The sequence below is a fragment of the Gopherus evgoodei genome, chromosome 24 (genome assembly GCF_007399415.2).
Source record: "Gopherus evgoodei ecotype Sinaloan lineage chromosome 24, rGopEvg1_v1.p, whole genome shotgun sequence".
In the NCBI taxonomy this organism is placed as follows: Eukaryota; Metazoa; Chordata; order Testudines; family Testudinidae; genus Gopherus; species Gopherus evgoodei.
In genome coordinates, this window is record NC_044345.1 from 12456578 (window position 1) to 12528070 (window position 71493).

Consider the following 71493-nt stretch of genomic DNA (forward strand, 5'->3'; position numbering starts at 1 on the left):
TTTCTTCCTATAACTTTAGAATAAACAGATTAATACAACACATGTACTTTTACATATAGTTCTAAGTATGTAAACTATGAGACTTTCTACATTTTAAGACCAAATTTTAACCAGTGGATTCTGGGAAACTTTCACGAGAGAGTGCATCAACTACTTTGTTAGAAGCTCCTGAAATGTGTTGAATTTCAAAATCAAAATCTTGGAGAGCTAAACTCCATCGAAGAAGTTTTTTGTTGTTCCCCTTGGCAGTATGAAGCCACTTTAGAGCAGCATGGTCGGTCTGTAGCTGGAACTGCCATCCCCAAACGTATGGGCGTAGCTTTTCCAGGGCGTACACAATGGCGTAGCATTCCTTTTCACTGACTGACCAGTGGCTTTCTCTGTCAGACAGTTTCTTGCTTAGAAACATGACAGGATGGAAGTTGTGATCTCTTGCTTCCTGCATGAGCACTGCTCCTATACCACGCACAGATGCATCTGTGGTTACTAGGAATGGTTTGTCAAAGTTCGGGGCCATTAGCACAGGGTCAGACATGAGCGTTGCCTTAAGTTGGATAAAGGCCTTTTGACACTCATCAGTCCACTTCACTGCATTCGGCTGGGTCTTTTTGGTCAGGTCGGTCAGTGGGGCAGCGATTTGGCTGTAGTGTGGTACAAATCGCCTGTAATACCCGGCCAAGCCTAAGAATGATTGGACCTGTTTTTTGGACTTTGGGACAGGCCACTTTTGGATAGCATCCACCTTGGCGTGTAGGGGGTTTATGGTTCCTCGACCCACCTGGTGTCCCAGGTAAGTCACTCTGTTTTGGCTTATTTGACACTTTTTGGCCTTAACAGTTAGTCCTACCTGCCTGATGCGCTCAAGTACCTTTTCCAGGTGTTCTAGGTGTTCGGGCAAGGAGTCAGAAAAAATGGCACATCATCGAGGTAGGCAGCTGCATATTCACCCAGTCCTGCTAGTAGACTATCTACCAGCCTCTGGAAGGTGGCGGGTGCATTTCGCAGCTCGAAAGGAAGTACATTAAATTCATACACCCCCGCATGGGTGATGAATGCTGACCTTTCCTTGGCAGGTTCATCTAGCGGTACTTGCCAGTACCCCTTGGTTAAGTCTATTGTAGATATGAATTGGGCACATCCCAACTTCTCCAATAGCTCATCGGTGCCTGGCATTGGATAGTTGTCTGGACGAGTTACTGCATTTAGCTTGCGGTAGTCCACGCAAAAACGTATTTCCCCATCTGGTTTGGGTACCAGAACCACTGGAGATGCCCATGCACTGGTAGATGGGCGGATTATACCCATCTGTAGCATGTTCTGGATCTCCTGTTCTATAGCAGCTTGAGCATGAGGAGACACCTGGTAGGGTAGGGTTCTGATTGGGTGAGCATTACCTGTGTCAATAGAGTGGTATTCCCATTCAGTCCGTCCTGGGGTGGCTGAGAACAATGGGGCGAAGCTAGTGCACAGCTTCTTGATTTGTTGCCGCTGCAGATGTTCCAGGGTGGTTGAGAGGTTCACCTCTTCCACGCCGCCATCTTTTTTTCCTTTGTAGTAGACATCATCAGGCCACTCAGCGTCATCTCCTCCCTGGACTGTAAACTGACAAACCTGTAAGTCTCTGGAATAAAAGGGCTTGAGAGAATTAACATGATGCACTCTGGGCTTTAGGGAGGAATTGGAAATGCTATGAGGTAGTTAACAGCTCCCAGGCGCTCTTGGACCGTGAATGGCCCTTAACATGATGCTTCCATCTTATGGGCCTGTTGCACCTTCAAGACCATAACCTGGTCTCCTACCTTGAAGGAACACTCTTTGGTATGTTTATCATACCAGGCCTTTTGCTCTTCCTGAGCATCCTTTAGGTTTTCTTTAGCAAGGGCTAAAGAGTGCCGGAGGGTGTTTTGTAGGTTGCTTACAAAGTCCAGAATATTAGTCCCTGGAGAAGGCATAAACCCCTCCCATTGCTGCTTCACCAACTGTAATGGCCCCTTAACATCGTGACCATACACAAGTTCAAATGATGAAAACCCTAAACTGGGATGTGGTACAGCCCTGTAGGCAAAAAGTAGCTGCTGCAACACTAGGTCCCAGTCATTGGAGTGTTCATTTACAAATTTACGTATAATGGCCCCCAAATTCCCATTAAACCTTTCCACCAGGCCATTGGTTTGATGGTGGTACGGGGTGGCAACCAAGTGGTTCACCCCATGAGTTTCCCACAGTTCTTTCATGGTCCCTGCCAGGAAAGTAGATCCTGAATCTGTAAGGATGTTGGAGGGCCAACCTACTCTGGCAAAAATGTCTGTTAGTGCCTGGCACATAGCGTTAGCCCTGGTGTTGTGTAGAGCTACTGCTTCCGGCCATCGGGTAGCAAAGTCCACGAAAGTCAGTATGTACTGCTTTCCTCTGAGTGTCTTTTTTGGGAAAGCACCCAGAATTCCACAGCTACTGGCTGAAATGGGACCTCAATTATGGGGAGTGGCTGGAGAGGGGCCTTGACCTGGTCTTGGGGTTTTCCCACTCTTTGGCACACCTCACAAGACCGGACATACTTGGCAACGTCCTTGCCCATCCCCTCCCAGTGGAAGGACTTCCCCAACCGGTCCTTGGTTCTGTTCACCTCAGCATGGCCACTGGGATGATCATGGGCTAAGCTTAAGAGCTTTTCCCGGTACTTAGTTGGAACCACCAACTGTTTTTGCGGATGCCAGTCTTCCTGGTATCCACCAGAAAGAGTTTCCTTGTATAAAAGTCCTTGTTCTACAACAAACCTGGATCAATTAGAAGAGCTGAGAGGCTGTTGGGTGCTCCGTGCCGCCGCCCAAGCTTTCTGAAGGCTGTCATCTGCTTCTTGCTCAGTCTGGAACTGTTCCCTTGAAGCTGGAGACATCAGTTCTTCCTTAGATTGTGGACTTGGGCTTGGTCCCTCTGGAAGCGATGTAGGTGATGGGGTTGTTTCCGTTGCTGGTGAACCGCTCTCCGCTGGTGCACCAGGGGGTATTTCAGGCTCTGGCTGAGCCTCTTGGGTGTGGTTGTCTGCTGCTTCTGCCAGTTCAGGCTCGCTGGCGCCCTCTGGTATGGGGTTGAAGATGGATTTGCAAGCACTGTCATCAGTGCTGGCAATGGTTCTGGTGCTGGCTGCTTTTCCAGTTCCTGGTCTGGGACTGGAAGCACTGTGGCTGTTTCCATTGTTGGCATGGGATCCGGGTCCACTACCTCTGTCTGGGTCTCTTGTAACACAGATGGGGCCTCTGGAACAGGAATGGGTCTGGAAGCTTGCCTGGTTTGGCTACGTGTAACCATTCCCACTCTCTTGGCAAGCTTCACCTGATTGGCCAAATCTTCCCCCAGTAGCATGGGGATGGAATAATTGTCATAGACTGCAAAAGTCCACATTCCTGACCAGACTTTGTACTGGACAGGTAGTTCAGCTGTAGGCAAGTCTACAGCTTGTGACATGAAGGGGTAAATTGTCACTTGGGCGTTTGGGTTGATGAATTTGGGATCCAACAAGGATTGGTGGATAGCTGACACTTGTGCCCCCCTGTCTCTCCACGCAGTAACCTTCTTTCCGCCCACTCTCAAAGTTTCCCTTTGCTCGAAGGGTATTTGAGAGGCATTTGGGCCTGGGGATCCTTGGTGTGATGGTGGTGTAATGAACTGCACTCGGTTGGGGTTCTTTGGGCAGTTGGTCTTTATATTTCCCAGTTCATTACACTTAAAGCATCTTCCAGCTGACTGGTCACTGGGTCGAGGTGGGTTACTGGAGACTGGTGAGGTGGAAGAATAGGGCATTTGTGGCTTTCCTTGGGTTGTCGGTGGGGTCTTGTGCTGCCCTCGGTTATAGGGTTTATTGTCGGTGTGTCCCCCGGGGTATTCACTCCCCTTGACAGTAGGTTTTTTCTTTTCTGCCACTTCCATTTATTTGGCTCCAATCTCCCCCACCTCGATTACCGTTTTGGGCTTCCCATCTAGGATGTACCTTTCTATTTCCTCAGGAACACCATCTAAGAACTGCTCCATTTGTATCAGGAGGTGCAGCTCGTCCAGATTGTTAACCTTTGTTCCTGATATCCAGGCTTCATAATTCTTTGCAATGTGGTAGGCGTGTCGGGGAAATGACATATCTGGTTTCCATTTTAGAGCTCTGAACTACCGACGGGCATGTTCAGGTGTTATCCCCATTCGGTATCTGGCCTTGGTTTGAAAAAGTTTATAGTCGTTCATTTTCTCCTTATGCATTTCAGCTGCCACCTCTGCTAAAGGTCCACTGAGCTGTGGTCTCAGCTCTATCATGTACTGGTCTTCAGGGATGCTGTACCCAAGGCAGGCTCTTTCAAAATTTTCTAAGAAGACCTCAGTGTCTTGTAGGTGGGAAGTTTTTGGGGATGTGGAATAACAACTTGAGACGGGTTGTTAGGATTGGCTGGGTTCTGTTACTTAGCCTTTTCTAATTCCAAGGCCTGCTGGTAGGTCTCCCTCTGGAGTTCCAGCTGTCTTTGGTGGTCTGCATCTTTGGCTGATTGCTCTCTTTTGTAGACTGCCTCTCTGTCTTCTTGTTCTCTTCTGTGGGCCACCTCTCTTTCTCTTTCTCTTAGCTTCATCTCTTTTTGTTTTATTTCTAGTTCTTGTATTTTTTTTCCATATCTCGCTTGTGCTCTGCGTCTTTGATTCGTTTCTCTGCCTCCACTTTTGCCCTGGAAGTCATTTTTCCTGCTTTTATTTTTTTTTGTCTTGGGGCGCCCTCTACTGGTTTACTGTCTGAATTACTGTTCCTCTGCTGCCTGCTCTGTTGCTAAGCAACAGAGTCTTTCTAACAAGCCTTCCTGAATAAAACTAGAACAAAAGGAAACCTTTCATTTGCGTGTGTGTTCTGCTGGTGTAGTTGACTCACAGCTGGAGTTCTATTGTCTAACAAAAGACCCCTGTTAAACTTAATGGCCCTTGCCTGAGGCCATATCTATGCACAGCCAGACCGGAGCAAGGAAAAAAAAATCTCTGGCTGTAGTTAAGAAAAAACAAAAAACAAACCCCTTCTCTCTGCTTACAAGCAGCTAGCAGAGGAAAGAAACTTAATAATTTTACTGGCTTTTGGATTCTTATCTTTCCCACATGCTGCACATCATGTCATAGTATAATTCCCAAATCTGGACGTTAGCGTCCAAAATATGGGTACTAGCATGAATTCCCCTATCTGTTCTTAACTATCTGTTTATGACTGCCCCACCCCTGGGACCCAAACCCTAGCTCCAGGGACCACATCCCTCAGGCCTTTTATGCTAGTTCCAGTGGCCCTACCTGTGGGGCCCCTAACCCTAACTCCAGGGGATCTAACTGTGGGACCCCTAACCATTGTTCCAGGGGCCCTACCCATGGGGCCCCTAACCCTAGATCAAGGGCCCCTACCTGTGGGACCCATAATCCGAGCTCCAGAGGCCGCATCCTTGGTACCCCTAGTCCTAGAACCAGAGTCCCTTCCCTGTGTTGCCCATAGCCCAAGCTCCAGGTGCCCTATCCGTGGGGCCCCTAATCCTAGTTCCTGGGGCCCCACCTCGGGTCTCCTAAACCTAGCTCCAGGGGACCCATCCCTGGGGCCCCTAACCCTAGCTCCAGGGGCCCTACATGTGCGGTCTTTAACCCAAGCTCGAGGGGTCTTTCCCCTGGGACCCCTAACCCTACACCAGGGTCCCTACCCATGGAAACCCTAACCCTAGCTCCAGAGGCCTAACCCGTTGGACCATTAAGCCTGAATGAAGGGCCCCTACCCGTGGGGCCCGTAAACCTAGCTCCAAGGGCCCTACCAGTGGGACTCTTAACCCTAGCAACAGGTGCCCTACCCGTGGGGCCCCTAACCTTGGTTCCAGGGTCCTGACTCGGGGGACTCCTAACCCTAACTCCAGGGCCCCATCCCTGGGGACCCAATCCATAGCTCCAGGGGCCCTACCCATGAGCCATTAACCCTAGATCCAGAGCCCCTACCCGTGGGGCCTCTAACCCTAGCTCCAGAGACCCTACCCATGGGGCCACTAACCCTAACTCCAGGTGCTTTACCCGTGGGACCATTAACTCTAGTTCAAGGGGCTCTACCTATTGGGCCCCTATCCCAAGTTCAGTGGCCCCTAATCATGGGACCCATAACCCTAGCTATAGGTGACCTTCCCTGGGGCCCCTTTACCTAGCTCCAAGGGACCAACCCTTTGGCCTCCTAACCCTAGCTCCAGGGGCTCCACCTCTGGGACCCTTACCCTAGCTCCAGAGGCCCAACCCTTGGGGAAACTACACTGGCTCCAACTGCCCTACACGTGGGGCCTCTGACCCTAGATCCAGGGGCCCTACCCCTGGTACTTCTAACCCTATCTCCATGGGCCCTACTCATGGGGCCCGTAACCATATCTCCAGGTACCCTACCCCTGGGAACCATAACCCTAGCTCCAGAGACCACATCCCTGGGGTTCCTAACCCTAGCTCCAGGGGCCCTACCCCTCTGGCCCCTGACATTGGCTTCAGGGGCCCTGCACATGTGGACCCAAACCCTAGCTCAAGAAGCCCTATCCCGGGGCCCCTAACCCTAGCACCAGGGTCACTACCTGTTGGGCCCCTAACCCTAGCTCCAGGGGCCCTACCCGTGGGGATCCTAAATCTAGTTCCAGGGGCCCTACCCATGGGACACCTAACCCTAGTCCAGGGGACCTACCCTTTGGCCTCCTAACACTAGCTACAGTGGCACCACCCCTGGGACGGCTAAGCCTAGCTCCATGGGCCCCATCTCTGGGGCCTTTATCCCTAGCTTCTGGGTCCCTGCCTGTTGGGACCCTAACCCTAGCTCAAGGTGCCCTACCCCTGGACTCCTAACCATAGCTCCATTAGCCCCACTCCTGGGACCCATAACCCTAGCTCCAGGGACCCTACCAGTGGGGCCCCAATCCCTAGCTCCAGGGGACCTACCCCTGGGACCTCAAACCCTAGCTCCACGGGATGTACCCCTTGGGATCTTGACTGTAGCTCCAGAGGCCTTACCCGTGGGACGCCTAACCCTAACTCCAGGGACCCTACCCGTGGGTCATGTATCCTTAGCTCCAGCGGCCCTACCCGTGGGGCCCCTAATTCAAGCTGCAGGGGCCCTTCCTGTGGATCCCTAACCCTAGCTCCAGGGGCCTTACACCTAGGGCCCCTAACCCCAACTCCAGGGTCCCTACCTATCGGGCCCTTATCCCTAACTCCAGGTGCACCACCCCGGGAACTCTAAACGTAGCTCCACGGGACCAACCCATTTGGAACCTAACCCTGCCTCCAGGGCCCTACAAGTGAGGTTCCTAACATGAGCTCCAATGGCCCTACCCGTGGGGAACATAACCCTGGCTCCAGGGGCCTACAAGTAGGGCCCCTTACACGAGCTCCAGGGGTGTTAACCCTTGGACTCCTTATCATAGAACCAGGGTTCATATCCGTGGGGCAACTGACACTAGCTCCAGCGGCCCTACTCATGGACTTCTAACCCTAGCTCCAGTGGGCCTTCCCCTGGGGCCCCTAATCCTAGCTTCAGGGGCCCTACCCGTGAGACCCCTAACCATAGCTCCACGGGCCCTACCAGTGGGACCGTTATCTCTAGCTCCAGGAGCTCTACTCCTGAGACCCTTAACCCTAGCTCCAGGGGCTCTACCCCTGGCACCTCTAAGTCTAGCTCCAGGGGCCTTACTCCTGGGGCTCATTTCTCTGGCTCCAGAGGCCCTACCCCTGGGGCGCCTAACCCTAGCTCCAGGTTTCCAACGCTTGGGGCACCTAACCCTAGCTACAGGGGCCCTTTGCATGGGGCCCCTAACCTTATCTCCAGGGACTTTCCCCGTGGGACCCCTAACCCTAGCGCAAGAGTCCCTTCCCGTGGACCCTTAACACTAGTTCCATGGGCCCATCCCCTGGGGGCCCTAATCCTAGCTCCAGGGGCCTGACCCCTGGGGCCCGTAACCCTAGCTCTAAGGGCCCTGGCCGTGGGGCCCGTAACCTTTGCTTCAGGGAACCTACCCGTGGGGCCCCTAAACCTAGCTCCAGAGACCCTAGCTGTAGGACCCCTAACCCTAAGTCCAGGTGCCCTACCCGTGGGGCCCCTAACCCTTGCACCAGGGGGCCTACCCCTGGGACACCTAACCCTAACTCAAGGTGCCCCATCCTGGTCCCCCCCCAATGCTAGCTACAGGGGCCCTGCCTGTGGGGCCCCTAACCCTCGTTCCAGGGGCCTACCCATAGGGCTGCTAACCCTAACTCCAGGGGTTCTACCCGTGGGACCCCTAACCCTAGTTCAAGCGACCCTACCCGTGGGGCCCCTAACCTTAGCTCCAGGGGCCCCACCTATGGGACCTCTAACCCTAGCTCCAGGTCCCCATCCCTTGGGCCCCATCCCTAGCTCCAGGGGCCCTACCCGTGTGTCCCATAACCCTAGCTCCATGAATCCCACCCCTGGAACCCCTACCATAGCTCCAGGGGCCCCACCGCTGGGACCTCTTACCTTAGTTCCAGAGGCCCCATCCCTGGGGCCCCTAACCCTAGCTCCAGGGGCCCTATCGGTTGGGGCCCTTTACCGCAGCTCCATGCTCCCTACCCGTTGGACCCCTAACCCTAGCTCCAGGGGCCCCACCCCGGGACCCCTTACCCTAGCTTCAAGTGCCCCATACCTGGGGTCCATAACCATAGCTCCATGGGCCCTACCCGTGGGGCACCTATCACTGGCTCCAGAGGCCCTACTCATTGGGCCCCTAACCCTAGCTCCAGGGGCCCTGCATGTGGGGTCCCTAACCCTAGCTCTAGATTCCTCACTCCTGAGATCCCTTACCCTAGTTCCAATGGCAACATCCCTGGGGCCCCTAACCCTAGTTCCAAGGTCCTTACCAGTGGGACCCCTTACCATGGCTACAGGGGCCCTAGTTGTGGGGTCCCTAACCCTAGCTCCAGGGGAACCACCCCTGGGACCCCTAACTCTAGCTCCAGGAGACCCATACCTGTGGCCCCTAACTCTAACTCCACAGTCCCTAAAATGAGGCCCCTAACCCTAGCTCTAGGTACCCTACACAAGGCGCCCCTAACCCTTACTCCAGGGGCCGTAAGCCTGGGACCCAAACCCTAGCTCCAGGGAACCTATCCATAGGGCCACTAACCCTATCTACAGGGGCCCTACGCCTGGGGCCCCTAAACATATCTCCAGGGGCTCTACCCATGGGAAACCTAACCCTAATTCCAGGGTCCCTAACCGTGGGGCCCCTAATCCTAGCTCCAGGGCCTTTACTCATGGGGCCCCTATCCCTAGGTGCAGGGACCCTACCCCTGGGGTCCCTAACCCTAGTTCCAGGGTCCCTACCCGTGTTGCTCGTAACACTAGCTCGAGGGGTCCTACCCGTGGGTACCATATCCCTAGCTCCAGGTACCCTACCCATAGGGCCCCTAACCCTAGCTCCAGAGGCCCTACCAGTGGGACCTCTAACCCTAGCTCCACGGGCCCTACCCCTGGGGACCCTAACCCTTGCTCCTGGGGCAATTCCCGTGGGGCTCCTAACCCTATCTCGAGGGTCCTCACCCCTGGAACCCCTTAGCCTAGCTCCAGAGGCCCCATCCCTTTGGCCCCTAACCCTAGCTCCAGGGGCCCAAACCCTGGAGCCTGTAACTCGAGCTCCAGAGGCCCTACCCTTTGGACCCCTAACTTTAGCTCCAGGGGTCCTAATCCTAGGGCCCTTAACGCTAGCTCCAGAGGCCATACACAGGTGGGGCCCCTCTCCCTAGCTCCAGTGGCCCTACTACTGTGGCCTCTAACCCTAGCTCCAAGGACTCTACCTGTCGGGACCCTAACCCTAGCTCAATGGAACCTACCTGTGGGACGCCTTACCCTGTCACCAGGATCCGAATACGTGGGGCCCTTAATTCTAGCTCCAGGTGCCATACCCATGGGGTCTCTAATGCCAGTTTCATGGGCCCCACACCTGGGACCCCTAACCCTAGCTCCAGGAGCCCCATCCCTGGGGCCTCTAACCCAGCTCCAGGGGCCCTACCCATGGGTCACCTAACCCTAGCTCCAGGGTGTGACGAACTGGGAATGTTCTTAATTTTGCTCTGAATACTGTGTTGGTTCCTCAGTGTCCCCTTTGCAGTTCTTAATATCTAGGTGGTGGGATAAGGGTGTGTGATTGCTGCAGAGCAAATGGCCAGTGCACCTAAATGCCTGGCACTCTGTCTCCTAGCAACTGATGGCCTGGGCCCCTCCTCTGCAAAGGTGCCAATTGAAGGTGTTGGAGACAAAGGAATCAGGTGACCTCCTGGCCCCGGGAAAGGAGCTGAGCAGAGAGGAGGGGCTGGAGTGGATGGTTAGTCTGGAGCTGGCTGAGGGCAGGCATGGGAGTCTGGCTCACTGTCCCCCAGAATGGACCCGGCCAAGGTCCAGTTCGCTGTATCCACAAGCTCTGTTTTAGACCCTGTTGTAAGGTTATTGATATAAACTGGGACCATATAGAACATGGTTTGCAACCAAGGTCCTGTAGTGGCACCAAATCCTAAGTAAAGGGGGTCATATAAGGTGTCTAAGACCAGGTTATGGGTTACTGGTTATGATTATGCTATCTGTATGTCTGTATCATTATTTAGTTGAAGTTATAAGTATTGGCTGCATACTGTCTGTATTTCAAATTGGTGCTACAGTTCTGGGAAACAACCCAGAAAGTTGGTGTTAGCTCTGCTTAGCCTGCTTGATGGCCCATTAAGGACCATCAGCTACACAATTGACCCATTTAGAGGAGGCAGTTATGCCTTGTAACTCAGCAGAGTGTGCAGGAACTGGCCCATGTGACTGCAAAATCCATTTTGCTGTAATTTTCCGCAGTAAGAGCAAAGAAGTGTTCTTACACCTGGAAGTGCCTATATAAGCCTAATGCCTCATCTCCATCTTGTCTTCAATCCTGCTTCCTACTTCTGGAGGGACTTTGCTACAAACTAAAGCTCTACAGAAGGGACTGATGACCCATCCCGGCGGGGGATGTTCTCCAGAGACTTGATTTGAATCTGCAGTTTACTCCATCACTGCTACAAGCCTGAACTAAGAACTTTGCCATTACTGTATGTAATTGATTCGATTTAACCAATTCTAGCTCTCATCTCTACCTTTTTCCCTTCATGAATAAACCTTTAGATTTTAGATTCTAAAAGATTGGCAACAGCGTGATTTGTGGGGAAGATCTGATATGTATAATGACCTGGGTCTGGGGCTTGGTCCTTTGGGATCAAGAGAACCTTTTTCTTTTACTGGGGTGTTGGTTTTCATAACCATTCATCCCCAGGACTGGTGGCACTGGTGGTGATACTGGGAGACTGGAGTGTCTAAGGAAATTGCTTGTGTGACGTGGTTAGCCAGTGGGGTGAAACCAAAGTCCTTTTTGTCTGGCTGGTTTGGTTTGCCTTAGAGGTGGAAAAACCCCAACCAAGGGCTGTAACTGCCCTGCTTAAGCAATTAGTCCTGAATTGGCACTCTCAGTTGGGTCCCGCCAGAACCGCATCATCACACCTGTTCCTGTCACCGAATAAACTTCTCTTTTACTGGCTGGCTGAGAGTCACGTCTGACTGCAAAGCGGGGATGCAGGACCCTGTGGCTTCCCCAGGACCCCACTGTGGTGGGCTCGCTGTGGGAAGCGCCTGGAGGGGCAGAGGATGCTGAATGCTCCAAGGAGAGACCGAGGAGGTGAAGATGTGTGAGCCTCTTGCCCTTAACAAGTCTGCTCCAAGGGAGAGGAGACTCCCCAAAGTCCTGACTGGCTTTGTGGAGAGTTGTTCCAGAGCATTGCCCGGGGACTTTGTGACACAAGTGCCCAACCTGTGGGGCCCTAACTCTAGCTCCATGGATCCTAACCGTGGTTCCCCAAACCCTAGCTCCAGAGGCCCTACCCTTGGGACCTCTAACCCTAGCTTCCGGGGTCCTACCCCTGGGACCCCTAACCCTAGCTCCAGGGGCCCAACCCCTTGGGCCAATCACCAAAGATCCTGGGGCCCTACCCCTTAGGCTACTATCCCTAGCTCCAGGAGCTCTACCTGTGGGGCCCCTAATCCTAGCTCCAGGGGCCCCACACCTGGGTCCCCTAACCCAAGTGAGAGGGGCCATCCACATGGGGCCCCTAACCCGAGGAAGAGGGGCCCTCCATGTGGGGCACCTGACTTGAGCTCCAGGGGCCCTATCCATGGGGCTCTTAACCCTAGCTTCAGGGCCCCCCACCCCCGGAAACCCTAAACCTAGCTAGAGGGGTCCCATACCTGGGTCCCCTAACCGAAGCTCCAGGGGCCCCATCACTGGGACCCCTAAACCTAGCTCCAGGGGCCTCACCCCTGGGCCACTAACTCCAGCTCCAGGGGCTCTGCTTGTGGTACCCCTAACCCTAGCTTCAGAGGCCCTACCTGTGGGATCACTGACCCTAGATCCAGGGCCCTACCCCTAGCTCTCCTAAACATAGCTTCAGGGACATTACCTGTGAGGCCCTTTACCCTCGCTCAATTGACCCTACCCATGGGGCCCTGAAGCCTAACCCCAGGGGCCCTACCCGTGGGGTCCTTAACTCTAGCTTCAGCGTCCCCACCCCTGGAAACCCTAGCTCTAGCTCCAGGGGCCCCAGCCCTGGGACCTCCATCTTTGATTCAGTGGCCCTACCCCTTGGGCCCCTAACCCTAGCTCCAGGGGCCCTACCTGTGAGGTCAATAACTCTATCTCCTTGGACCGTACCTGTGGGGTCCCTAACCCCAGCTCCAGGGGACTCACCCCTGGGACCCCTTGGCCCTTTTCCCTAGCTCCAGGGGAGCAATCTCTTGGGCCTCTAAACCTAGTTCCAGGGGCCCTAATCGTGGGACCCCTAGCTGTAGCTGCAGGGGCTCAACCCCTGGGGCCCGAAACCCTAGTTCCTGGGGCCCCATCTCTGGGTCCCCTAACCCAGCTGCAGTGGCCTTACCCACGGAGACCTTAATCCTAGCTCCAGGGTCCCTACCCATGTGACCCCTAACACTCAATCCATAGGCCCTAACCTTGGGACCTCTAACCATAGCTCCAGAGGCCCTACCCATGGGTCCCCTAACCCTAGCTTCAGGGGCCCTACCCCTGAGGCCCCTAATCCTAGCTCCAGGGGCCCCATCCTTGGGGCTCCTAACCCTAGCTCCAGGAGGCCTACCCGTAGGACCCCTAAGCCTAGCTCCAGAGGCCCTGCCCATGAGGCCTTTAGTCCTAGCTCCAGGGGCCCCAACCCTGGATATCTTAACACTAGCTCCAGGGTCCACGCCCCTGGGACCCTTACTCCTAGCTCTAGGGGCCCTACCCCTTGGACTCCTAACCCTAGCTTCAGAGACCCTACCTGTGGGGCTCCTTACTCTAGCTCCAGGAGCCCGTCCCATGGGACCCTGAACCCTAGCTCCCGGGCCCCACACCTGGAAACCCTAACACTAGTTCCAAGGGCCGCACCCCTGGGACCTCTAACCCTAGCTCCAGGAGCCTCACCCCTGGGGTCTCTAACCCTACCTCCAGGGGCCCAACCCGTGGGGCCCCTAACCCTAGCTCCAGAGACCTTTCCAATGGGACCCCTAACCCTAGCTCCAGGGGTTCTATCAGTGGGGCCCCTAACCCAAGCTCCAGATGCCCTACCAGTGGGAGCCCTGACCCTTGCTCAAGGGTCCCTCCCTTTGGGGCCTCTAACCCAAGATCCAGGGGCCCGACCTGTGGGGCCCTTTACCCTTGCTCCACAGGATCCACTCCTGGAAACCCTAACCCTTACTCCAGGAGCCCTACCCTTGGGGCCCCTAACTCTAGCTCGAGGAGCCCTACCCCTGGGATGCCTAACCATAGCTACAGAGGCTCTAACCCTGGGACTCCTAAACCTAGCTCCAGCGGTCCTACCCCTAAGATCCCTATCCCTAGGACCAGGGGCCCTACCCGTGGAACCCCTAACTGTAACTCAAGAGGCCCTACCCATAGGACCCCTAACCGTAGCTCCAGGGGCCCCAACCTTGGGAATGCTAACCCTAGATCCAGGGGCCCCATCCCTTGAGCCCCTAACAATATCTCCAGGGGCACTACCTGTGGGGCCCCTCACCCTAGCTCCAGTGGCGCCACGCCTGGGAACCCTAAACTTAGCTCCAGGGGCCACAACCGTGGGACCCCTAACCTTTCCAAAAGGGCCCCAACCCGTGAATCCCCTAACCCTAGGTCCAGGGGCCCTACCCCTTGGGCCCCTAAACCTAGCTTCAGTGGCCCTACTTGTGGGGCCCTTAACCCTAGTTCCAGGGGCCTCACCCCTGGGACCCCTATCCCTAGCTCCAGGGGCTCTACCCGTGGGGCCCTTAACCCTAGCTCCACTGGCCCCATCCTTGGGCTCCAAACCTTTGCTCCAGGGGCCCTACCCGTGGGGCCCCTCACCCTAGCTACAGGAGCTTGACTCCTGGAAACCCTAACACTAGCTCCAGGGGCTCTACCCCTGGGGAACCTAACTCTAGCTTCAGGGGCCCCACTCCTGGGACCCCTACCTCTAGCTCAAGGGGCCTTACCCATGGGACCCTTAACCCTAGCTCCAAAGGCCCACTCCCGTTACCCCTACCCCTAGCTCAAGGGGCCCTACCAGTGGTGCTCCTAACTCTAGGTCCAGGGGCCCTACTCCTTGTTCCCCTAAATCTAGCTGCAGGGACCCTACCCATGGGGACCTTACCCTAGGTGCAGGGACACTATCATGGGGCCCCTAACCCTAGCTCCAAGGATCCATTGTGTGGGGGCCCTAACCCTAGCTCCAATGGCCTTTCCCATGGGACTCCTAACCCTATCTCTACGGGCACTAACCTTGGGGCCCCGAGCCCCAGTTCGAGAGGCCCTGCAGGTGGAGCCCCAAATCCTAGTTTCAGGGACTCTACCAACGGAAAACCTAAACCTAGTTCCAGTTGCCCTACCCGTTGGGTCCCTACCCTTAGCTCCAGGGGAGCTAACCCTGGGGGCCATAACCCTAGCTCCAGTGGCCCTTCTCATTGGACCACTAACCGTAGCTCCAGGGGCTCTACCCCTGGGGCCCCTAACCCTGGCTCCAGTGTCCCTATCCCTGGGGCCCCTACCCTAGCTCCAGAGGCCCTAGCCGTGGGATCTCTAACCATAGCTCATGGAGCCCTACCCGTCGGGGCCCTAATCCTAGCTCCAGAGGCCCTACCTGTGAAACCCCAAACCCTAGCTTCAGGGGCCCTACGCATGAGGCCTCTTACCCTGGCTCCAGGGGCCCTACACACGGGACCTCTAACCCTAGCTACAGGGGATCTGCCATTTGGGCCTCTTACTCTGGCTCCGGGGCGCAACATGTGGGGCCCCTAACCCTAGTTACAGGGCCCCTACCCTTGGGGACTCTAACCCTAGCTCCAAGGTCCCTTCTCGTGGGACCCCTAACCCTATCTGCAGGCCCCCTACCCCTGGGGCCCCTAACCCTAGCTTCAGAGGCCCTACCCGTGGGGCCCCTTACCCTAGCTCAAGGGGCCCTATCCATGGGGCCCCTAACCCTAGCTCCAGGGTCCCTGCCCATTGGACCCCTTAGCCTAGCTCCAGAGTCCCTTGAAACACCCGGGAAAATGTGTTTGACTGTTCAGGCATTGGGAGCTCAGCTAAGAATGCAAATGCTTTTCGAAGACTGCGGGGACTGTGGAATAGCTGGAGTCCTCAGTCCCCCCTCCCTCTCTCTCCATGAGCGTCCATTTGATTCTTTGGCTTTCCGTTACGCTTGTCACGTAGCACTGTGCTGAGTCCCGGCTGTGGACTCTGTCTATCATAGCCTGGAGATTTTTTCAAATGCTTTGGCATTTCGTCTTCTGTAACGGAGCTCTGATAGAACAGATTTGTCTCTCCATACAGCGATCAGATCCAGTATCTCCCATACGTCCATGCTGGAAATTTCCAGGGGCAGGTATATATATGCTAGCAAGCAAGCTAGAGATAACGAGGTCAGTTCAATCAGGGAGGATGAGGCCCTGTTCTAGCAGTTGAGGTGTGAAAACCAAGAGAGGAGAAACTGGTTCTGTAGCTGGCAAGCCATTCACAGTCTTTGTTCAATCCTGAGCTGATGGTATCAAATTTGCAGATGAACTGAAGCTCAGCAGTTTCTCTTTGAAGTCTGGTCCTGAAGTTTTTTTTGCTGCAGGATGGCCACCTTAAGGTCTGCTATAGTGTGGCCAGGGAGGTTGAAGTGTTCTCCTACAGGTTTTTGTATATTGCCATTCCTAATGTCTGATTTGTGTCCATTTATCCTTTTCCGTAGAGACTGTCCAGTTTGGCCGATGTACATAGCAGAGGGGCATTGCTGTCATATGATGGCGTATATTACATTGGTGGATGTGCAGGTGAATGAACCAGTGATGGTGTGGCTGATCTGGTTAGGTCCTGTGATGGTATCACTGGTGTAGATATGTGGGCAGAGTTGGCATCGAGGTTTGTTGCATGGATTGGTTCCTGAGCTAGAGTTATTATGGTGCTGTGTGCAGTTACTGGTGAGAATATGTTTCAGGTTGGCAGATTGTCTGTGGGCAAGGACTGGCCTGCCACCCAAGGCCTGTGAAAGTGTGGGATCATTGTCCAGGATGGGTTGTAGATCCTTGATGATGCGATGGAGGGGTTTTAGCTGGGGGGTGTATGTGATGGCCAGTGGAGTCCTGTTGGTTTCTTTCTTGGGTTTGTCTTGCAGTAGGAGGCTTCTTGGTACAAGTCTGCCTCTGTTGATCTGTTTCCTTATTTCCTCATGAGGGTATTGTAGTTTTGAGAATGCTTGGTGGAGATTTTGTAGGTGTTGGTCTCTGTCTGAGGGGTTAGAGCAGATGCGGTTGTACCTCAGTGCTTGGCTGTAGACAATAGATCGTGTGATGTGTCCGGGATGGAAGCTGGAGGCATGAGGGTAGGCATAGCGGTCGGTAGGTTTTCGATATAGGGTGGTGTTAATGTGACCATCACTTATTTGCACCGTGATGTCAAGAAAGTGGACCTCCCATGTAGATTGGTCCAGGCTGAGGTTGATGGTGGGGTGGAAACTGTTGAAAACATGGTGGAATTTTTCCAGAGTCTCCTTCCCATGGGTCCAGAGGGTGATGTGTGCAATGGATGGAGGAAGCTGCTATTCCATCTCCCTAGTCCAAAAATCAGTTTAATAGCTAGTCCTGAGATAGAGGAAATATCAGTTATTAAAGTCATAAGAACTAATTTAACATTTTGATTCCAGCCAATGTTAAAATGACCTAACATTCAGGTTAATAGAAACATTTCTAGTCCTCTGCATAGAACTCTTAAATGATGCAAAAATAGCAAGTTTGCTTTAAAAAGTCATAAAAGGGACATCATCCAGAATCTGACACTTGGTGAAATGTAAGTCTAGAGCACACAACCAATTTGGGGATTGTGCCCTGCTTCTTAACAGTCTGCCCTGAGGTTGCCACTCACAATCATAAGCTACTCCAGATAGCTCATGCCGTCTCATGGATCAGTAACTGGTTAGCAGCTTGGAAAGAAAGAGTAGGACTAAATAGTCAGTTTTTGCAGTGGAAAGGGGTAAATAAAAGGCTTCCAAAGTATGAGATGAGGCTATAGACATTAGGGCTGGTCAGTTTAGACAAGATCGTAAAGCACCAGTTCTCAACCAGGTGTCTGCCAAAAGAATCCAGGCTTGACCCACCTCCCCAAGTCACCAAGCCTGCCTGCCTGCCTTGAAGGGGGGGAGAAAGGGCACAACAAAAAATTGCAGCATCAGTGCAGAAGAGAGAACTCTTCCCCTGCCATTATCAGTAAGGATTGCCTCACAGCCACCGACTCCCTGAATAGAAATAGCAAAAGTCCAACCACAATTCTACTTTCTTTCCACTACAAGAGATAATGGGTGGGAGCTGCTGTCCTGAGACTGTCCTGCTGCTGCCCAGGTGCATGGCAGACAGAGCTGGGCAGGCAAGTTGAGGGTTTTGATTGCTTGAAGGCCCAGAGCGAAAAGAGACAAGTGCTCATGTATCAGAGAATGGCTTTGATCCATTGATCTCTGGGTTATGGGCCCAGCACGTGTCTGCTGCACCACTCTGCTGGCTCTTTACTCCCCTGCCACCCAGCCACCTCTATCTGGATTACTGCCTTATGAGCTATCACGCTGGCAGGCAGATGCGCCGGCTGCTAGGCAGCTGCCCTGGTCACAGGATTTTATAGCTTCTACAGGGTAAAAGGGATCGATTTGGGGTTTGGATCCCATTGGGAGCTGGGTAGCTGAGTGCCGGAGATGGGAGCACTTCTTAAACTGTTTTCAGTTAAGCCTTCAGCTTGTGGGGGACGAGGTTCAGCCTTGGATCCGTGTCTGCAGCAGGCAAGCGCCTCTGGCTCAATCAGCCCCCACCCTGCCCCCGCTGTATTAGCAGACTAAAACCCGGAGCAAAGGCACACGCCTTGCAAAGGAACAGGAGCCGGGATCTCGAACAAATGTCAACATTTTACTAAGATGACGTTCAAAGAAGAAAAAGGTGTACGGTACAGCACTTAGGCGTAGAAGTTTCTGGTGATCAGGGAAAAATGTACAGATTTCCCAGGGGGTGTGAAGTTCGGTTTAAGATCAGCTGGCGTAAGGAATACAGAATCTGCAATAGCCCCGATTGAGGATAAAAGGTTAACCTACAGACACTGAGTTAGGAGGGTATGTTGTCCATGTGAGGGCTACGTTCAGGTGTGGAGTTTAAGCGGGTAAGACGATGAGAATGGATTGACCCACGTTTGGTGAGTTTTAACGTTCAGTGTTTTTTAATCTTTGCCACAATCTAGTTTAAGCAGGGTCGGTATGAACTCTACCCTGCCATCTGTTGGTGATCTGTTGTAAAGGCCTTTTGGGGCTGATGCATTTGCATGGTTACACCCACCCCAGATTGCATGAGGGGAGTGCTTGTCCAAATGGTCATTTCAGCTGCTGTGGGATCCCCAGTCTCTTTGTTATTGGGGCAGGAGTAATCCAGTGTATTTTCCTGTTTATTTTGGATCAAGGACAGAGTAACTGTACCTGGCATTTGAGGCCTGAGCTTGACCCTCGCCTGTAAAGGACTCATCATTAAGGAGTATGGGTTGCAAACACCAAAAGAATGTGGGAAGTAGGAATAGGTTTGTTTTGCTGTTGCTTGTCTGTGCTTGGTTTGGTTGATTTTTTGTCTGGTGTCTAAAGATAGAGGTATTATTGAATATCTTAGAGTTGTTGTTAGTACTGAAGTCTCTCATCTTAAACTTATGTCATTAGATTTCTCTACAGTATGCTTTAGTGCTGAAAGGTAAAAGGTTGCCGTGTGTGTGCTGTTATGGAGTGAAGTAACAAAGGTTGGTTGCAGAGAGGGTGCAACCACAACAAAAGTTGTACCCCTCTTACCCCAGCTTGGGTCCCAGAGTCCAGAATTTGCATAAACTCACCCTCTGACCTGTGAATAACAAGCTTGTCCTGCTAACTCTTCCAGCAAAACAGGCCAAAGAAAGTGTATGCAAGCACTCTACCGCAGCCCCAGTGCTATTTTCGGTTCCTTCCGACAGATCTTTCACTCCACACCAGTCCAGTTCCTTGCTGTTACTTGTCCAACCACTGCATGCATATGCTAGACCGGACCCTGAGCTGATTCCTGACTTTTGTGCTCCATACAGCCTGGCCTGTCTGTGTCTCTGTGGTGCAATGGGTCAGCAGGTCTGGCTTTTAACTGAAAGGATGGTGATTCAAGCCCACCCAGGGACAGTGATAAACCTGTGCTACTTCCTTGCTTTCCTGAGGCCTGCGGGCAGGGCCGGCTTTAGGCCAATTCAGCCAATACCCCTGAATCGGGCCCTGCACCCAAGCCCTGCTGGTGCACTGTACCAGGGTGGCCCAGCCCCCCCAGGGGGAAATTTAAAGGGCCTAGGGGCTCCCAGCAGGGACTGGAGCCTCAGGCTCTTTAAATTGCCACCAGAGCCCCTCTGCTGGAGCCTGGGGGGCAGTTTAAAAAGTCTGGGGCTCCCCTTGCTTCTACAGCCCTGGCCCTTTAAATAGCCCCCAAAGCCCTGCCACTTCCCCAGGGCTCCTGCAGCTATTTAAAGGGCTGAAGTGGTAGAAGCAGAGGAGGCCCAGGCCCTTTAAATAACCCCCAGAGCCTTGGGCTAACAGGGGGCTCCAGCTGCCTCTGCCTCCCTGGTCCTTTAAATAGCCCCTGGAGCCCTGCTGCTTCCTCATGGCTCCTGCAGCTATTCAAAGGGCTGGGGCGGTGGAAGCAGGGGAGCCACGGGCCCTTTAAAAAACCCCCGAGCCCTGGGCTGCTGCTGCTACCTTGGTGGAGGAGGAGGAGGAGGGGGCACTTAGCGTACAGGGTAGGCTGTACCCCCTGTACCCGCACCCCTGCCCGCAGCTAGCCCCTGCTGCACCCCCTGCCCTGCCTGCACCAGCCCTGCACCCCCTGCCCTGTCTCCAGCCAACCCCTGCTGCACCCCCCTGCCTGAAGTCAGCCAGTCCCACACTCCTCTGTCTCCACGCCTGCCAACCCTTGCGCACTCCCCTGAGGCCTGCCTGAAGCCAACCAGCCCACCCAACCCCACATCCCCCTGCCTGCAGCCAGCCCCTGTCAACAGCCAGTCCCACACACCCTGCTCTAACTGCAGCCAGCCCATCTGCAGCCAGTCCTGCACCTCCTGCCCTGTCTGCAGCCAGGCCCACACGCCTTGCCCTGCTTGCAGCCAGACTCTACCTCCAGTCAGCCCCTGCCCTGCCTCCAGCCAGCCCCACATTCACTAGTGCCCTGCAGTTCCCAGGGCAGTAACCCTGCACACCTGGTGCAATGAGAGGGGCAATGAACAGCTGTGACGCACACATGTGCACACCCTAGGGTGACCAGACAGCAAGTGTGAAAAATTGGAACAGGGTAGGGGGGTAATAGGATCCTATATAAGAAAAAGACCCCCAAATCGGGACTGTCCCTATAAAATCGGGACATCTGGTCACCCTGGCACACCCCCAGGGAGTGGTGGGGACCCACACATGTGAAATGCAGCTCATTTCTAGTTCAGGTCTATCTTTTCAAAAAAGAACTTTAGGTAGGGTTAACAGACATCTGTATGTTCCTGGACATGTCCAGCTTTTTGGTTTTTAAATTGCCATCTGGGAGGAATTTTTAAAAAGACGGATGTATGGTAACTCTATTGGTACAAAAAATACATACTGTGGCACATCCCTTAAATCAGAACTTTTTACAGGGAACTGGCTGCTAAGAAATGAAAGGCTTTTTTTTACATGGTTTTCTTTCAGTCATCCCTGCCGGAGCCTCGCTGAAAATGTTAGAATTGGGCCCGGCACTTCCTAAAGCCGGCCCTGCCTGCGGGGAACCTCAAAGGTCCCATTTTGCTGCTTCTTGGCCTCAGTGCTTTCAGATGGTGGCCCAAAGACCGGGCTGGATGCCATTCAGAAACCCATCTCCCAGCAGCTGTTCCAGAGGCTCAGGCTTAATCCTCAAGGCCCAGCACAAAAACTTTCAACCCGAAACATTTTGCTCCCTCCTTGCCTCCGCCCAAGCGGCAAGGGAGAAGCGGAGGAGACACGTCTGCTCAAAGACACCACCCTCCCACTTCCCTGTACTCTGTGCAAAGCTCTTGGCCTGCCTCACGCCTCGTCAGGAAAGTATGGCCATGCTGCTCAAGCCTGAGTCACCTCCGCAGCCTGGCCTGCCCTGCCCTGGCTAACGGTGCGCAGAGCCATGTGAGTCAATGGCAGGTCGAGTCAGGAGCCTCGGCTCTTTCCCCTGACAGCCACACACAGCATTGCCTGGTGTCCCAAGAGCCTCCCTCATGTTCTCCAGCAGCAGCCGCTGCCCACCAGTGTGGGTGGGAAAAGGGACCAGGATGCACTGTAGCCTCATTCCGGGACAGGAGGCCCTCACCATGCCCAGGTCTGCCTCTTGCCTTCAGCCCAGGCAGCCTCATGGCCTAGGCTCTTGGTGCTCTGCTAGTCACTACCTTGTTGGAAGGCCCCGAGGGAAAACAAACAAGTACACATGTAGCAGAGAATGTTTTTGGTCCATTAACCTCTGGTTTATGGGCCCAGCACACTTCTGCTGCACCACTCTGCTGGCTCTTCATGGTCATTGCCACCCAGCCACCACTATCCGGATTAGTGCCTTACGAGCTCTCGCGCTGGCAGGCAGATGTGCAGGCTGTTAGGCAGCTGCCCTGGTCACAGGATTTTACAGCTTCTACAGGGTAAAAGGGAACTATTTGGGGTTTGGACCCCATTGGGAGCTGGGTAGCTGAGTGCCAGAGACGAGAGCACTTCTTAAACTGTTTTCGGTTAAGCCTTCAGCTTCACCCTCGCCTGAAAAGTACTCACCATTAAGGGGTATGGGTTCCAAATGTCAAAAGTATGTGGGGGATAAGCATGGATGTTTTTCTTTTTGTGGTTGCTTTAGTTGATTTCCTTTTTGTTGTTCTTGGTGTGCAAAGACAGAAGCATTTTTACATCTCTTAGAATTGCTGTTAGTGTTTTAGTCCCTTACTTTAAGCTTATGCCATTAGATCTCTTCTGTGGTATATTCTGGTTCTGAGTGGTAAAAGGTTGTTCTGTGTGTGGCATTATGGAGTGAGGTAGCAAATGTTGGTTGCAGAGATAGGGTATGTGCTATAAAAGTCCTGCCCCCCAGCAGCTGTCCATGAATCTAACCTGCAAGATTTCCTTGCAGTCAGAGCCAAAAAGAGCATTTTACCAAACTGGGAAGTTGCTTACAACTTTCAGTGTGTAAGTGAGATCAGAACCCACCAGTCTAAGTACATCTAAAATTCATATTTAAATATTAGTGATCTGAAGTCTGTGGCATAGAGCTGAATTTGTAATACAAATACAAAAAACTTTATTTTTAAACTAGAAGAGAAAAAAAGCCATAAAAACTGCAGTAAGAAACTTAAAAAGAACCATAGTATTAAATTTAAATATTCATTTTCAATCTCTCTTAATTCACTATGCTTTGGAACCCATGTCCCTTGCCTAATGAGATATATGTAGGTTCGGGTGACTCCCAAAAACATGAACTGCTAAGGACCGTTCTACTGTCCTTGATTCATATCACCAGGATAACTACACTTTATTACTCCTGCCCTAATAAGAAAGAGATTGGGGATCTCACAGCAGCCGAAATGACCATTTGGACAAGCACCCCCATCATGCAATGCAGGGTGGGTGTGACCATGCACATCAGCAACAAAAGACCTTTACAACACATCACCAACAGATGTCAGTGTAGAGTTCATTCTGACCCTGCTTACATCCTGCCCCCAGCCAAGAATTGGTGGTCCTGGTAAATCACACTCCCTAGTATACCAGCTGATTGGTATTGAATGCTGAAGTCACACTAGCAAAAGTAGCCACCAGTCTCTGCCCTGTAGCATCCAGTTTAGCCCTTGTTAACACATAAGTCACATACCTGAAACTGAGCACCAGACAAGCAGTCTCCAAATTTCTCAGTGATGGCCCATTTCAGGGCCAAGAACTGCAGCTGGTGGATGGGATAGCGAGTTTCGCTATCAGACAGTCCTCAGCTGGCAAAGGCTACAGATTTACATTTCCTTTCCACTTCCTGGTACGGGACTGCTCCTAGACCCTCCAAACTGGCATCAGCATGCAGGAGAAACGGTTTGTTTGGGTCAGCAAGGACTAGGACTGGCACATGAATCAGGCAAATAATGATTTCCCATAAGGCCCTGTCACATCTCTCATCCCGCCATGTCCCAAATGGAGAGGAGAGGAGCCCTTCTCCTGTCCCAGGTCAAGAACACCAGATCTGTGGAGGCAAGAGGTCCATAGCCCAACACAGCTGGAGCTACTGGGGAGAGAAGTTCTTTCCTCAGCCCAGGCCCCCTGGAGTTGCTGTTGCAGTGGGGTAGAGATGTTTCTCACCTGGTTCTTAGATGCCCTGATAAGAGGAGATTGTGGGGGGGGGGAGTTTTTTCTTCTCTCCTACAGCTCAAACTTCTCTATCCTCCACCACTTTCTGCTCTAGCCTGATCTCCCTCTTTCATCTCAATTCTCTTTTTCCTGGACTCGTTCCAGAGCCCTGACAGCCCAGTTCTCTGCCCTAACCTTGAGCCCTCTACTGCACCCTGAACTTCTCATTGTAACCCCACCCTAGAGCCTGCACCCCCAGGGCCAGTGCCCTCATCCCCCTGCACTCCAACTCTCTGTCCCATGTAGCCTGATTTAGAGTGTACTAATAATATTAATTTGGATAATATGATGAAAAATAAATTCATTAGCTTACATTTTATTTAGTTTAATTGAGTTACAAAGTTACAGTTGCATTACTGCTATTCAAAAGATACATAGGGCATTATATGCAACAAAGTTTTGGTTAATGTACTCAAACCCATCCTTGATAACCTGGTGGTAAGAGACATAGGACCAACCTTGCAGTTCAGGTTTCTCAATTCTTGAGTGAAAGATGCAGTGCTTAGAAAAAGCTAATGTTACTTAGGGTTTACTTGACTAAGTTAAACTTAAAATCAAAACCTAATAAACAAAGAATAAAAACTTACAGAAACGGAGCTTATCCTAGTTCCCTTGAAACTTAAAGTTTAAGAACAAGTACAGCCTACTGCTAGTACAGAGAGAGAGAGTGCAGGAAGTAAGTCAGAATGATAGAGTGAAGTGCTCTAGCGAGGTGGGTTACCTCCTTTATAGGGCACAAGCGCCGGAAATCCTTCCTCCTATGCCCAAATTTCATTCCTCACCCACAAAACGTTAGGGTATGCTTACTTTATAGGCTAGTATGTTTGTGGGTGTTGATGACATGAACATATGCGCATAAGTTCCCTTGTGGTGTACCTGTTAAGTCTGTGGGTATAATACTGAAAAAAAAACCCTATGCCATTCTCCATTGTCGATTGGTCTAAAGGTCTTAGACAGGTGTGGGTACTTATCTATTTAAGTAATAAGATACAGGTCAACTTTGCTTTCTGAGTAAAAGGTCACAATATAGATATGCTCACTTTTCCTTAGCGTAACATACAGGATATGGCCTGTAGTTCCTCGTAAGTCATGTGCCCCAGCCCCCTAATCATTTGTATTGCCTGCCGCTGGACTCTCCCCAATTTGTCCACATCCCTTCTCATGTGGGTCCCAACCCCAAAAGTACTCACATTTCACCCCAATGGCCCCAAAATGCTGGCTTTTAATATGTAAATAGGATGCTGCCATGGTCAAGTCACTCCCGAGCTCTCCAGTCAATCCTTCTGGTGGAGAACAAGGTGAAAATTAGCCAGGACATCGCTCAGTCAATTCCCTGTGCTCCCAGCAGGTGGTATCGGAAAGCTCCAAGATCACTCACTTCCCTTTCTCTCATCAGCTTCAGGCCCCAGGATTATAAATGCACAGACCAGTTGGGATTCTCACCTGGACTCAGGGTGTAGGGCTGCTCTGAGGGGATGGACTTGCACACTTGGGATATTAGTGCAAAGATACAATATCAATTTCTCTTAGAGAAATTTGAGGGCAATTTATATTTGGTAAAAATCTTATTTAGTGAAAGGAAAGCTGCAGTGACAGCCTGGTTACTGGGATGCAAAACACTTTACTTCTGGGAGAAACAAGAAGTTAGAATTTGACATTTACATCGTTTGTTTCAATGTTGGCACAGGTTTAATTTTGCTTCTGTGTAGGTTTGTTTCAGGCTGTGACCGTTTTGGTTTATCGGGTTCTGTTTTTTTTTAGTTGGAATGGAGCTTGTAATTGCCATTTGCTGGATGGAATGTCTGACCTGCAATAGCGGTTTTGACATATTTCTGCATATTTTATACACATTTGGCCAGTATTCAAGGATTCAATTCCTTTATAGGAGGTTTTAGTGTTCAGGCTTATTTATTTTATGTTATTTTATCATCCTGCTGTAGCACACCTTTTTGATAAAATGTTGTAATTATTAATTTATGGCATTTGTTAGTTTTTATTTTTAAAAACAAAGTTTTTCCTTATGTTTGGGTTTTAAATTCAGCATTGTTTTTAGTTTCAATTTTTCATTTAGGCTTTGGTTGTTGATGGGATCTTTAAGAACTTTGGATTTAATACTAAAATTTGGATAGATTTAGCTTATTTAAAGTAAACCCTGTTCACTATTTTATTTTAATAAAAGTTGTATTGCGCTAAACGTTGGCCGGGGGGAGAGGAGATGAGCCTGGTCTTTAACTGAGAAGGAGCAGAGGCATGGGAGGGGCCAGGTGATGGGGGGCACAGCCCCACAATTTTTTTTGTCTAGCCCACCTCAGTCCCCCACCAAACGAGACGAGTCTGATGCCACCCCTGCTGGTCACTGGGTGTCGCTGCTGCTCCATGGGAAACATGCTCTGTGCCTTACCCAGATTGGTGGGAAACACACTCTGTGCGTTACCGTGACTGGTCCGTGGGTGTCACTGCTTCTAGAAGGCAAACACACGCTGTGCATTACACCACCTGACCACTGGGTGTCGCTGCTGTATCAATGGAAACATTTTCTGTGCATTACCCTGAATGACCACGAGGTGTCACTGCTGCACCAAGGGAGACATAAGAGCGGCCAGGCTGGTTCAGACGCAAAGTCCATCTAGCCCAGTACCCTCCTGTCTTCTGACAGTGGCCAGTGCCAGGTGCCCCAGAGGCAATGAACAGGGCAGGGAATCATCTAACCCCCAGATGCAAAGTTCTTTGTCCTAACCGCGAGAGAGACAGGCAACACCAGCAAGGTCCGATCAAAGGGCTCTTTATGTACAAGTGCACTGTATCAATAGAGAGCAGCTCGTCTCCAGAGAGAACCAGCCTGCTCTTTACATCTTAGTATAAGCCTAGATAGACAGTTCCGTCGCATCAGAAATTATTCACTGGAGCAACCCACCCCCTTCTTCTAACAACTGGAAACTAGACACTTTTAGTATACATGTTTTAAAGCATTAGGTGATTAACAATATCTTAGCAAGCACCAGAAGTTAGGAATATAGGGGAGTTAAAACAGACAGAGAACTGAACCAAGGAGTGAAAACAGGGAGGCTGGGATTTCTTATCAGTTCTTCAAAGGAACTGTTCCTAACACAGCACAGTTGGTACTATACCAGGAATGCAGACCCTCCCTTATCTCACTTTTTCCCAGCGCTCTGTGAGACACGCTGCTTCTCAGTTCTTTTCCACTCAGGGATTATCCACAAACCTCTGTTAGCCGGATTTTGGTCAGGTTGGCATACCTGGTTTTGTCTGCTATATCTTTATTCAGGCCTAACACATTGTTGCTCATTCCCAGCTTCTGGCAAACAGAGGCTACAGGCACCATCCCTGCCCACCCTGGCTAACAGCCCTTGATGGACCTATCCACCGTAAACTTATCTAGTTCTTTTCTGAACCCTGTGCAACTGTCCTGAGTTTATCCCCCTTCCCCTCGCTAGGTTGTATGTGGAAAAGAGGATGAGAATGAGGAGAGCCATGATGTGTCTGTCACTGGCTGGTGCCTCAGTTTCCTCTAGGCAGCAGTGCTGCAGGCTCCTTTGGTCAGTGCCCATGCAACTGTGTCTGGGGAAGGGGGAGTAGAGGCTCATGCTCCCCAGCCCCACACCCCTCCACCAGCAGCTGGGGAATCCAGGTCAAATTTAACCCTGGTAGCTGGGCCGGGATTAGCATGGGCTGGGGTGGGGCTGGGAAGGAATTGCAGAGGGGAAACAGACGCACCTGCTGTGAGGGAAGATCCTTCCATTCCCTGCCAACCTCCCTCACTCCTTGCAGCATGGCACCCACTAGAACTTCTTTCTCTGTCATGGAGGCTGTCTGCTGCCTGCTTCTCCCTTAGCATCGTCTCTCCCCACCCTGGGGCACTGGCGTCACCCATCTTGTGCAAACAGGCAGGTCCCTGGTGTACCCTGCGGTGCTGCCCTGCAATTTGGGGGAACAGCTATTGGATGGAGCCATATCGAAATATGGAGGTGGGTAAGGCTGGGGATCAAGACTCTTGGGTTCTCCCCCCATCTCTGGGAGGAGAGTAGAGGGTAGAGTCGGAGAGGGGCAGGGCTTTGATCCAGGGCTCCTGCTTTTCTCCACTTCCTGCAGCTGCTTCAGTCCCTTCAGTGCGTTTCCTGTTGCAAATTCATTTGCTAACTTGTGCAACCCACCCCAAAGATGGCTGCATCTCAGTGTTGGGTGAGGCATCGTTGGCTACATCACCCCCAAACCGCATCTCTCTCCCCACTCCAGGTGACCCTCCAGCACTCGGCAAACATCCGCAAGATCAGGGGGGGCACTTTGAAGCATTGGGCAGGCAGGGGCCAGGTGCCCATGCACCCCCCCGCCAAGAATGGGACCCAGCACCCCCTACTTTTTACAGGGATTAAAAAGGGGCAAAGGGGAGCAAATCAGAGGAGGTGGTGGCCAGGGTCTGAGCAGGGGGTGGAAATGTGTTGGTTGGGGAGGGTCAAGCAGCTGGAGGCAGAGTTAGGAGAGGAGTTGAAGGGCAAAATCAGGGACGGGGAAAGGAGCCGGAGTTAAGCCCAGGGAAAGACGCTGTCAGAGGGTCAAACCCCGGCACAGGCAAGGGCAGAGGAGTAACAGTTACCCCGGGGGGCTGAGACTCCAGTGTTTGCAAACATGGGGCAGGGAGCAGAGGGGCTTTTCTATTTCCCCTCCCACAGGCAGCACCTCTCAGCATGGGCTTCCCAGGGCTGGGCTCTTAAAGGCACAGGCATCCCACTGCCTAGACCCTGCAGCTCCTCTCTGATGTAACCTACTGAGGTGCTGCAGTAGGAGACTCAATTCAGTGAAACTGGGCATTCCCTATACGCCCCCCACCCAGGGAGCTGTGAACCCCCTCCCTCGAATTTCCCCAACACCCCCCAGTGGTCAGGTAGTTACATGCAGCGTTGCCAATGTTGTCATTGGTTGCAAATCTGAATGGAAATTGAAACGTTAACACACAGTTTAAAAGCAGATACAACGTATGAAAAATACTTGTACCTGAGAAAGTCAAATAGGTTTGGAAAGTCTGGACAAAGCCGGGTTTCCTCAACCAGCTGTTGTGTTTGCTGACAATGTTGGTGCAGTGGCTTCAGCAGTGTTGGCCAACCTTAGAATTTCAAATGATGATTTGTAAGCGAGGTGTGAATAAGCTCTCCCCTGACAGCTAGTGATGAGCAGAGTTTGGGGAGACTTTGGGACCAGACTGTATTTACATGAACTCACCTACTCTGCGGAGGTATCCAGCAGACAGAGCTGGGCTGCCTCTGCTCTAGGTGCCCAGAGGAGGGAAGGTGTGTGGGGCTCCAGCCTGGGGCTCTTCCTCCCTCCTGCCAAGCCTTGACTATTAATCCCAGCCTTGGCACTCCTTTCTTCAAGTGCCATGTGGGCCAGAGGAAAAGTGTGGCAGGAACCACAGGGGCCAAACTTGTGGGCACCAGGTGAAGCAGCAAGAATCCCAACCACCAGGTCAAAGTGCAGGAATCAGCAACAAGGGTGGCAAGTTTTAGAGCCCCAATCCATTGTGGCCATCACGACCAAAGACCTGGCTCCCGTGGGTGAGTCACCCAGCAGGAGGGAAAAGACTCACTCTTGTACAACTGGAGACAGGGAAGTTGAGGACTGTGAGCTCCAGGGCTTTACCACAAGCCAGCACCAGGTCCCTCTGAGAATTGAACTCAGATTGCAGGATTCAGTGTCCCAAGTGTTGCCCATTACACCATGGAAACAGCTTGTGCTGCCTTCTCTGGCCATCAGTGACCCTCACGGGGCTGGCTTGTGTAAGAGACTGTTGGCCCTTTACTAAAACTTAGTGTGTGTGGTGGTGGGGGGTGGGGAAGTGTTGGTTGGCTAGTTCCTAGCACCAATAGAGGTGGGAAGGGTCAGTGGGAAACTGACAGGCCAGGTAGTGTAATGAGGGAGTCACCAGGCCAGGGTGTCCCATCCAGTGCCAGCTTTAGGCCCATTCCCCCATTCCCCCAAATTGGGCCCCGCACCTAAGAGGGCCCCATGCCTGCGCCTATAAGGGCCCCACGCCTTAAAGAAGAGAGCCTAACTTTTTAATTTTTACTCACCTGCTGGCAGCTTGGGTCTTCAGTGGCACTTCAGCGGTGGGTCCTTCACTCGCTCCAGGTCTTCAGTGGCATTTCAGTGGCGAGACCTTCAGTGCCATGGAAGACTTGGAGCGAGTGAAGGACCCTCTGCCGAAGTGCCGCTGAAGACGTGGACCACTGCCAGGTATTCGAATTGGGCCCTGCAGTTCCTGAAGCTGGGGCCTGTCCCATCCTCCATGGGAGCGGGAACTGCCTGGGCCAGAGTGGGGCTGAGCTAAGCAGAGAGCAGAGCCCGAGAAGAGCGGGGGAGCAGAGTTCTGCAGTTGTAGTGCCAGAAGCTGCTCCCTGTAAGACTTTGTTACTGATACCTGAGGCTGTTCTTATTTGCTGACTTTTCCTAATTTGCTAAAACTTGACAGTGGTTTCTCTAGCAAAGGCCAGTCCCTGGCCCCATGGTCCCATGGTCCGGACATCCTCATTCACATCAGGCTTCAAGTTGAGAATCATTTCCCATTCCCGCTCTGTGGGAGGAAAGACTTTTAAATGCGCTCTCTGTGCGACTGCACATGGCAAAGCAAAGAGAATAAACCCCCAATGCACCCTGTGCTTTGGGGACCAGGTTTGCTGTGGTCTGTAGTTCAGATGTCTTCATGTCTGGGCACTGGGATTATTTAACAGTTTCTGTGACATTGGGGCATAACTGTGCTCACCGCCAAATTAATGTGCTTAGTGTGGCTGTGTGCCCTCAACTTTACACAGTCTGTTTCCAAAAATTGGTTTCTGTAAAATCGGAATAATCCCATAGTGTAGACATACTGTATGTGCCTGAGCATCCACAGTGCGAACTGGAGCCAGATCTAGTTTCACTCTGTCTACACTTCAAATGCTGCTGTGGCACTGCTATAGCACTCTGGAGTAGACAGTGACTGGTGGGGCTTTCCCATCCCTGTAATAGCTACATGGACAGAACAATTCTTCCTTTTCTTTAGCACTATCTAATCAGGGCTTAGGTCACCTTAACTCTATGGGTTTCGGGGGTAGGGTTTACACCCTGAGAAATGTCGCTCTTCCAGTTCAGTGCCCAGTGTACACCAACCCTTAGATTCCTCTTGGTATTTCAATGCAGGCACTGACCTGTGAGAGGAAAACATCAGCTGACAAACACAGAGACTGAATTCCCCACATTTAATTTAACTGCACTTTCCAGAAAGTCACAAAATTCAATTTATTCTTGCTAGGACAGAGAAAAAAATAAGTGACACTAAGTTTTTGGCTTGATTAAATAAAATTAAATGTTTAATTGATATAGTAAAAATATATCTTGACTCCTCTAAATAACACCACAATGTGAAATAAGACCAGAGACAAATCTTGTCAGTGAAGACAAGTGAAGTTTGCAAATGATCTTCCCATTATTGATTTCCATGCTGCCCCCATTGGAGGTCTGGACACCTCCAGTGTCACTGCTCTGCATTCATCTTCCCCTAGAATTGTTCTTGGACATTCCCAAATATGAAAAATTGTGCAGTTCAGAATGTGAATAGTGACCCCGGCTCCTTCCTGCACCTGCTCTACATTGCTCCCCAGCAGCTTCTCCCCCTGCAGAGTCACCCCGGCACTGCAGTGCAGCCGCCCAGGGTTCAGCAGGGGCCCCTGGCAAGGACAGTGGGTGCAGCTAACAGCCCAGTGTGCCTGGCAGTGAGTCAGCTGTAAAAAAGCAACATCCCCTCCCAGAAGTACAGAGACTGAATTCCCCAACTTTAACATCATGACCCCCTGTAGAAAACCACACGTGTCAGTTGTATTTTCACAGAGAGATGAAAAAATCAGGTGACACAAATTTTTAAGTTGAGTAAATAAAGTTGAGGAGATAGTTATTAACTTCACAGAAATGTACTAAAGATCCCTCAACATAACACCTGAAGGTGAAATATGAACAGAGACAAACCTTGTCAGCAAAGGTTCATTTCCCAAACGATCCTCAAAATGTTACTAATTCCCACCCCTCCTCCACAGGAGCTCTGTGCAGTGTCACTGTTCTGCAGGCAGCTTCCCATTCAATGCTGTTGTGGGACATTCTCAGGCCTGGAAATATACCAATGACAGAATTGGAAGAACAAACCTGGCTCCCTGCACCAGGCAGGATTTGAATGTTTTGTCCCTGTCACTTTGTCTATAGTACAGATGTCAGGGAAGGGATCCTGGCACAAGGGCTGGTGGGGGAGAAAGGGGAAGATTCTGACCTGTGCTCTGGAAAGGAGGTAATAGTTGAAGGGGGCATTTTTGTCTCCTCCCCTCCTCAGTGTCCTTGGGCTGGATTCTCCCTTTCACAGGACAAATGAGGGGTTGACACCACTTGGTTAATGAAAGCTAGGCCTCCAGATAAGGTTTGAACTCCCAACCTCACTATAGCTCCTCTCAAGGCCTGCCTTATAAGTATTGTGCACTAGCCAGTTGTGTCACTAGAGCACCTGTTAGCTGTTGTTCTCCAAGACCCCTAGGTTGATAAAGGTGAGGAGTGACCCCCAAAACATTCTCAGTGGAGCTGAGAGCAGGTAGCAACAAGTGTTGTACTCGGTGGGGTGGATTCTTCTTAAGGCTTCCAGGCACCATTTGAACCTTTTGTTGTTCCCTATGTAATAACAGAGCTGGTTAAGACTCACTGGAGAGTCTTGCTGCAGACCAACAGATCTGAAATCACTGATCACCAGGTCTGAGCATTAGTCCTGCTTTGGGACAGCGTCTCTCATCCAACAAACTGCCCAGTCTGTGCTAGCAGTGAGGCTCCCTCACTAACAGGGAAATCAGGGAGAGCTGTGTGAAGTGCAGGGCCCCAGGGGTGCCTGAACAGGGGGGAACAACACCCCAGGACTTTTCAAAATGGGAGGCTCTGCCTTGCTGCTTTGTAATGACTGTGAGGGCGAGTGAGCGTGGGGAGGGAGCGGAGACCAGTGAGTGGCAGGTGGGGTCTTGTGGGGAAGAGGCAGCATAGCAGCGGGACCTTGGGGAGAAGGGGGGGCAGGGGCGTGGCCTTGAGTGCCAGGGATGGGGCTACTGTTCAGGCTCTGGTGGTCGCTACTTTTAGGTAGGGCTGCCTGGAGGGGGGGAAAGTGTGGCAATTTGACCCAGGCCCCGACCTTGCAGGTGCCCCACAAGCCCTGGCCGAGAATCCCTTCCCTGGCTAAAGGCCCCTTTTTACATTTTACTCACCCAGCAACAGTCTGGGTCGTTGGTGGCACCTTGGCAGCGGGCCCTTCACTTGCTTCGGGTCTTCAAAGGCACTTCAGTGGCAGGTCCTTCAGCGCTGCCCAAGACACAGTGTAACTGAAGGACCCGCTGCCACTGAAGACTCGAAGCGCCGCCCAGTGAGTGCAAACGCCACAGTCCGTGGCGCCTTTTTTATGTCTGCTCCCCCGCTTTGCCCCAGGCCCCTGAATCCTCTGGGCGGCCCTGCTTTTAGGGAGCCTGTTCCCTCCTGGTGGGACCACAAGATGTCCCAGAGCAGAGAGGGGTCAGCAGAGCGGTGCCGGGGGGGACGGCAAGTGGCCGGCAAAGTGGCCAGACAGAGGAGGGAGAAAGGGGCTTTCCCCGCAGGAGGTGAGAGGTGAACTCTGGGTTTTCACTGACCCAGGACAGCAGCTGTGGGTGAGGTGCAGTGGAGGCAGGGACACATCCAAAGAGCTTTTGGTGTCTGGATTTAAGAGCCCGAGGCAAAAGGCCACTGCCCAGCGCACTGTGGGTGGGTGTTTTGTTCATAGTGTTGTGTTATGAATCCTGATTGTGGTGTTTTCCCAGGTTAATACAAGGTGATTTTCCTCCTTTCTCTTAGTTTCTTTTCTACACTCAGTGGTTGTGAGTGGGGAGAGTATCACCTCTTAGAGGCACCCAGTGGCCAGGGTTAGTTTCCCCCAAATGCTGGGTGGGGGCTTAAGCAGATTGTGCACTCAAACAGGGAATTTAACTTCAACCTTCATAGTAAGAGCCAGAGGTGCAACCTGACTCTGCTTGGGGTGGCAAAATACATAACGTCGCCCCTGGTCAGGGAATTGCCCACATTGAGCACAAGGTGAGAGCTGTGTGATCTGAACTGTTCATTGGCACCCCCCTGCACTGGGCTGTCGACATGCTCTCCTTCATGTAAATCCAGTCAATACGACTCCTGGCCTGTCCCTGCAGAAAGATGTACCCCCTCTGTGACTCTAAGCTGACCTCACTACAGACCTGTGCCAGGTAGTGCTCATTGTAAAAATGTTTCCTCTGACAGTTGGGAAAACACCAACAACAAACAGTCCAGAGGAAGGGAACTAGTTCCTTCCATTTCTTAATTGGGGACCATACGTACTAATATTGCCCTAACCAGTGCCACAGAGCACAAAGCCCACCAGTAACGTCCTCCCTGGTCAGAGCTCCAGCACCTTCTGTACTTGCACTGCGAATGTGAAGAACAAGACTTCAACCCCATCATTCTTCCCTGGCCTGGAAGACAAAGAGACAGGCCCTTCTTTCCAATCACCCTCTGCCTATCAATCTACCCTAAACTCATGAATGTGTATTTCCTGAACACCCACCATGCCCAAGTCCAACTGCTCCAAGGCACCGAACATCAAACACCTCTTCCTGGACCCCAAATCCCTGCCATCTTCACATGGCCACTTTTACAGATACCCCTTCCCTGCTACTGCTCTTGCTCAGCAGCCCTGTGGCACCATTCCTGAGGGTCACCCTACCTCACTGGCTTCCTGCCATGTTGGGAAAGACAGCTCTCATCCTAAAAGGTCAGTGAGGCCAACCAGGATGCAGAAGCCCCACCTATCTTTTCCTATGCACAGAGCCCAAGATCAGAGATTCACCTTGGGTGCAGAAACTATTGTGCACACCAAAGAGCAAGCCATCAATGTGCAAAGAGGGATGAAAGGGCCTACCAAAGCCTGGGATTGAACCAGAAACCTGTAGATTTTCAGTTAATGCTCTCCCAACTAAGCTACTTTAGAAACTGTTTAGCAAGTTTTTGGCCTCCTGCTTCTCTGTCTGGATGTTTTTGCAGCAGTTGCACACAAAAAGAAATGTCATTGGGAGCAGGCCCATGAAGACAAGGCTCACTTTTGCCTGCCTTGCTCAGCTTGACTTACTTCCTCATCCCATTCCTGCCTGAGTTCCTGGGTTGACCTGGTGGCAGAAGGCGACTGGGAAGCCAATGGTGCAGGGAGAAAATTAGCTGGACCTGAGCTAGACTAGACCCTGGCAGTGAGAGTCTGGTCACCACTTGCCGCCCCACCCTGTTGTCCTGGATTCCCCACTGGGTGTCATTTAGGGAGGGAAGTGGGGCTTCTGCTTCTCCTCCCCAATTTTCACACGGTAGAGGAGTGCAAACAGGAAAACGAACACTGCTCCACACCCCCACCGGAGGAACCCGACGCCCTTAGCTGTGGTGAGTAAGAAGTGGCTGTTGTCTGACAGGGCCTGTCCCCCGAGGAGCTGGAACCGCAGCGCCGCCGTCCCCCTCAGCTCCAGGCTGTGGGAAATGCTCATGCCTGGCTGCATGGTCGGATGCTGCTCTGTGCTCTGGAGAGCGTCTGTCCTGCTCTGTCAACCTCCCATCTTCAATGAGTCAGTCTGTTAGGTCCCAAGTGCCCCCTCCAGCCTGGCGCTGAGAGTCTGTGCTGGACATCAGCCTCCCTGCCAGCCCCACATGCAGCAGCAGCGCCAGCCCCCCCCAGCCACCACAAGGGGCACTCAATGCACTTCCTGTGGGGAAATGGTCCTTGGCGTCCCGATCCTAGAGTGAGACCCAGGAGAGAGCAGTGTCTGGGCTCACCTTGGGGGGAGAAAGAGACCTGATGAGCGTTGATCTCCCTCAGTTTCCCCCTGCAATGCTGATCAGTTTATTATCCTGTAATAGTCAGCACTTCCTTCAGGGCTGGCCCTAGAGGGATGCAGGATCCGGAACAAATCCCCCTTTTCTGCACCAGGCCTGCTCCTACTCCATTGCTTCCCCCAATCCCTCACCCTTGTCCCATCTCTTCCTGCCCTGCACCTTCCTGCCCCATTACTATCTCTCCCCCACATCCTCCTGTCCCAGCTCCTCCCTGTCAGCCCCCCAGCACCTCCAGGCAGGCAGACAGGCAGGATCACTGGCAGGCAGGAGGCGCTGAAGGGGAAGAGAAGGAGCTTGTCCGCAAGGCCTGTAGCAGGGGGCAGAGCTGGCTGCCAGTGGGGCGCTGAAAACCTTTTCTTCCCTGTTAGTACTGCAGCCCCATAGCACCCGTGGATTTGCTGACTAGGCTCCTTTTACACTCTCTATAGAGCAGCAACCAGGGTTATGGCTGATCTATGGGACATGGGGCACTAGGTGAGTGGCAGAAGTTTCAGGTGCTGAGAGTTTGCCTGACACCTCAGGGACACAGTGTGAGGTGGTGTCCCAGGCATCTTCATGAAAGGAGAACAGGATTTACTTAGCTCTGGTCTACATTATGAGTTTAGGTCGAATTTAGCAGTGTTATATCGATTTAACCCTGCACCCATCCACATGACTAAGCCATTTTTGTCAACTTAAAGGGCTCTTAAAATCGATTTCTGTACTCCTCCTCAATGAGGGGATTAGCACTGAAATCGACATCGCCGGGTCGAAATTGGGATAGTGTGGACGCAATTTGATGGTATTGGCCTCTGGGAGCTATCCCAGAGTGCTCCATTGTGACTGCTCTGGACAGTGCTCTCAACTCAGATGCACTGGTCAGGTAGACAGGAAAAGCCTCATGAACTTTGAGTTTCATTTCCTGTTTGGCCAGCGTGGCGAGCTGATCAGTACAGGTGACCGTGTGGAGCTCATCAGTAGAGGTGAGGGTGGAGTCCCAGAATCACAAAAGAGCTCCAACATGGACCAAATGGGAGATACTGGATCTGACTGCTGCATGGGGAGATGAATCCGTGCTATCAGAACTCCGCTCTAAAGATGAAATGCCAAAATATTTGACAAAATCTCCAAGGGTATGAAGGACAGAGGCTATAACAGGGACCCACAGCAGCACCGCAGGAAACTTAAGGAGCTCAGGCAAGACTACCAAAACAGGCAAACGGACGCTCTGGGTCAGACCCCCAAACAAGCCGCTTCTATGATGAGCTGCATGCAATTCTAGGGGGTGCCCCCACCACTACCCCACCCCTTTTCATGGACTCCTGCAAGAGGGGAGTCTCACGCAACACGGATGAGAATTTTGGGGATGAGGAAGATGAGGAGGAGGAGAAGGAAGGTAGTGCACAGCAGGAAAGCGGAGGAAGCGCTCTCCCCAACAGCCAGGAACTATTTATCACCCTGGAGACAATACTCGTCCCAGCGTGGGTTCCTGGACCTTGATGGTGAAGAAGGCACCTCTGGTGAGTGTACCTTTGTAAATAAAAGCTACTGGAATGCATTCAAGCAACATCCATTCTTTATGTTTCTGTGTTATCCTCAGGAGAGCGATATCATCCATGGTCACCTGGTTGAAATAGGGAAATTTTATTACAGGGACGTTCAGAGGCAAAATGCAACCTTGTACTGAAAGCACATGTGTTATGCAATGTTAACAGCTTGGTTCACCATGAAAGAGTCTGCCCATTGTTCTTTAAAAATGTGTCTTTTTAAATACTACACTCTCTTTTTTCCCCCCTGCAGCTGCAAACGTTTCAACGCTCCCTCTATCATCTTTGTCCCAGAGGCTAGCACAGATAAGAAGGCAAAAAAACCACACTCTTTTAAAACGGGTTGGGTCACAGAAGCCCCTTTGGGACTGTCACCTGCTGTGCCTGCCTCTGAGTCTGTTTTCCCTGCCAGCTTGGGACTTCAGTACCTAGCCTGTTTGAGCCAGACGTACTTCCCTGCTGCAAACACAGATCCAAGTCTGAACCTCGTCCCCCACAAGCTGCAGGCTTAGCTGAAAACAGCTTAAGAAGTGCTGCCCTCTCCAGCATTGAGCTACCCAGCTCCCAATGGGGTCCAAACCCCAAATCCATCCCTTTTACCCTGTATAAGCTGTAAAATCATGTGACCAGGGCAGCGCCTAGCAGCCTGTGCATCTGCCTGCCAGCGCGAGAGCTTCGTAGGCACTAATCCGGATACTGGAAGCTGGGTGCCATGAGGACTGAAGAGTCAGCAGAGTACTGCAGTGGAAGTGTGCTGGGCCCATAACCCAAAAGTTACTGGATCAAAACCCTTCTCTGCTGTGTGGGTGCTTGTTTCTTAGCCCTTTAGGCCTTCGAGTGAGGCAGTGACTAGCAGAGTGGCGTGAGGTGATGGCCTCCCAGGGAGCTCTCTGGCTGCCTGGGCGGGGTGAGGGCCTCCTGTTCTGGAATGAGGCTGCGGTGCTTCCTGGTCCCTTTTTCCCACCCACACCGGCAGGCGGCTGCTGTGGGAGAGCACAAGGGAGGCTCTCGAAATGCTAGGCAGCGCTGTGTGTCTGTCAGGGAAAGAGCCGAGGCGCCCAACTCGACCTGCCATTGACTCGCATGGCCACGCGTGCCAGTCAGCCGGGGCAGGCCAGGCTGTGGACGTGACTCAGGCTTGGGCAGCATGGCCGCACTTTCTAGACGAGGCATGAGGCAGGCCAAGGAGCTTTGCATAGCCTACAGGGAAGTGGGAGGGAGGCATCTTTGAGCCAGCGTGTCTAGTCATTTTCTCCCTTGCCACTTGGGTGGAGGCTGGAGGGGAGCAAAACTTTCCTGGCTGAAAGTTTTGGTGCTCGTCCTTGAGGATTAAGCCTGAGCCTCCAGCACAGCTGCTGGGAGATGGGTTTCTGAATGGCATCCAGCCCGCCTCTTCAGGGCCACCAGCTGAAAGCACTGAGGCCAAGAGGGGTGGTTTTGAGGTGACAAAAGGGGGGCCTTTGAGGCTCCCAGCAGGTCTTGTGGAGCAAGAGAATAGCATAACTTATGGCTAGCCCCGCGTGGGCTCAAACCACCATCCTTTTGGTTAACAACCAAAAGCACTGACCTCAATGCACCACAGAGACACATATAGCTGAGGCTGTCTTGAGTGCAAAGTCATCGGTGGCTTGCACAGTGCAAGAGTGCACCTGTGAGGTAGGAGGTGGACTGATGCCTAGCAGCGTGAGATCCCAGAAGTTCATAAGGGAGAGAGGAGACTCCTACAGGCCCTTAGTAACAAGGGTTTGGGGTTCACTGAGGCCAGTAAGGGGGTTACCATGTCAGCCCTGTAACCCTGGGTGTCAGGTTGCACGGTGCAGATTTGATCTAGAGCTCGGATATCAACAACCAACAGCAGCCCACAGCCTCCCCTGGGTCTGCCCACCTGGTTCCTCTTCACAGGCCGACCTTACTCCCCCTTCCAGCCTGGATTTGCCCCCTAATCATCCTACTGCCACTCAGAGCCACTAGATGTGGAGGTGCTGAAAGAGGGGAGGGGGTGACTCTAGAGTGGGTTCTTCTCTAAAGATGGCTGGCAGAAAGGTGGTGCTCAGCTCTGTCAGCGACCTGCCCAGTGGCGTCACTGCCAGGGGATGTAAACATTTCTGTAAGGCATATTAAGGAGGCCATTTGGCTTTGAAGCAAATGCAATGAATGTGCATTTATGAGAGGGAATTTCCATTATTTTACTAGTTGTTCATGAGTGGCCTAATGGATAAGGCATAACTTCTGAACCCAGAGATTGTGGGATTCAAGTCCCTCTAGGGTGAAAAGCTACTTTCTTCCTGTATATTGCAAGGAAACCTTGGTCTTCCTTTCAGCAAGGAAGCTGGGAGATGTTTGAGCACAAAGTCCTGGATCTTGGCAATAATCACCAAGGATATTAAAGGTTCAGTCTGGTGACCTAATCAATGCAACCACACCCCCTCATCCCAGGGCAGTCCATCTGAGACCCAGGATCCATGGAGCAACATTCCCCTCCTACCCTGATAGGTGGGCTGTGCAGATGATGGTGGAGGGCAGCAGGAGGGGAGGTTGCACCACACTGCCTGGGCTGTATCTGCACCAAGGATAAAGGGAGGGGGTCATGCAACCTGTGCCTGACATTCCATAGCACCACATTCACTCCAGGAAGAAGTTAAATGCTACACCAAGGGTGGTGAATTCCCATGTGAGCACACAGGGCCCCTGCACACACATCAACTGCAACAAAAAAGACACAAACTGCACACTGAGGAGACAGCTGGTGTTGCTTTTATTTCCAAAGGTACTGACATGTGATCTCGCTTCTTTTATCCACGAGCAAAAACGCAATGGAGGAGAATCTCACATCCCTGAGCTGCCAGGTGACCGTGGCAGGAAGAAAACGCACTGCAATGAAATTTAAAAAACACTCATAAACAATTTAACAATGAGAAGTAATTAAATTAAAAAGTCCAATCAATACACATGCTGGTGGCTTCTTCCCACCTCAGAGAGTGAGGGGCAGGGAGTGTGTGAAAGGCAGGTGGTTATGTCTGAGGGAGCATATTCATATTTCATACAAGTTAAACAAATTATAGCAGCCAGCTACAAAATACTCCACTTGGTAACATCAATACAGAATATATCAATCTACAAGCAATACAGCCATACACAGCTAAGACAGAGTGTCCACTTAATACCAGAGTTCCCTCTGCCAATAGCTGGAAGTGCCTTCACAGTCACTGCTAAACGAAACAACATTGTGCAGAACCAAGAGCAGCCCTGCTGTGCCGTTAGGAAGGCCTGCAGGAAACTCAGCAAATCAATCTATGATTCTGTGCTTCTGCTTAGTAGTTACCAAGTGTGATCAATGAAACGGGGGGGGGGGTAGCTCCCTTGATTGGACACCCAGCCAGCCAGTAGCTATAAAATCCCTCTGAGGCCTTGTCTACACTATGACTTTAGGTTGAATTTAGCAACCTTACCTCGATTTAACCCTAGACTCATGCACACGACAAAGCCCTTTTTTCAACTTAAGGGCTCTTTAAATCGATTTCTTTACTCCACCTCCAATGAGGGGATTAGCACTGAAATCGCCTTGCTGGGTCAAATTTAGGGTAGTGTGGATGCAACTCAACTGGTATTGGCCTCCGGGAGCTATCCCAGAGTGCTCCATTGTGACCGCTCTGGACAGCGCTCTCAACTCAGATGCACTGGCCAGGTAGACAGGAAAAGGCCAGCGAACTTTTGAATTTCATTTCCTGTTTGGCCAGCGTGGTGAGCTGATCAGCACAGGTGACCATGCAGAGCTCATCAGCATGATGTGCACATTGCCGGGGCACATTGCCCGGCCCGTACTTTGTGAGAAGTCTATGACCATGTCTATGTCCTCATCACTGCTTTCACCGCATTGCTGTTGCCTCCTTGCCTGGTTTTGCTTTTGCAGCTTCTGGTTCTGCAGCTGAAAAAAGGCAGGAAACAATTGTCTGCCCTTGCGCTGATGGAGGGAAGGGTGACTGATGGCATGGCTTACAGGGAATTAAAATTAGCGAAAGGGGTGGCTTTGCATTAAGGAGAAACACAAACAACTGTCACACAGAATGGCCCCCTTGAGGATTGAACTCAAAACCCTGGGTTTAGCAGGCTGTTGATTTCACAAAACAAATCAAGTCAATTTCTTGTTTTGATCTATCTAGCTTTTATATCTTTGGCTGAGAGCAAACAGTGCAGTACAACTACTAGCCATTGTCATCTCCTGGCTGCTTGGCAGAAGATGGGAATGATCTGGCTGAGTCACTCCCATGTCTGCCCAGGTGACCCAACTGACCTCCCTGAGATCAGCTAAAAGAGCACCTAGGAGTACAGTAACAATGACTACCAATCATAATGCACTTTCTGCCACCAAAAGCCAATGAGCTGCTGCTCTGTAGCAATGCAGTCCCATGTCTGCCAGAACCCAGGAGACGTACGGTGACGGTGAGCTGAGCGGGCTCCATGCTTGCCGAGGTATGGCATCTGCTCAGGTAACCCAGGAAAAAAGGCATGAAATGATTGTCTGCCATTGCTTTCAAGGAGGGAGGGAGAGGGGAGTCTGATGACATGTACCCAGAATCACCCGTGACAGTGATTCTCAACCCGGAATCCCAATGGGTGGCGCAGACTGTAAGAACTGTGGGATAGCTACGCACAGCTATCCACATTGCAATGCTCTGGAAGTCGACGCTGGCTTTGGTACTGTGGACGCAGTCCACCGACTTAATGCACTTTGAGCACTTTGTGTTGGGACACACACAACGAACTGTATAAAAACAATTTCTAAAAAAATGACTTGTATAAACGTGACCTAATTTCATAGTGTCGATATACCCCTAGACACTTGATCACAGCCTTGGATTGGCTAAAAAAGCTACTTATACTTTGGACTGATCTACACTGAGGGAGACAGAGTCAATGTAAGATACACAACTTCAGCTATAGGAATAGTGTAGCTAAACTTGCTATATCTTATTTTGATTTATCTTCTGTCTTCACAACACAGGATTGATAACTGTGGTTTCCCCATTCACTTTACTTCACCCTCTTATTCTAGCAAAGTTCTAGAGTCAACAGAAACATATTTGGGAATAGATTTTTTGACAAGACACAATAAACCAAAACCTAATAAACCAATTATTACCTACTAAGCCAGTGGGAATATATCCTTTGATCTAATCTCTAAAAAGGCAAAAAGCAATGCTGACAGCCTTGGATGTTACACAAGCCCCTCTGCCCCCACCGCTTTCTACCTCCCATGACGAGCTCCCAGAGCATGCACCAAACACCATTCACATGACTTTGAGAACTAGGTAACTAACTGAGGAATCACTTCCCTGAAATGACTCCAGTAGAGGAATTCAAAGCAAGAACCATTAACACAGAATTCTGTTCAAAGACAGAGACGTCTTTCAGCTCTCCTTCCTCTCGCTGGTTCCTCTCATTCCTTCTGTTCAAAGACAGTTCCCTGTACACTCCTAGTTTGCACAAACCTACTCACTGACCTGTGACTAGCAGTCTCTCACTGTTAACTCTTACAGCAAACCAGGGCAAAGAAAGCCTATGCAAGTGCTAAGCCCCAATGCTCTTTTCTGCTCCTTTCCCACAGAACTACCTCAAAGGTACAGTCAATGGCATCAAATCAATTCCTTGCCATGGTAAGGTCCTCGGGCATTGGTGAACCCCAGTCCCTCCGAGGTGATCGGCTGATTCCTTCCAGCCTTCAACTCTAGGAATGTGACTCAAAGGGCCCTGACTTTCCTTCCTCGTAGGGGCACAACATTTACAGAGATCTTTTCTCTAAGTTAAAACGGTGGCGTTTTCCCAATGGGAAAGGGATGGAAAATTTCTCTTCTGTGGGGAGACGAGGGAAAGAACGATCCAAACCATGCAATTAATGCTGGAAGGTATACCAAGGAGAGCAATTTAAGAACCGACACAGAATAGACTAAGAAAGCAGCTGTTTAACTGACCTACAAAGAATGAGAAAGTAAAATCTGCAAGAGCAGCCTTTCAACTCAGAGGCCTAATAATAAGATGTAACTAATAACTGACCAAAAATTTACAAATGACTCAAAACCATACTCAGTACAAACCAAACGGAACACAGACAACACCACTTTTCTTCGCTGCTCTTCAGCCATGATATTCTCCCCATAGGGAGGTCCACCAGTTCCTAGAGGTTCAGTGCGACAATAACAGGGCTATGTGCGCACTGGGTGGAGGAAGCTGCTACTCCATGTCCCTAGTTCCAAAAATCAGTTTAATAGCTAGTCCTGAGATAGAGGAAGTATCTGTTATTAAAGTGATAAGAACAGATTTAACATTTGATTCCAGCCAATGTTAAAATGATCTAATATACAGGTTAATAAAAACATTTCTAGTCCTCTGCATAGAATGCTTAAATTATGCAAAAATAGCAAGTTTGGTTTAAAAAGTCATAAAAGACACGTCATTCTGAATCTGACACTTGGTGAAATCTAAGTCGAGAGCACACAACTGATTTGGGGGTTGTGCCCTGCTTCTTAACAGGCTGCCCTGAGGTTGCCACTCACAGTCACGAGCTACTCCAGACAGCTCGAGCCCTCTCATGGATCAGTAACTGGTTAGCAGATAGGAAAGAAAAAATAGGAATAGTCTGTTTTTGCAACGAAAAGGGGTAAATAGCAGGCTTCCAAAGTATGAGACGAGACTACAGACATTAGGGCTGGTCAGTTTAGACAAGAAATGACTAAGGAGAGATACCATACAGCACCAGGTTCTCAAGCAGGTGTCTGCCAAAAGAAACCCTGGCTTGATCCACCTCCACAGGCCACCAAGCCTGCCTGCCTGGTTGGAAAGAGAGTGGGGTAGAGAAAGGGCCCAACAAAAAATTGCAGCATCGCTGTAGAAGAGAGAGATCTTCCCCTGCCATCAATAAGGATTGTATCATAGCCACTGACTCCCAGAACAGAAATAGCAAAAGTCCAACTAGAATTCTGCTTTCTTTTCACAACAAGAGATAACAACCTCACAAAACTGAGTAAAAACTCACAAATATCACTCTCCAAGAAATTCTTCAACTTTAAAAAAAAAAGAAGGAAGAAATAGAGGAAACAAAGATTTTATAAAATCTGAAACAAACCCAAAAACTGCTGCAGAGTCACTGCCAGGGAAAACACACGATATGCTACAGGCAGAGTGACTACACTGACTGCCCACTAAGCCTCTCGCTTTTAGAGAAAATTTAATTGAACTAATTTAAATCCCGAGTGTGATCATTGGAACCAGGGACACTGGAAGCAAAACCAGCACCTGGACCAATGACTCGCTCTGCTGCACGCAATGCACCAGGGGTATGGAAATTGGAGTCCCTGGCCGGACCCCAGGGCTCAAAGGAGTCTTTTCTCAGGGACGGCAGGTGAGGGGGCAGAATTGCTCTCCTGAGACAGTCCCGCTGATGCCCAGGCACATGGCGAAGGGAGCTGGGCGGAAAGCCAGAGGACAATCTCCCACTGCTGTGTTAGCAGGCTAAAAATCAGAGGAAACGCCCACACCTGGTAGGAATGGATGTTTGTTTGTGTGTGTTGTGGGGTGTCTCACCTTGGCTGAGTTCCTTCCTGCTGTCCCTGGTGTGTAAAGACAGAGGCAAGTTTGAATGTCTTTGAATTGTTGTTAGTGCTGAAGTTGTTGGCCCTAGGTTTAAGTGGCTACACCTGTGTGATGGTACAGTTTGGTCCTGATGTGTAAAAGGCTGCTGTGTGGGGGGTGTTCTGCAGTGAGGTAGCAAAGGTTAGTTGCTGAGGTGGTGCATGCACCCTGAAATTTGTGCACCCCATCTCCAAGTCTCAGAGTCTAGAATTTGCATAAACCCACCCACTGAGCTGTGACAAAGAAATTCACCCTGCTAACTCTTAGAGGAAAACAGGGCAAAGAAAGTGTATGCAAACGCTAGACCGCAGCCCCAATGCTCTTTTTGGTTCCTTCCCACAGAACGTTCACTCCATAGCAGTCGAGTTCCTTTCTGTTTCTTGTCTAAGCACTGCATGCATGTGCTATACCGGACCCTGAGCTGATTGTGCTCAACACAGGCTGGCCTGTACCTGTCTCTGTGGTGCAATGGCCTAGTGCATTGGGTTGTTAAGTGGAAGGATGGTGGTTCAAGCCCACCCAGGGACAGCAGAAAGGCCATTCTACTTCCTTGCTTCCCTGAAAGCTGCTGGGAGCCTTAAGGTCCTGTTTTGCTGCCTCAGTGCTTTCAGCTGGTGGGTGTTTGCCATTCAGAAACCCATCTCCTGGCAGCTGTGCTGGAGGCTCTGGCTTAATCCTCAAGGTCAAGTGCAAACCTTCTGCTGGGATTGTTTCGCTCCCTTCTTGCCTCTGCCCAAGCTGCAAGAGAGAAGTGGACAAGACATGCTGGCTCAAGACACTTCCCTGTAGGCTGCGCCTCATGCCTTGTCAGGAAAGCGCAGCCATGCTGTCCAAGCCTGAGACATGTCTGCAGCCTGGCCTGCACCAGCTGACAGCGCGCAGAGCCATGAGTCACTGGCAGGTGGAGGCAGGAACCTCTGCTCTTTCCCCTGACAGCCGCACACAGCACTGCCTGGCATCCTGAGATCCTCCCTCTTGTTCTTCTGCAGCAGCTGCCTGCCAGTGTGGTGGGAAAAGGGGACCAGTGCAGCCTCATCGCAGGACAGGAGGCCCTCACCATGCCCAGGCCTGTCTCTTGCCCATTGAACCGGCTGGACCAAATACCTGTATCCACTGGGCATCTGTCACCCAGCATGAGGGAGAAAAACCTCACTCTAGTTCATCGTGAGAGAGGGACCAAGCACATTGAGCTCCAGGGCTTTGCAGCAAACCAACCTATGTGCAGAGGTCCCACGGAGTTTTGAACTCAGATTGCAAGATTCAGAGACCTAAGTGCTGCCCATTACACCACAGGACCTGCTGCTAGTTTGCTTTCTAGACTCCTGTGACTCTCAGGTGGCTGGTTTGCACTCTGCACTTATTGCTTCCCGCCAGCAGCTTCCTCTCTCGGGACTCTCTCTCCTCCTCCAGCGACTGTGGTCCTGTACTATCAGATTGGTGAGGTCCTGCCCTGAGTCCTAGCATCCCTCTGCTTTGTCTCCATTCCCTGCAGTCCACAAAAATGTCAGGGGAGGCCGCCTCTCCCTTCACTCGGTGCTCCCGCTCAAATAAACCACTACAGCCTCATCTCCTGGAACTCGGCCAGCTGTCGCTTGATCCGGTTGTACAGTTACACGCTGACTGGCTCCCCGGTCTGGATGGTCTTGTGGAAATCCCACAGGTGACGCTGGGGAAGGGGTGGAGTAAGGGCAGGGCCTTGGGAGGAAGGGGGGATTTGTCCCAGACCTTCTACCCCTCTAGGGCTGGCCCTGAAGGGAAGCACTGACTATCACAATGACAATAAACTGACCAGCCTTGCGGGGGAGACAGAGGGAGATCTGCACTCATCAGGTCTCTTCTCTCCCCCATGGTGAGCCAGACACTGCTCTCTCCTGGCGCTCATTCTAGCAGCTGGACGCCAAGGAGCCATTTCCCCACAGAAAGTGCATTGAGTGCCCCTGTGGTGTTGAGGGGGCTGGTGCCGCTGCTGGCTCGGGGTTGGCAGGGGGGTTGATGTTGCACAGACTCTCAGCTGCCAAGCCGGAGGGAGCACTTGGGACCTTACCAGGCTAGCTCAAGGAAGACAGGGGATTGACAGAGCAATACAGATGCTCTCCAGAGCACGGAGCAGCAGCCGCCCATGCAGCCAGGCAATGAGCATTTCCCACAGCCTCGAGCTGAAGGGGAGGTTTGCAGCAGCTGTTCCAGCTCCTCAAGGACAGGCCCTGTCAGACAACAGCCACTTCTTACTCACCACAGCTAAGGGCGGCGGGTTCCTCCAGTGGGGGTGTGGAGCAGCTGTTCATTTTCCTGTTCGAACTCCTCTGCAATGTGAAAAATCAGGGAGGGGAGGCAGAACCCCACTTCCCTCCCAAAATGACACCCAGTGGAGGAAGCCAGGACAACAGGGTGGGGTGGCAAGTGGTGGCCAGACTCTCACCACCAGGGTCCAGTCTAGCTCAGGGTCTAGCTCAACTCCTCCCCCGCACCACTTGCCCCCAGTCTCCTTCTGCCACCAGGTCAACCCGGAACTCAGGCAGGAACCGGGTGAGGCAGCAAGTCAAGCTGAGCAAGGGCAGGCCAAAGTGAGTTTTGTCTTCATGGGCCACTCACAATGACGTCCTTTTTGTTTGCAACTGCTGCAAAAACATCCCCGACGGAGAAGCAACAGGCCAAAACTTTCCCAGACAGTTGCCAAAGTAGCTCAGTTGGGAGAGCATTAGACTGAAAATCTAAAGGTCCCTGGTTCAATCTCAGGCTTTTGCAGGCCCTTTCATTCCTCTTTGTGCAGTGGCAGCATGTTTTCTGGGAGCATAGCAGTGCCTGCAGCCCAGATGAGTTCCTGATCTTGTGCTCTGCAGTAGGAAAACATAGAATGGGCTTCTGCCCCTAGTTGGCCCACCTGACCTTTACCAACATGGCAGGAAGTGAGTGAGACAGGGTGGCCCTCAGGAATGGTGCCAGAGGGCTGCTGGGCAGGGATTAGAGATGAAAACTCCTCTGTGCAACTGAGCAAGGGCAGTACCAGGGAAGGGGCATCTGTAAAAGTGGCCATGTGAAGGTGCAGGGATTTGGGGGCCCAGGTGAAGGTGCTTAATGTTCAGTGCCTGGAGCAGCTGGACTTGGACATGATGGGTGTTCAGGAAATGCACATTAACAGCTCTAGAATAGCTCAATAGGCAGAGGGTGATAGGAGAAAGGGCTCATTTCTCTAGTCCTCCTGGCCAGGGAAGAAGGATGGGATTGAAGTCTTGTTCTTCACATTCACAGTACAAGTACAGAAGGTTCTGGAGGGCAATACTGGTAGATTTTGTGCTCCATGACACTGGTTACTGTTATATTAGTGTTTATGGTCCCCCAGTTAAGGCATGAAAGGAAAGTTCTGCGGAAGGAACTGGCTCCCTTCTTCTGGACCGCACGGTGTTTGGGCGGGATTTCAATTGTTGAAGCTGGCCCTGAGGACTGTCGGTCCTGTTTTCCTGACCATCAGAAACTCTTCTATGATGAGCACTACCTGGCGCAGGTCTGTAGTGAGGTTGGCTTAGAAGATGTGTTTCTCCATAGTGGAACCAGTGGAGGGCGGGTGGTAGCCTCCTATTCCTCTGACCCGAGTTCACACTAGTCCCAAAGGGGATACACCTTTCTGCGGCAACAGGCCAGGAGTTGCGTTGTCCGGATTTACGTGAAAGAGCATGTTCACAGCCCAGTGCAGGGTGGTGCTAATGGACTGTTTGGATCACACAGCTCTCACCATGTGCTCAATGTGGGCAATTCCCTGACCAATAGCAGAGAATATTGGAAGCTGAACATCCAGAACTTGCAAGATAAAGGAGCAGGGGGAGCGAGGCCTGGCGGTGTTGGCAGAATGGGAAAGCATCAGAGAATTCTATGACAACCAGGGGGATTGGAAGGAGTCGGTGAGGCAGGAGGGAAGAATTGGAGGCTTTGTTCTGGTGGTCGGGCAAACACCACAACATTAAAGAAACCAATGGTGCCAAGTCCTGCAGTGTCACCTGTGGGATTTCCAGAAGCCTATCCAGGCTGCAGAGCCAGTCAGTGTGTGACTGTATGACCGGATCAAGCGACAGCTGGCTCGAGTTCCAGGAGATGAGGCTGTAGTGGTTTATTTGAGCGGGAGCACCGAGTGAAGGGAGGGGCGGCCTCCCCTGACATTTTTGTGGACTGCAGGGAATGGAGACAAAGCAGAGGGATGCTGGGACTCAGGGCAGGACCCCACTGATCTGATGGTGCAGGACTACAGCCGCTGGAGGAGGAGAGAGAGAGTCCCGCGAGAGGAAGCCGCTGGTGGGAAGCAATAAATGCAGAGTGGAAGCCAGCCAGCCGAGAGGCATAGAGGTCTAAAAACTAAACTAGTAGCAGGTTCCATGGTGTAATGGGCAGCGCTCAGGACTTTGAATCCTTGAATCAGAGTTCAAGTCTCAGTGAAACCTCTGGGAGATATGTTGGTTCGCTGCAAAACCTTGGAGCTCAACATGCTTGCGTAGCCTCTTGCTGGCTGAACTAGAATGATGTTTTTTTTTCTCCTCCTCCTGGATCACTGATGCCCATTGGTCTTTGGTCCAACTGGCTGGTATAGGGTTGGGTCCTAGAACTTAACAGTCTGGATAGAGATTCCTGCGGGTTGACCTGATTGTTGGGTTTCTTGCTGTTTCACTCGATGTCCACAACTTTGGTCCCTGTAGCTGCAGCTCCTCCTCTTGCCTTCATGGCATTTAAAGGAAGGAGTGCCAGGGCCAGGCTTCCCAGGCTGGAGCCCAGCACACCTCTTCTTCTCTGGGCACCTAGAGCAGAGGCAGCAGGTGCTGACAGCTCCAAGGGAAGGCTTAAAAGCCACACAACAACCGAGGTCTGGGCAAGAGGAGGGCAGGACCATGCCTATGTGTGGCCTTCAGACAGGCACAAAAACACTCAGCCAGCCTGCTCCCTGCCATGCCAACCACCCACTGAAGGCCATCTGCAGATGCTCTGTGGCCATTATCAGAAATGGTAGAAAGCAGGGCCAACCCCCCTGGTGAGGCCTCCTACCGTTCCCACTCAAGGTGCTCACTTTTGCAGTGGGGCAGGAGATTTTACCCCAAGAGGCTTTTCCCCAGCTGGCGAGAAGCAGAGAAACACCCAGGCTCCCAAGGCGCTATGCAGTGACCCCGTCAAGCACAGGGACTGGCGCTCATTTGGAAGAGGGAAACTGCTCCACACGCTGGCCTGGGCAGCCGCCCATTTTCTTTGGCAAGTCAGGAAGGCCAAAGGCTAGACTGGAAGCACCGGGGGCTCCTGCCCCAGCCTTTGTGACACCCAACCCCCAACCCGGGGCTCTAGCTGCAGCCAGAGCATTGGCCTGAGCAGCCCAGAAGAGGTTCCAGCTCTGAAGGGAGCAGGACTTTCAGCACAATGGTAAAAGTGCACAAGCACAACCACAAAGGGACTCGAACTCTCAATCACCTGATCCGAAGTCCTTTAGGCCACATAGAAAAAGGCCCTCCAAGCACTTCTTTGGAAAAGGGAGGCACTGATGCATCAAACGAAGTGGGGATTCACCCACGAAAGCTCATGCTCCAATACTAACAATGCTGTTAGTCTATAAGGTGCCACACGACTCTTTGCTGCTTTTGCAGACACTATGTTTCTCAGGTCAGCTACTGAGTGGGGCCGAGACTCTCTGGGCACAAGAAGTCGAGTTCCCAGTGAGATGTGAGACTTAATTCTCTGGAGCCGGGTGCAGGGCTTTGGCAGGGAGGCTCAGGCATGGGGCATTGTGATGCAGCGGATGGACCGGCTGTCTAGGTGCGGAGATTTAATCTAACTGAGGAGGAGGAGGAGGAATCCTGCTGATAGGCAGTGTCCAGGGCCGGTGCAAACACTAGACGAACTAGTCAGCGGCCTAGGGTGCCAAGTGGTTGGGGGCACCAAAAAGTGTACTCAGGGGAGCAATCTCTTGGGCCTCTAACCCTAGTTCCAGGGGCCCTAATCGTGGGACCCCTAACTGTAGCTGCAGGGGCTCGACCCCTGGGGCCCGAAACCCTATTCCTGGGGCCCCATCCCCGGGTCCCCTAACCCAGCTGCAGGGGCCTTACCCATGGGGACCCTAATCCTAGCTCCAGGGTCCCTACCCATGTGACCTCTAACACTCGATCCATAGGCCCTACCTGTGGGACCCCTAACCATAGCTCCAGGGGCCCTACCCCTGAGGCCACTAAACCTAGCTCCAGGGGTCCCACCCCAGGACCCCAACCCTTGCTCCAGGGCCCCATCCCTGGGGCTCCTAACCCTAGCTCCAGGGCATCAACCCATAAGCCTAGGACCCTTAAGCCTAGCTCCAGAGGCCCTGCCTGCGAGGCCTTTAGCCCTAGCTCCAGGGGCCCCACCCCTCGATACCTTAACACTAGCTCCAGGGGCCACACCCCTGGGAACCTTAGCCCTAGCTCTAGGGGCCCTACTCCTTGAACCTCTAACCCTAGCTTCAGGGACCCTACCTGTGGGGCTCTTTACCCCAGCTCCAGGAGCCCGTCCCATGGGGCCCTGAACCCTAGCTCTGGGGGCACTACGTGGGGCCCCTAACCTCCAGAGGCCATACCCATGGGGCCTTTTACCCTAGCTCCAGGGCTCCACACCTGGAAACCCTAACTCCAGTTCCAAGGGCCGCACCACTGGGACCTCTAACCCTAGCTCCAGGAACCTCACCCCTGGGGCCTCTAACCCTACCTCCAGGGGCCCAACCTGTGGGGCCCCTAACCCTAGCTCCAGAGACCTTTCTTGTGGGACCACTAACCCTAGCTCCAGGGGCCTTATCAGTGGGGCCCCTAACCCAAGCTCCAGAGGCCCTACCGGTGGGAGCCCTGACCCTTGCTCAAGGGTCCCTCCCTTTGGGGCCTCTAACCCAAGATCCAGGGGCCTGATCTGTTGGGCCCTTTACCCTTGCTCCACAGGACTCACTCCTGGAAAGCCTAACCCTTGGTCCAGGAGCCCTACCCGTGGGGCCTCTAACGCTTACTCAAGGAGCCCTACCCCTGGGACCCCTAACCATAGCTACAGGGGCCATACCCGTGTGGCCTCTAACCCTAGCTCCAGGGTCCTGACCCGGGGGGCCCCTAACCCTAGCTCAAGGGGCTCTACTTGGGGGACCCCTAACCTTAGTTCCAGAGGCCCTACCCCTGAGACCCCTAAACCTAGCTCCAGGGGCCCTACCCGTGGAACCTCTAACTGTAACTCAAGAGGCCCTACCCATAGGACCCCTAACCCTAGCTCCAAGGGCCCTATCCATGGAATCCCTAACCATAGCTAAAGCGTCCCTAGCCCTGGGACTGCTAACTCTAGCTCCAGCGGCACTACACCTGCAATCCCTATCCCTCGCCCCAGGGGCCCCAACCCTGGGAATGCTAACCCTAGCTCCAGGGTCCCTACCACTGGGAACCCTTACCCTACCTCCAGGAGCCCAACCCCTGGGACCGCTAACTCTAGCTCCAAGGGCACTACCGTTGGGCCCCTCACCCTAGCTCCAGTGGCCCCACACCTGGGAACCCTAAACCTAGCTCCAGGGGCCACAACCCTGGGGCCCCTAACCCTACCTAAAGAGGCCTAACTCGTGGATGCCCTAACCCTAGGTCCAGGGGCCCTACCCCGTGGCCCCTAAACCTAGCTTCAGTGGCCCTACTCGTGTTACCCCTGGGACCCCTAACCTCATCTCTGGGGCTCCAAACCCTAGCTCCAGGGGCCCTACCCGTGGGGCCCCTCACTCTAGCTACAGGGGCTCGACCCCTGGAAACCCTAACACTAGCTCCAGGGGTCCCACCCCTGGGAACCTAATGCTAGCTCCAGGGGCCCTACTCCTTGGTCCCCTAACCCTAGCTGCAGGGACCCTACCCATGGGGACCTTATCCTAGGTGCAGGGACCCTATCATGGGGCCAGTAAACCTAGCTCCAAGGACCCATTGTGTGGGGGCACTAACCCTAGCTCCAATGGCCTTTCCCGTGGGACCTCTAACCCTGTATCCAGGGGCCCTAACCCTGGGGCCCCGAGCTCCAGTTCGAGGGGCCCTGCAGGTGAGGCCCTTAACCCTAGTTTGAGGGCCTCTACCAGTGGAAAACCTAAACCTAGTTTCAGTTGCCCTACCGGTCGGGTCCCTACCCCTAGCTCCAGGGGAGCTACCCTTAGGGCCCATAATCCTAGCACCAGTGGCCCTTCTCGTTGGACCACTAAACATATATCCAGGGACTCTATCCCTGGGGCCCCTAACCGTAGCTAAAGGGTCCCTGCCCATGGGGCCCCTAACCCTAGCTCCAGAGGCCCTAGCCGTGGGATCCCTAACGATAGCTCATGGAATCCTATCCGTCAGGGTCCTAATCCTAGCTCCAGAGGCCCTAACCGTGGAACCCCAAACTTTAGCTTCGGGGCCCTGTTCTTGGGGCCCCTAACCCAAGCTCCTGGGGCCCTTCCTGTGGTGCCCTTTTACCTAGCTCCAGGGGTTCCACCCCTGGAACCCCTAACCCTAGCTCCAGGGGCCCTTACCACTTGTTCCCCTAACCCTATCTCCAGGAACCTTACCCATGGGGCCCCTAACCCCAGGACCAGGTGCCCTACCCGTGGGCCCCTTTACCCTAACTCCAGGGGCCCCACCCCTGGAAAATCTAACCCCCTGGGGACCCTAAACTTAGCTCCAGGGGTCCTTCCCCTGAGGCCCCTAATTCTAGCTCAAAGGGAACTTCACATGTTGTCAAAAACCTTAGCTCCAGGGGTCGTACCCCTGGGACCCCTAAGCCTAGCTCCAGGTGCCCTACCCGTGGGGCCCCTAGCATTTGCTCCAGGTTCCCTGCCTGTGGGTCCCCTAACCATAGCTCCAGGGGCTCTACCTGTGGGACCCCTTAACCTAGTTCCAGGAGCCCTCCCCGTGGTGCCCCTAAATATAGCTCCAGGGGCCTTACCCGTGAGGCTCCTATCCCTAGTTGCAGCAGCCCTACACCTGGGGCCCCTTACTTTAGTTACAGAGGCCCTACCCGTGGTACTCCTAACACTAGCTCCAGGGCCCTTACCCGTGGTGCCCCTATCACTAGATGCAGGAGCCCTACCCCTGGGACCCCTTACCCTAGTTCCAGTGGCCCTACCTGTAGGGCCCCAACCCGATTTCCAAGGTCCCTTCACCTGGGGCCCCTAACCCTAGCTCCAGGTGCCTGCACCTGGAGCCCCTAATCCTAGCTCCGGAGGCCCTACCAGTGTGGCCCTTAACCCTAGCTCCAGGGACCCTACCCGTGGGGCCCTTAACATTAGCTCCAGGGGCCCAACCCCTGGAAACCCTAGCTCTACCCGTGGGCCTCCTATCCCTAGCTTCAAGTGCCCTACCCATTGGGCCATTAACCCTAGCACCAGGATCCCTACCCATGTGGCCCCTATCCCTATGTCCAGGGGCCCTAACCGTGGGGCCCCTAACCCTAGCTCCAGGATCCCTACCCCTGGGGCCCCTACCCATAGCTCCTGGGGCTATACCCATGGGGTCCCTAATCCTGGCTCCAGGGACCCTACAGGTGGGGCTAATAACCCTAGCTCAAGGGGCCCTACACCTGGGTCCCCTAATCCTAGCTACAGGTACCCTGCCCATAGGTCACCTAAACCTAGCTACAGGGGTTTTACCCGTGTGACACCTAACCCTAGTTCCAGGGGCCCTTCGCGTTGTGCCCTGAACCCGAGCTACAGGAGCCCCACCCCTGGGACCCCTAACCCTTGCTCCAGGAGCCCCACTCCTGGGACACCTAACCCTAGCTCCAGGGTCCTTAATCATGGGGTCCCTAACCATAGCTCCAGAGGCCCTACCCATTGGACCCCTAACCCTAGCTCCAGGGTCCCTACCCCTGGGGCCCCTAATCTAGCTTCAGGGGCTCCACCCCTGGGACTCCAAACTCTAGCTCAAGGGGGCCTCATCTCTGGGACTGCTAATACTAGCTCAAGGAGCAATGCCCTTTTGGCCCCTAACCCTAGCTACAGGGGCCCCGTCCCTGGGACCTCTAACCCTAGTTCCAGGGTTCCTACCCATTATGCCCCTAACCCTAGCTCCAGGGGCTCTACCCCTGGGATCCCTAACTCTAGCTCCAGGGTCCCTACTTGTGGGGCCCCTATCCCTAGCTCCTGATGCCCTACCCGTAGGTCACCTAAACCTTGCTCCAGGGCCCCATCACCTAGGGCTCATAAACCTAGCTCCAGGGACCCCATGCCTGCAGCCCCTAACCCTAACTCCAGGGGCCCAAAGTGTGGGGCCCCTAACCGTGGCTCCAATGGCCCTACACATCAGTCCCCGAACCCAAGCTCCTGGGGTCCTACCCATGTGACCCCTAACCCTAGCTCCAGGGGCCCTACCCGTGGGGTCCCTAACCCTAGCTCCAGAGGCCCCACTCCTGTGACAACTAACCCTAACTCCAGGATCCCCATCCCTGGGGTCTCTAACCATAGCTCTAGGGGCCCTACTCATGGGGCCCCTTACCCTAGCTACAGGAGCCCTACCCATGGGGCCTGTAACTCTGGCTCCAGGGGCCCTACACGTGGCGCCTATTACTCTTGCTCCAGGGGCCCAACACCTGGGACCCCTAACCCTAGCTACAGGGGCCCTACACGTGTGGCACCTAACCCTAACTACAGGGTCACTACACGTTGGACCCCTAATCATATCTCCAGGGGCTCTACCTCTGGGACTCCTAACTCTAGCTCAGGGTCCCTATCCCTTGGGCCCCTAACGATAGCTCCAGAAGCCTTGCAAGAGGGACCCCTAACCCTAGCTCCATGGGCCCTTCCGGTGTACCCCGAAGCCTATCTCCAGGGGCTCTTTCCCTGGCGGCCCTAACCCTAGCTCCAGAGGCCCTACCCTTGGGGCCCTTAACCCTAGCTCCAGGGGCCCTACCCGTGGGGCCCATAACTCTACCTCCAGGGGCCCTACCTGTGGGGCTCCTAACCCTAGCTCCAAAGGCTCTTCCCGTGGGACCCCTAACCGTAGCTCCAGGGGACCTACCTGTGGGTCCCCTAACCCTAATTATAGTGGCCCCACCTCTGGGACCCCTAACCCTAGCTCCAGGGCCCCATCCCTGGGGCCCCAATCCCTAGCTTCAGGGGCAGTACTCGTGGGGCCCCTAACCCTAGCTCCAGGGCTCATAAGCCTGAGACCCCTATGTCACGGAGTGTGGGGGCGTCCAGCCCTGCACCGCTCTTCCTGGGACCCACAGTGACTCTCAGCCAGCTAGTAAAACAGAAGGTTTATTGGACAACAGGAATGCAGGTTACAGCAGAGCTTGGAGGCACAACAAGGACCCCTCCATCGAGTCATTCTCGGGGTTAAGTGCGCTTGGATCCCTGAATTCCCATCACCCAGCCCAAAACCAAAACTGAACTGCTCCTTCTCCTTCTCCCTCCCTCCCTCCTTCTCCGGCTCCTCACACACTCTGGGAGCCCCTTTAGCCGCTGCCGCAACCCGGGCTCAGTAAGAGGGACTTCTGGAAGTCCATTGATTCTTGTCCTATCCTCAGAGGTTAAGGAGAACAATTTTTCCTCCCTCCTACCTGCTTGCAGTAACCTTTTATGTACTGAAACCGTTATGAATGAAGGATATCAAAAAGTTACAAAACAATTAAGAATATTAAAAGGAAGGATTGTTCCTTTAACATTGCTGACATATGTTTGCTGTATATGTATGTGCTTCAACTCTTCTCTGATCAAATCTCATCTCTGAACCCTAACATGCAGTATAACCACAGTATAACAGCAGAACAAATGTGAGCAAGAACAACTTCCAAAAGAAAAATGCTATAATGTTAGAATGAAGAGAGAGATTTTGGGTGGTCCCAAGAGGTTCTCAAGCCCTGAGTGTCCCTGAAGGAAAGTGCCCAGGTGACAATCCAGAAAATCTTCCAAAGCATTCCTGCTGCTTTTGCAAAAAAAAACCATCTCTCCTAAGCTACTTGAGGTGGGACTTTCATTCAGAGATTCCAACCTAGACTCATCAGCAAGTTGGGCATCTGGAGACATGTTTGGTTGCAATGATAGGAAATGGGATTCTCTGACCAGGAAGAAAGGCCCCGGGGGGGGGGGAAGGATAGTTTAGTGGTTTGAACATTGGCCTGTTAAACCTGGCATTGTGAGCTCAATCCTTGAGGGGGGCCCTTTAGGGATCTGGGGCAAAAATCTGTCTAGGGATTGGTCCAGCTTTGAGTAGGGAGTTGGACTAGATGACCTCCTGAGGTTCCTTCCAACCCTGATAGTCTATAACCTAGAGCTTAGGAGCATGAAAATGAAGAGAGAGCAATTATTTCCTAACAGAGAAGCAGTTCAGCCTTAGTGCTGGCAAGAGAATCCAAGTAGAATTAGAAAATTTTCAATTATAAGACAAACTCACAAAGAAGTTTGGAAACCAAAATTTTTAGAAATACGATCTGAAATCTATTGATATTTTATACATCATGTGAAATGAGATGCAGTGGAATTTTAAAAGATGTTGCTACTATTTATGTGTGACAGGATATTTATGGAAGTCAATTTTTTATTTATTGCTCTTATTTATGTATTTTACAAAGATATTTAGTTATAAATAAAGTATTATTTTATACAAAATGGCAACCTATACTAGTAGTGGTTTGTATTAAATACCTGTTTAACCAAATAGTAAATAAATGAAGAACGAGAACAGAAAAAAAACTGTAATTGTCCAGCCTTAAAGCCCCAGTTCCACAGAGTACATATGCATGTGACTAACAAAGTCTATGACCCAGTCCACTGATGTTAGTGCTTCCAGTTGGGAACATATATAAATACATTGATGAACCAGTGTCCCAGTTTGCAGTACTTCCATATTAAAAACAACAATTACTGAATGATCATTAGACTTTCCATTCTAACAGACCACGCACTACACCTGAACATGGCCCCCTTTTCTTCTTCTCCCTTTCATCAGGTTACATTTCCCCCAGAAAACTTCTTGTTGTGGATGTGTAATGTAGGAGATGGTCATGTTGGAAGAGTCCAGATTGGTGCCCTCCTCCCGAGTAACCCAGCTAGCAGGCACCCCTTAACACACACCAATTACAGTAGTTTGTAATTAGCATGCCCAGATCCCATCAATCTGGTATGTGTGCACTCACATACAAACTTGATTTGATTTTGGTGGGAGGAAGAGGGTATGTATCCAGAACCTGCCCACAATACATTTAGAAGCACTGTTCCTCAATATTAAGCCTGTGCTCAAATGAAACTTTTCTCAGGTTTGTGATCACCTCCCACCCCATCTCATACCTGTATGTGCTCCCAGACTAACTTCATTCTTGGATGTACACCACAAACAAAATTCATGTCAATTATGAGACTAGGAATAGGCCATTCAAATTCGGATTATCAATGTTCTCCACCTCCCTCAATCTCTGAAATCAGGCCCACTGTTTGGAGGACTACATCAGTCGTTACTAACCAGGAACAGTACCGAATTCTTCTGAAAAAAGTCTTTAAAAAAAAAAAAAAAAAAGCTTGTTGGACTCCCTGGCTTTGCAGGCTGAACCCTCTGCATGCCTGCTCCCCATCAGGAGGAAAAGAAAGGAAAAGGAAAAGAAAAAAGACTCCCTGGCTTTGCAGGCTCCCAAAAGGAAAAATGTGTCCTTTTAAAATCCTGAGCTCTGTGCTTCTGGTCCAAAATGATCCGACTCCTCTGCAACCATGTCAAGGCTGATTCCCCACTCTGGCAGTTTGACCTTGGACTGGTAACGCTGCCACCACTTCTGGGCTCTCACAGGGGTTCTGCACTTGAGTGGTGGCAGCGTTACCAATCCAAGGTCAAACTTGCGGCCATCGGCGGGCCGGGCCCCCCCGCTGGCCTTGCGGCACTTGTAGCCAGACACTGAGTTGGTAAAGTTTCCTATCGGCCATCGAAAGGGGAGGAGGTTGCATTTGCATTCTGGCAGCATTTACCAAGCCCAAGTCAAAGAGAAGCTGTAATCTTTGAGTGTAATACAAGCCTGGAGTGGCAAATATTAATCATTAAAAACCTTGCAGGCCGCCATCTTCTGAGCTCAGAGTGACAAAGTGATGATTACCTGTCCTGAGGGCCTCAGCAAAAGCACACCCCCCATTTACCACCAACTAATTATTATTGCAGTACTCTGGGAAACTAAGCAACACACAGTATTAATATACGACAGGAAGACTCACATGCAACACAACAATATGAATAAAGCACCTCTTTGTCACATCTCCCCGCTCCAAGACCAAACTGAGCGGGGCCACTTTCAATGAAAATGCGTCAGCACTCACCTGAACATGGACCACCTTCATGTTATAATCCTGAAGCTGGAGACTCCACCTCAGGAGCTTTACTTTGGCCTCTTTCATCTGCTGTAGCCACATTAGGGGCGAATGCTCAGTATACACAGTGAAGCGCCACCCAACTAGATGGCTGCAGCTTTTTAAGGGCCCATACCATGGCCATACATTCCTTTTCTATGGGTGCAGAATCCTGCTTCCCAGGCAGCAGCTTTCTGCTCAGGTACACAATGGGATGTGTCAGTCCATTTCTGTCAACCTACATTAGCATTGCACCCAGCCCTTTTTCTGAGGCATCCATGAACACCATAAAGGGCTTGTCAAAATCCAGGTTTACCAGCACCAGGCCCTTGACCAGAAAGCCTCCTTCAGAGCACCGAGAGCCCTCTGGCACTGCTCGGTTCAGACCACCTTCACTTCAGTAATTGGGGTGACTATGGAGCTAAAGTGTGGCACAAACCTCCGGTAGTAGCCTGCCATCCCAACGAAAGCCTGGACCTGCTTTTTAGTCTGAGGAGCGGGCCAATATCTCATCACCTCCACCTGGGTCGGCACTGGCTTTAGACACTGCCCCCCACCTTGTGGCCCAGGTATGACACCTCCGACATCCCCGTCTTGCACTTCCCAGATTTTATAGTCAGACCTGCATCCGAGAGCCAGTCTGGCACTTGTTTAACCTGGCTCACATGACTAAAAATGCTGAGATTATCAATATACGCCAGGGCAAAATTCTCCATCCCCTTGAGTAACTGGTCCACCAGTGTAAAAAGGGGATGCTGAATGCTCCAAGGTCAGACCCAGGAAGGTCAAAGCTGTGTCAACTTCTTGCCCTGGAGACAGTATGCTCAAAGAGAGGAGGCTCCCCCAGAGTCCTGACTGGCTTCATATGGAGTAGTTCCAGAGCATTGCCCGGTGACTGCATGACAACGGGTGGCAGTGGTGGGATCAAACTGCACCCCGTGGACAGAGCATCCTGCAGTAAGTGACTGGGGAGCAATAAAACCAAGGGAGATTAGCAAGAGATGTGCATGCTGGAGGCTCCGAGAGGTGCAGCCTAACCCCCGAGAGAGAGTGGACCCCCAAGAAGGGCTGTCGCACTGAAGGGGTTCCTCCCAGGGCTCGTGGGGAGCTGAGAGAGCACAGGCCTGTGAGTCCATGAACCCTTAGGAACAGCATGGAGATGGTCTGTAACCATCTCCTTAAGAAGGACATACAGCTGTGCAGAGAGAGGGCTGCGCATTGAAAAAAATTCACCAGGGCTCAGCTAATTGCCCAGTTGGAAGAGAATTATCGCTGTAAGGAACCGACTCCTCAGCCAGCTGGGGCTGCAAGAGAGGCTGGAAGCAGTCAGGCAGCCCCAGAATTCACCTACCCGACCAGCAAGGGACCTTCCTCACCGAGTTCCCCATTGGTGGAGCTGAGATAGTTGCCTCAGTTTAAGGCATGTTTAAGGTTATGTTTAAACCTCTGACTTTACACAGCATATGCTAGACTTGATGCCTAGCAACCGACTATCTCACACAAAGAGAGACTTTTAACTAATTTAACCTTTTAAGAACATGAACCTAAATCTAAGTGTTATCAAGAAACCAAGATTTTTAATAAGTGGATGTAAAGAGAAACACAGGAAGAATTAAACTACCAAAACGTACTGCACTATGTATCTTATTTGATAGCATACAGAAGATGAAGTGGACTAAGCAGTAATAGTGGAAAACCTCAACACTACTTAGTCACAGCAGGAAGTTTAAACGGCCTCAGTTTAAGGAAGTGATGATAAAGATGCCTTCCTCTCTGCCTTTGAGAAGGCCTGCAATGTGCACCAGGTTGACCCTGAAGACAGGCTTCAGCATCTCACTCTCTTACTGGGTCCCAAAGCCACAGAGTTCAGCCAGATGGATGAGGTGGAAGCAGGGGACTATGAACTGTTCAAACAAGCCCTGCTGTGGGAGTTTGAACTGACCCCCGAGGCGTACAGGAAAAGGTTCCGGAGTGTGCAGAAGACCCAGGGGATGACCTATCTGGAACTGGTCACGCGGATGGGGGAAATACACCCACAACTGGGTGAATGGGGCCAAGACCCAGACCAAGGAGGACGGGATTGAACTAATGGGGCTGGAGCGACCTGTCCCGCTGACCTGAGGATGTGGTTTGTGGACAAGAGGCTGAAGGACCTGAGCCACACAGGGCTGCTAGCTGATGAGTTTGTAGACAGCAGGTTGGGATATTGAATGGAATCCCAGGGAGACAGGCCCACATCGGTGCAGAAGGGGAATCACCCAGAGGCTTCCCTGAAGGAATTGTCAGATAAATCCCTCCTGAGAGGCACAGCCAATACCAGAGCTGACGACCAGCCTCAGGGGACTAACAGGACCTGAGATATAATTACTCTGAGCAGATGGGTCACAGATGGGCCTGGTGCCAAAAGCTCAGGGACAGGATGAGCAAACCGAGCCCTCACAGGGTTAACTGGATGGGAACCCAGCCGGAGGAGAGGTGAGCATCCCAGGTGGGAGGGGCTGGCAGTTTAGCAATGGCCCAAGAGAGAGGAGTCTCCCAGGCCAGCTCCTCAGGGAGGCTCGATGCTCTGGATTCAAAGTTCTCAGTGTACAGGGTGGGTGTCGGGCAGCCCATGAGGAGCAAGTGCCTCATTTCCCTGGAGGTGGATGGAAAGCAGGTCACTGGGTAGTGGGACATGGGTGCTGAAGTGATGCTGGCCCGACCTGAGGTGGTGGGCCCAAACCGAGTGGTGCCCAACACCTACCTAACCCTGATGGGCATGTGTGGGCCACCAATTAAGGTACCCATGGCAAGGGTACATCTGAAATGAGGGGCCAAGGAGAGGCCTAAAGAATGTGAAGATGCAACATTACTTCCCAACTGAGGTGCTGATGGGGGGGGGGGTGACCTGGCAGCCCTCAGAGCACCCTAGTCATCATCTGTAGCCAGAGCCAGCAAAGGGCACTCTGCCCTGACGCTGGGGGCCATGCCCTGCCGGGGGTACACATCCCTACCCTGGTGGGAAAGGAGTCACCAGGGACAGGACTTGGTGGGTCTGCGGCCTTGGAACCAACCACTGAGAGGGAGCAGGTCCCCATCCCTTTCCCAGCCGCTGAATTCCAGGCTGAGCTGCAGAAGGATCCCTTCTTAGAGAAGCTAAGGAAACTTGCTGGCCACAGCACAGCGAAACCCCTGGGGCAAGGCTGCTGGGAAAGATTCCTGTGCGAGTGTAACGATGCTGGTTCTAGCGGGACCCAACTGAGAGTGCCAATTCAGGACAAATTGCTTAAAAACAGGGCAGTTACAGCCCAAGGCTGGGGGTTTTCCACCTCTAAGGCAAACCAAACCAGCCTGACAGAGAGGACTTTGGTTTCCCCCCACTGGCTAACCACAAGTCACACAAGCAATTCCCTTAGGCACTCTAGTTTCCCAGTATCATCACTAGTGCCACTTGTTATGGGGACAAATGGTTATGAAAACCAGCATCCCAGAAGAAAAGGTTCTCTTGATCCCAAAGGACCAAGCCCCAGACCCATGTCAATATACAAAATCAGATCTTACCCACAAATCATGCTGTTGCCAATCCTTTAGAATCTAAAGGGTTATTCATAAAAGGAAAAATATATAGATGAGAGCTAGAATTGGTTAAATGGAATCAATTACATACAGTAATGGCAAAGTTCTTGGTACAGGCTTGTAGCAGTGATAGAATAAACTGCAGGTTCAAATCAAGTCTCTGGAGTACATCCACAGCTGGGATGGGTCATCAGTCTTTTGTTTAGAGCTTCTGTTTGTAGCAAAGTCCCTCCAGAGATAAGAAGCAGGATTGAAGACAAGATGGAGACGAGACATCAGCCTTTTACAGTCTTTCCCGGGTGTAAGAACACCACTTTGTCCTTACTGTGGAAAATTACAGCAAAATGGAGTTTGGAGTCACATGGACAAGTTACTGAATCACAAGGCATATCTGCCTTCTCTCAGTGGGTCACTTATACAGCTGATGGTCCTTAATGGGCCATCAAGCAGGCTAGGCAGAGCTGACACCAACTTGTCTGCGGGGGTCACCCAGAAGCATAACAGAAGTTTGAAGTACAGACAGTATAGAGCCAATATTCATAACTTCAACAACAAAAATGATACACATATACAGATAGCATAACTAGCAAACCATAACCTTGTCTTATATAAAGGGGGTCAAATAGGGTATCTAAGATTTGGTGCCACTACAGGACTTTGGTTGCAACAATGATCTATACGGTCCCAGTTCATGTCAATAATGTCACAGGGAGAAGGGATTCCTGTACCGGGAATGGGCTCCCCAAGGGGAAGTGGAACCGTGGGGGATCAGGAGACAGCTAGTGGTCCCCCAGAACTACTGCCACAGGCTACTGTACCTGGCCCATAATATCCCTCTCTCAGGACACCAGGGAATCCAGTGCACCAGGCAGAGGCTGCTACAGAACTTTTTACTGGCCCAGGATATTTGATGCCATCCAGCAGTACTGCATGTCCTGCGACCCCTGCCAGAGGGTGGGGAAGGCCTGGGACAAAGGGAAAGCAGCTTTGGGGCCCCAGCCCATCATAGAAGAGCCTTTCCAGAAAGTGGCCCCCTCAGCAAAGCAACCCGGACAGGGAAAGAATACAATCTGGTGGTGGTAGATTTCGCTACTCACTATCCTAAGGCTGTGGCCTTGTCCTCTATTGAGGCAGACACTGTGGCAGATGCACTGATGACCGTTTTCAGCAGAGTGGGGTTCCCCAAGGAGGTCCTTACAGACCAGGGCTCCAATTTCATGTCAACTCTGCTCCAGTGCTTGTGGGAGAAGCGTGGGGTCTGATACAGCTGGACTTCAAGCATATCACCCTCAGTCCAACAGTCTGGTGAGGAGATTCAATGGGACGCTAATGATGATGCTGAAAACCTTTATGAACCAGTACCCACAGGACTGGGACAAGTATTCACTCCACCTGCTGTTCACGTACTGGGAAGTGCCCCAGGAATCAACCATGGTCTTTCCTCTTGAGTTGTTGTATGGGAGGAAAGTGAGGGCACCCCTGCACTTGCTGAGGGATGAATGGGAGGGGAAGGCCTCCTCTAATGGAAAATCGGAGGTGGAATATGTACTCACTTTCCTGGAAAAGCTCACTGAGCTCATGGACTTGTCCAGGGAAAATTTACCCTAGGCCCAAGGGAAGCAAATAGGTGCCCTCTCCTATGCTACCAGGGACCAGGTGACAGTTCTCATTCTCGTGAGAAAGAGAAACTACAGGGCTGCCGGGGATGGGCCTTTAAGGTCATCAAGCAGCTGAATACGGCAAACTATGTAGTGAAACCCTTGCAGACAGAGTCCATGAAAATGTTACATTTCTTCTGGGACGATAAGAACCTCAGTAGCTGAACACATCTTTATGAAACTTATTCAACATAAGAATGGCCATACTGGGTCAGACCAAAGGTCCATCTAGCCCAGTACCCTGTCTTCCAGCAGTGGCCAATGCCAGGTGCCTCAGAGGAAATGAAGAGAATAGGTAATCATCACGTACTCTACCCCATCACCCATTCCCAGCTTCAGGCAAACAAAGGCTACAGACACCATCCCTCTATCCAATAGATTTTGCAAATTAAAGCAGATTCAGCCTGTCCCTTAACTGTCATCATAAAGACACATGCTGGACATGCACATTAAAGAAGCAATCTGCTACAAATAAGTGGAACAACTTTTACATTTCTACCTTTCTTGCATGACTCTCAGGGCCAAATGTTTAACAGACCTCCTTAAAGTCTTCCTCAACATTTGTAGGCAGATTTATGTGCGTGGCAAATTGGTCAGTTACATGGAGTTTCTGGATTTGCATAAGACTTTGTGCAGATGCTGAGGTTTGGCCATAAAAGATCTGTTAGCTAGCACTCAAAGAGGAAACTAAAACGTACTTCTAAAGCAGATAGGTAATTTATTTACTGGCTTCGAAATACTGGCTCCACCTCTTCAGTATCTACTGCCTGTCCATTAGATATTTTTGTTAGTGACCTTCTGGGAAGGGCTACTTTTATAAATAAAATATTTGCATGCCAAGAAGAGACACCATCAAGGTGAGTTGTCCTAACTCCCTACAACAAGTTATCATGTGTATGTTAAATTGAGGGGAAAAACAATCAATAAAGAAACCGATTTTTGTTTTATACTTCCAGGTATGCATAACAGAAGCAGGAAACAATCCCCCTGCCCATCCCAGATGAAGCCCTGGCTGCAGCAATACATGCCTTTACCGTCCACTCTACTTCCTCAATCAGCCCAATCTAGATGAAGCTTCAACTGGTCCAGCATGCTGGAACTACTCCTGACAGCATCACCTTGGCAACAGCTTTTAGGCCATGTTCAATGCCCTGCAGTGTCTCCCCAGTGCAATATTTGCTTTGAGGTCCTTCCCTTTATCTATAAAGCTCCAATAATGGGAGCTAGATCAGGGGCTCTGTGCAACCCTTCAAGAACATACCAATCCACACAAAAAAAATATGACTGACAGAGTTTGGAGGGGAAAAAGCAACACTCACTGGTCAAGTTACACTTCCCTCTGGAGCTGAGATCCCTTGCCTGTGGAGCATCTCTCTGCTGGAGATCAGGAAAAGCCCATATATTTTACAAAATAAAATGCTAGAATATCTTTGGTCTGCCCCCAGTAGAGGACAATGGGGCAAACTTGAAAATGTGTCCCATTCTATAAATACACAATATACCCCATAGGGCTCATTTTCTATACAGCAATGAACAATTTTTTTTGTTTGTTTTTTTAATAATGGCATTGGCCACCTATATAAAGTACTATGGGGATGGTGGTTTTACTAATAACTAGGGTAGATAAATACTCTGCAGTAGCTGGATATGGCACCAGCTGCACAATTACCAAGTGCTTTTATTTTGTGAATTAGATTGCGGGGATGTGATCTTTTATTTGGGGTTTATTTTCTCGTTTGGGGAAACGCAGCTTGCTATGCCAGTGAGCAAATGAGTCAGGTGATCTCAGGTTCCTGTGCATGTATGGAATAGGCACATGCATATATAGAAATGAACTGATATCTGCATGGCTATGTTCTGCTTCACCCCACCCTCCTACTTCTTTCATAGATTCTAGGACTGGAAGGGATCTCGAGAGGTCATCGAGTCCAGTCCCCTGCCCTCATGGCAGGACCAAATATTGTCTAGACCATCCCAGAGAGACATTTATCTAACCTACTCTTAAATATCTCCAGAGATGGAGATTCCACAACCTCCCTAGGCAATTTATTACAGTGTTTAACCACCCTGACAGGAATGTTTTCCTAATGTCCAACCTAAACCTCCCTTGCTGCAGTTGAAGCCATTTGCTTCTTGTTCTATTACTGGAGGCTAAGGTGAACAAGTTTTCTCCCTCCTCATGACACCCTTTTAGATACCTGAAAACTGTTATCATGTTCCCTCTCAGTCTTCTCTTTTCCAAACTAAACAAACCCAATTCTTTCAACCTTCCTTCATAGGTCATGTTCTCAAGACCTTTAATTATTCTTCTAGCTCTTCTCTGGACCCTCTCCAATTTCTCCACATCTTTCTTTTGCTGTCCAGCACGTTGAGAGTGACAAACACACAAGCAATCCTGAAACAAGCAGGTCATGATTTCAGATGGGTAGTGAACTGGTAAAAAAGGAGTATTTAAGAAAGTATATAATTACAGGAAAATTTAAAGTACACAGTTTGGAGGGAGTAGCTAAATCAGGGCTAATGAAAGGGAGTCATTAGACATGCATGCGTACCTGGTTGGATGGTCTCTACACTATGCTGTTTAAGACCCTCTATCAAGACTTTCCAGGGCTTGGCATTTATACCTGGGAAGAGGAAGAGTTCTGCTCTTAGGTTGAAATAATCCTGGGAAATGTAGTTCAGGAAATGACTACAATCTTTTTAATTAGCTGAATTGCAGCATCAAGTCTGTTCTATTATCCTGAGCTATGTCCCAGAACTGTTCTACCATAAAAGATCCCACATTCTGTCTGCCTTTGAAGAACATAATTAGGGCATTGACAAACATTTAGCATCAGATTTTCAAAAGGTTACAATGGTGGGAGCAGGCAAGTATGGAGCACTTTTGAAAGTCTGGCCACTTCACTAAAGCATCCAAATGGGAACTGAGCTCTTGAAAATGTGGCAACAAGGGATCAATGCTGCTACAGCACACACTTTTAGTATCTTATTTGGAAAGTTTCCCACTGAAGTCAGGGGGACGACTTGTGGAATAAAAGTACTGCTCAGTGAAAGTAAAGGGGAGAGGAAGGCAGCCCTTAATGTGCAGAATGTGCCTTTTCTAGTTTGAAGTTTATTTATTGTTCCAAGGCAGCACAATCTATGTAGAATAAAAAAATAAAGACACACCACATTTGGGCTAGGCCAGGAGCTAAGTAAATTCAAAGCTTACTAACAATACTTATCCCATCCAAAAAAGAAGTTTCAAGTGGGCAATCTTTGATTTCATTTTGTATGAAATTTCTTCCAAAGGACTTATGGAATATGGAAATAAAATTTCAAATGCAAGTGGAACCTACAGTTATTCCCCACACTGCCTTAACCTTGGATCCAATGTGGACAAGGTAAATCACTTCATATTAATTTGTTGGTGAAAGAACCGCTTCTGCAGATAGGGGTCTGGCAGTACATGTACTCACACAACATCAAAGTGGCCAAGGACAGTCAGTCGTTTACTGTTTGCCAGAGGTGCTATCATCAGTGAGACTGCCTTGGAAGGAAGAAGGAGCTGGATGTAGACTAGGGCTGAGATACAGCGCTTGCCATGAGGTGTAGAAAAAAAGACAGTGGACAAGGAAAACTACAAAAATATAGTTGTTTCAGACATGCTGCAGTTAAAGTAATGTCAGAAAAAGCATTGTAACAGGGTTTACTCACCACTCTGCACTTCCTCATGGCCAGGCATGGCATCACAGTCTCCTTGTAGGGTAGCAGCCCTTGTCAACAGTCACTCTGGGGCTGTGGTGGTTTCTTTCAGATAACTCATCCCTCCAGCCAGGGCACAGTCTTTAGCCCATTCCTTCCAGGGTCAGCTATCCAAACTAAGATCAAAACTATCTAACAGAAATAAAAAGCTTCCACCCTCTCCACAGCTCTTCTTCAGCAAGGTCACATTCAGCCTGTAGCCCCCTTGCTGGGCTCAGCTTCCCTTCTACACCACTTCCTTGGTGCTGGTAGAGGAATCCAGTCCCAACCTCAATTCTGGGTTACAGCCCAGGGCCCTGTACTGCACAGCTACATCAAATCCTCTACCCATATTGCAGTTTTCCCTGCACTGTTTCCTTCCTTCCTTCCTTCCTTCCTCACCTCTTCCCTCCCTTCGGGTCTCCAAATCTGTTCCCTGATTATCTCAGGTGCCTCTTTGCTCACTCAAACCCTGCAGGCATCTTCTGACTCCCAGCATTTTCTTTCCTCCAGCCCTTCCTCAGCTGGGCCCACTCAGCACTTCAACCTGAAATCACCTAATTTTCCTCAGGTGGGCCCATTCTCTAATCAGGGCTGGTTTAGTCACGGGCTCTCTATTATCACCTCCGAGCTCTGGATGATCTTTGAGTGTTGATCTCTCTCTCTCTCTCTCTCTCCACTCTCTCTCTCTATATATATTATATAAATTTTATTGTCAGGCTCTGGCTCTGGCTCTCTTACACTAATCACTGTAACTGACTTCTACTCTGGCTTGTCTGGATTCTTCTAATGATATTGGGCTAGCCAACAGTGCCATGCTGCATTCCATGAGCTGAAGATCTGGCCATTGTTCTCATGTTGGGCCAGACTCTGCCGCCCTTATGTTGACTAGTACAATACCCCACAAGCAACCCCATTGAAATCAGTGTAGGAGAGTGAGGTATTACTCAGTGTGAGTGGGGGGGCAGAATCTTGCCTATTATTTCTAACTATTCTTTCTACACATAGCAATGTAAATTAAAGGCTGTTTTCTAATAATACACTTTTAAAAGCAAATTTTTCCCTGCCTAATGCAGCTGCCATTGTCCTTATGATACAGCATGTTACAGTCACTGTGTTTTCTCTGTCATGGAAAATTTCTGTTGTTCAATCTTTGGGCCCAATTCTGAGACGTGCTGAGCACCAGTAGTTCAGTGGTGATCAGGGTGTCAGGACCTTGCAGGAAGCAGTTAGTGCCTCTCAGGGTTAAGCCCTTTCTTGAGGTTTTTCCTTGACCTGAATGAAAACAAATCTAGACTGAAGAGTTGTTTTACTCTGTGGTAGGAGCATGAAAAACATCGTTCCGTGATTAGAATCACCTTTGTCATACCTGTGGTGGTTCGTTACTTATGTAAGTTTTTGTGTTTAGGTAACAACTATAGCACCTTGCCTTGTTATTTATGTCCTTCTGCTTGTACGTCATCGTGTTGTGTCTGTCTGTCATATCAGTGCATTTACATTTTTCATACATTATACAAGAAGTATCTGACAGATGTTCAAGGAGCAGATTTATACCAACAGATTTATACATAGGGAGACTCGATGCATTCTGATTCACATATTTAGCATATCTTTTTGAAAATCATAACGTTTCAACATAGAAGATAGTTTAACATTTCATTATTTGCAATATCAGTTGCATAATGCTGTAAATATCTGTGCATTTGACCATCACAATGAATACACAGTCAAGTATTTGAAAACAATCACCTGCTAGGTATGAAATTGTTCTTTTGTATAAGGAGTTGTGTGAAGGATTGCCATGTTGTCAGAACATTCAGATGAATATAGGCCAGTGAGCTTGTTTTCAGCCAAAAAGTTCCCAAGGTTGGAAAGTCCCTCGAGGGAAATTAGGATTAAAGGGATTTATTTGATGGCCCTTACATGTTATCTAGCACAGTTTTGATCTAAAGGGAGATGAAGCTGTCCATAAAAGGAAAAGTACAGGCAAGCTTGACACAGACCAAGAGAGAGGAAAAGAGAAGAAAGATGGTGGGAAAATGCCATGAATTTGTTGTGGTCCATAATTGTTAGTATGAACAGTAGGAGTAAGGGAAATATAGAAGATAATTATTTAGACCTGTAGTTGAAGATCTGTTCTTTTCTAAAAGGTATTTATGGACTGACAGCACCAACAGCCTTTGGCATTTTAGAAAAATCTCTAGCTTTGTGAAAACAGTTTTATGATGGTGGGCAGTGTTACTGGTTTCTTTCAACCCAAAGTCTTGGTAACTTTTACTCCCTGCCAGGTGGTGTCAGGAAATAAATCTGGGAGACACGGCCATCGGATCGATAGATGGCTGGCAGAACCAGGACTACAAGAGTGCTGTCACTTAAGCTAAGCGGCAGCCCGTCTGCACTGGGGAATGCACGATGCATCGGAGAGAGAGTTCCATCTTGAAATGTCCCACTACCTCAAACTTTTCCCCTTATTTTTACATTAGTAACACAATGACATTTCCCTTAAAGAAAATAGTTAAGCAAGCAGTTTCAGTGGTCAAGAAAGAGGTTTTTCTTCTGATTGTTGATTAACTAGTGTGGGGTTTTCCCAGAGTTTGCAGCCTGGAGGTCCTAATAGATATTCCTGAGGGCACCCTACTCTTCTAAAATGCAGTATCAGCAACTTCAACCCAATTTTATCAAGAAGGACACAGGGTCAAGCTGCCCTTCTGTGGCACCACAATCTCCCTTCCTCCTGCCTGGTCAAGCTAAGGCTGTTCCATGGTACTTTATGGCCTGCTGACTTGGCTGCTCTTAGTAATAAGCAATAGTGGTTTAAGGCACTTTACTGATTCTGAAATCTGAAATCTCCCCATGTGCAGGCAGGACAAAAAACATTACAGTGTCAAGTGGAATGGCGAAAACATCCTCCCCAAACCCAAAACGGTGGAACAGTAAACTGGTTGCCTTGTATAAATATATAGCGATAAACATGAAGAAAAAAGACACTAAAAATACTGAAAAAAACCACCACAAGAAAAATATGTATTTCACTTTCTGTGTTTTTTGACAGGTGGGATATGAATTTCCTCCACGGTAAGAATCAAAAGCAGATCCAAAAATCAGTAGGTGTGCTTCTTCCAGGTCCAGTTATAAAGTAGACAAAATCTCATGAGCAGGTCTAAAAATGGGATTTTTTTTTAATGAAAAGAGTTGGTGCCCACCTCTGGCCTTG

The 71493-nt window shown here is 51.0% G+C and overlaps 2 non-coding genes across 2 annotated transcripts; one reads left to right on the forward strand and one right to left on the reverse strand.

Annotated features, from left to right (window-relative positions):
* Nucleotides 1-43579: 43579 nt before the first annotated feature.
* Nucleotides 43580-43773, reverse strand: LOC115639631. Its single transcript, XR_003997716.1, has one exon. It is a non-coding gene; the product is annotated as a U2 spliceosomal RNA (small nuclear RNA).
* Nucleotides 43774-47722: 3949 nt separating this feature from the next.
* Nucleotides 47723-47795, forward strand: TRNAF-GAA. The gene has a single exon. It is a non-coding gene; the product is annotated as a tRNA-Phe (tRNA).
* The last annotated feature ends 23698 nt before the right edge of the window (nucleotides 47796-71493 follow it).